The following is a 72,089-nucleotide window of genomic DNA, read 5'->3' as shown; positions in this document are numbered from 1 at the left end:
TATGTTAACAATTATATGTCAAATTTATGTTGCCGCATGAATAAATTTGACTTATTTGGATCAAGTTTCTTTGTTGGTGAATGTGGTTAATTTGAAAAATCTGGCATTATATGACTGCATATAGGTTTTCTAATGTTGGATCAAGAAATAGGAAACCTTGAAAGAATTAGGAACTCTAGAAAGAACTGTGTATAGACTTTGTAATTTAGTTCCCCAGGAAGCAATATGTTTTTCTTATGTTGAATTAGGAGCTGCATCAGAAAGAACCAATTGAAAAGAAGGCACATCTTATTCCTTAAGACCACCTCTAAATATGTTCATGATTACAATAGATTTACTTTTGAATTTGGAGACTGATAATAGGCTTTTCATCTAAAGACAACATGACAAGTTTCCCAACTCCTTTCGCCATCTACGTAATTGCTCAAGGAGGGAGGAGAAGGCCGTGCCACGCAATCCCTCTCTCATGGGAGAGGATAAGTCATCCTCTCCCTCGTCGTGGAAAAGGAGTCAAGTGGCTTATAGTTACGGCAATCATCCACCGTACGTAGTGATTCCATTTAAGAATCACGGTCTTGCTTTTCCTTGAGGGAATCGCCACAGATCCTGATTCTTGGAAGTTAGTAATTATCCCACATTTTTGTGAATCTTATTCCGATGTCTTTGGAATCTAGATTCTACCTCACCAAATTTTGCGATTCATAGATATTTAAATATTAGAATATTGAATCTAGATTCTAGATTCTACCTCACCAAATTCTACCTCACTGTGATACAACTAATATGAGACTTTGCTTTCAATTTTTAAAAATAGCAATCAGAGATATTTAAACATTAGAATATTGAAAGCAAAGTTTCATTTTGAAGTATATTTGAATTTATAATTTTGTATATTTTACACATACAGATACGAGTTCCCTAGCACGCTTTAACAAGTCACATGCTAAGTCTGTTTACACGCTTTAACAAGTCAAGTGGTATAATGATTGCCAAAATATTAGGTGACATAATAATTGCCAAATTGTTTAGAATGATTGGAATATTTTAGGCATTATTTGAAAACCTTTTTTATGTATAATTTACTAATAATTAATAAATAATGTGTATCTGAAAACTCGATGGGTGACGACAAACTCTAATTTATATCCTTCCTAAATTTCAAGGATTTGTAATAAATGCCTTATTTTTTAAAATATATTATTAATAAATAAAGTAATTTTATTTGCTTTGTTTAATCTAAAAGCTCTAGAAACATGCTTAGTTAAGGGTACTCAAAACTTATTTTCAATAGTTGTAGAGAACTGTGATAAAGGGCGCTCAGTAGATCGACTGCAATGTACAGGAGGGCTGTCATAGACACATATATTCCAGTAATAGGGGATCCCTGAGCAAGGGTACTCAGTATATGGAGTCCAACACGAACGAAAATTTTCTTATAGACAATCCAAAACCTTAAATCTTTTGCCTTTTAGAACTCATTTGTTGATAATCTCTGGCTCGCTTCAAAATGGTTTGGGGCGTGATCAATGTTCGCAAAATCGAATCGGAACGGTAAACCAGACATGGGCCTGGAAGCAGTTTAATCGGCGTAACTGGTAAACCAGCCGATTCTACAACTTTAATCGGGCAAGTCCCGGGTGGTCAAAAATGTGTTGAAAAAAATACAAAAAAAATCTACTAAAATATGAAAAGCATATAAAGAATGGTTAAAACAAAACACATTCAAATGGAGTTGAAAATTAATGAAAAAAATGGATTTTAACTCATTTTATATTTTCTAAGGGCTATTTTTAAAATTTTCTAAAAAAGATGGGAAAATATAAAAGTGAGTATTAATGACCAAAACAATTTTTAAATTTTACCATAATGTAAAGAATATTTAAAAATGCATTACAAATCAAATTCCTTATTTTTAAGAATTTATATACATTTTTTTGATTTTTTTTTTTTAAAATACCGGTTGATAACCGGCCAAAACTGGAACCGGCCAGTGGACGGTTCCGATCTAACCGGGTGGTTAGCGGTTAGATCAGGCGATTTTGCGAACAATGGCCATGATTCTTGTAAGTTTTGAATCTTGATTGCAAGTTGATGGAACCGTGATCCCAACAAGGTAGGGATCTCGAATCCTATTGGATAGGAGTACGATTCCCAAATGGGAGGAATCCCATTTCATGTGATATGCATGGTATGGACAGCGATTTCGTCTATAGGAATCATTTGGCTGCCGTCTATTTTGTGGTTTTGATTCCGGAAACGATTTGAAATCAAGGTATTTCTAACTATAATGAAGTAGCCACACCGGTGGCTCTTCTCAAGTTGTGGAACTGAGAGGAGTCATTTGCCTCTCATAATTCTTCATAGGACATGTAGAAAAAAATGAATAAAAACAAAGAAACATAAACTAGAGGATGGAATTTTTACCCATTTTTCTTGAAGGTAAAATGTAAAATAAAAAGAGGAATAGGGGTCGTAAAATAAATAGTAGAAAAATAGAAAGAATATGTTTGGTACATGTAGTGATCTGGGCTTCTAGCTTTGGGCTTTCTTTTAGCTGAAATAAAGGGGAGAGACATGGCTACTGTTCACAATACATTGATGGAAGACAAGAACAAGATGATTAGGATAGGATCACGAAAAATAAGTTTGTGGAGAAAGCCAAAGCGAGTGGCTGGCCTAAGGTAGTTTCACTATAACTCATAATCCAAAAATCACATATATTAAATTTTGTTAGAATTGCATTTCTCATAGTTAAGAACTTGTGTCATGTTATATTTGTTATTGGGAAAGGTTTCTATACTTTCCCTACAACATATAAGATATATGCTTTCCCCCCATCCAGCCATCCAATTTTAGATCAAGTGAGCTACTCATCGTTTAATCTAGATCCGATGTATTTTATTTTTAGTTTTGTTTTTACAAATTGTATGAATATGAAATTTGTGTATGTGTCATCTTGTCAATGGTGCACACCTAAAAAAATATTAAAAAGATTTTTTGATAAAATATAATGACCAAAATACCCCTTGAAACTTTCAGGGGTATTTTGGTTATTTTATTTCATTGATAATAGTTTTTTAATATTTTTTATAAGTGCGAGCTTAAGAGGAGTGGACGCCCAAGCTTTGGTGTCAAAATAATTTGTATAAAAAATTAAAAATAAATCAGTGTAGAGACATGACATTGTGATTGGGACCATCTCAGCCATCCATTCAGAATGGAAGGTTGGATAAGGGGAAGCATATAAGTTTTATGCTATAGGAGAAGCATAGAAAGCTTGCCCTATGTTATTAAACATATTTAAACTCAAAGATAGTTGGTAGGAACTAGAGGTGAGGAATACATAATACATAGCGATCACTAGAAAATAATGCATTGTTGCTAGGAACTTGAACGACAATTATGTCCCCCTAGACAGGGGAGTAGTGATTTTATACTTGAACAACCATGGTTCTGTATGTAAATAACTGTGTGATCTTTGGAAGAGGGGAATGATTGTTTTGATGATATCTCTCTTGAAACATAGTTATACTGTCAGAGCAGTGTAGTGATTATTCTTCATAACGTACATTCAAACAAAAACCTTGCAAGGGCCCAATGCAGTTTTCCCCTGAGCAGGCCCCATGGGAGTCCTTTCAAACTTATAGTGAAGGTGATCTTTTGAAAATGGTTTTCATAAATGCAACTCCTTTATATGGATTGGCAATTCTTAAATCAAAATGAAATAGTGAATACAAGAAGATTACTAGTTTAACATAACAAGGTCAAGCTGTGTATCAAATTGATGGAATCACTCCTCTGACTAGGCATTGGCAATTGAAATTGAGAACTCTGAAGAAAATAGACACAATAACTTGAAGGGAGAGTTACTCTTTCTTTGCAGGGTTCCTGGGCTTCTCCAGCATGGTGCATGCTGAGATGATATTTAAAGCATTGTGACTCAAGGACTTGTTCCCTTTCTATATCACTTAACAAGAACAAGGTTAGAAGTTAGATCCTAAAGTCACATGGTCAATCTTTGTTCATAATGGGCTCAGACCCAACCTCAGAGGAGACTTGGAGGAGAGTCCTCTCTCTCTCTCTCTCTCTCTCTCTCTCTCTCTCTCTCTCTCTCTCTCTCTCTCTCTCTCTCTCTCTCTCTCTCTCTCTATGTTCTTCTGGAATAAGTGGGGTAGGTTTGCCATGCAAAATCATGGTATGGGATTCGGCTCGGCATGCAAATCGATGGTCCTAATTAATTTTAAAGAGCATAGTTCTGATGGTCCAAATTCATTTTAGAGCAGATTATTCTGTAGCATTCGATTGGACCAAGATATATATATATATATATATATATATATATATATATATATATATATATATATATACATATATATATATAGTTTTTTTTGTTTTCTTGGGTCGGGGTTTTCTTGGGTCGGGGTAAGATCAGTGGGGATTATAGGCTCCTACCTATCTTTTGGAAAGAATCAATTTTTTAAAATATTAGTAAAAATGGAATCCGTACCTTTTAACTGGGCCAAGGTGGTACTGTCACCATGACCCCAGCCCCATTTTCGAAGTACCTAGGGATTTGAAATGCCCAGGTTATCATAAAAGCTCATGGATATTTCACTTGCAAGACTTATGTACTTCACTTGCAAGACTTTTGTATTTCACTTGCAATAGCTTTGTACTTTCAAGGATGATCTCTTTTTACTTGTAAGCGCACTTGTATTATGATATCATATAAGCTAAACTGCTCAAGGATGAATCACTTGAAATGCCTACCCCTTTTGACCTATCTTTGACTTGGGGTCAAGTGACACAAGTCCCTTACAAGATGTCTTTGAGTATACCTGGTTTATTATAAGAGACCATACTACTTACAACCCTAGCACCCACCATACTCCTACATTCAGCACAGTAAAAAACCTAATTTTACCGTAACAGGCAATCAACAACCCATGGATCGGATTTAGAAGAAGTAACTTTCTGGTAAGTTTCTTCTCTGACATGGAAGAAACCATGCTACATAAAAGAATTCAAACAATCGGTGCTAAGAAATCTTATTCTTGATCAAGACTTCAAATCTTGTTGATGAAACTAATTCACCTTAAAGAAAAGGGAATTCCAGTCAAGTAGATATGTTATTACTTGCATTAACTTGTATTTCTATAGTGGAATATGGAGTATGGGAACTTTGAACCCATTTTGTGATGAAGTTTGTGTTTGCTTTGTACTCTTCTTTTTGTAGCTGGATGCGTAAAAGCTACCCTGTAAACACCATATATTGAAGTTGCCATATGTTACCAGTGCAAAATGCTCATAGCCTAAATTTTGTTTTCATCACGTTTAATCACAAATTCAATTTCCTTTATAGGGCTTGAGGATCGCTGCAGCAGTAGCATGTGGAATAATTTTACTTAATTCGGGACGAAGGTAGCTAATTGCATCTCAATCTGCCTTTATGTATGGTGAAAGTTATTCTATTACTGTGCATAATATTTTTGTCTCATGTGATGTTCAGGATACTGGTAAATGTTTTAATTGTATACAATCATTACTGTGAAGTTATCAGCATAACCTTGCTATTTGTTTCCCACAATTGGGAAATAGAGTGCAAAACAACAAATTCACTACTAAAACCTGCTTTTGTTTTTCTTAGTTTATGTTAATGGATTCATCCATTCTGTTGTCCTCTATTTTATGTCAACAGATTAATCTATGCCCTTGTCCTCTGTTTCTAATCTCAGAGGATACTTGTGGAAATTTCAAGTTAATGACATGGAGTAGGGTGCACAATCTATCACCAACTTAACCACCCATGAGGGAAAAAGGAAACTGTAAGTTTCAAAACAACTTATTTTACAAACTGATGGCATTTAAAAGAAACAATTAAATAAACAAAAATTAAAGAAACAAAAATTTTGTATATTGCTGCACTCTGATACCAAGGTATTCTAGGCATCATTGTTCTTGAGTTATTTGATAATTTGTAGTGTTGAGAATATAGCCTTGTTGCAAGATGACAAAATGGTCTTGTGGCAAATAAAATATAATAGAAAGAAATGAACAGACTAGGAAAAATTGATGAAAAAGATAGGAGATATAGAAAAATGTATAGCTCACCTCAATTAATTGCGAAAAGGCTTTGATGATGATGATGGTAGCGTGACTGGTCATGAGAGATCCATTAGGGTTTTAAATGTGAGAAGTATACTACCTCCTAGAGGATTCATTTTACGTATATAATTTACAAGCTGAAAAACCCAACCGGAGCACACGTTTTTCACAATGAATTAATATATTTTATTTTACTTTACTTCCAAACTTGGCAAAAGAATGCAAGTGATAGGGTTCAGAACTACAATCTCTGGAACCGGCATACATTTTTTAGGGCTCGTGTGGTTCATGTGTAATAGTTTGCATATGGAAAACATTTTTTATATGCAAACAGTTTCCTGTGCAATAGTTTTCTAATTCTGTTTTTTGTTTCATGTTTGGTTCACATGGTAACCAGTTTTTGGAATTCATGTGTAACCAGTTTCTTATGTTTGGTACCCATGGGTTGACTATTTCCTAGAATCTGGATTAAGGATAATTTTTTAGAGCATTCAATTTGTGTTATGTTTAAAAAAATGGATGGTTTAGATCATAATTTTGGTTCACTTTATTAAATTATACAAGTATCAAGCCTTGATTAACTAATCCGCGTATTTTGTTTTTTTTTTTTAATCTCTATCTTGTAAGATTAATGAAAAAATATGTGCAATACAAAATTTAACAGTACTTTTTCCATTCCAATGCATGAATACATCTTTAACACATGATGTCGATATCCAATCTCGAAATGCATAATTCAAGTACAAGTACAATAAAAAAACTAAGAATATAATATTATCACAACTATTGGATCCTGAACCCTATTTCGATATCGCTCCCACATTGCATCAGCAATTTCTTCGTGTAATTCTGTAGCAACGTCATCCCCGCCCTCATCAGGAGTTATGGGTGGTCGCACGATTTGATCAGCACGTTCCAATACAACATCTTCATTAGGGCTCCAATAGTAGTTCTTAGCCTTCTTGTTGGGCGCGGTGTCTTTAATAGGACGCTGAGAACCCACGGAAACAGGTAGAGCTAGGCACATCAACACCATCTAGAACGCTCAAATTGTTTTGCAAGTTTCATATCAAAATCCATTTACAAAGGAGCTGCGTATTCAAGGTTATATTTGAGTGCTACTTGTTTAATCAGTCCATGCTTTATAATTGAGGTGAATATAATTCACATTAAAGAATGGGAAGAATACTAAATATTTAATCAGTTTCTTTTATGTGATCCATGCTTTATAATTGAAGTGGATATAATTCACATGAAAGAATGGGAAGAAAAGCAAAGAACCTGCATTAGCTGTTTGAACAGATGGCCATGGATAGATAAATAGCAACAGGAGAAGAAAGATAAATAATAAACATTTATTATGGAGCAAAAAATGTAATCAATTGTCAAAGTATGTGAAAAAATAGAAGTCGAGTTAGCTCGACTAGCATTATGCAGGAAAGAATAAGGGACTAAACATAATCATATAAGCTAAAATAAGAGCGTGGACAAGAAGTTCCCCTATGATCATTTGAAAGTTCAGCAAAAAAGCGTGCAATAATTGAACAGTTGAAGACAAAGAGAAAGCATATCAATAATAGAGAAGTAGACAATTTCGTAGATATCCAAATATAATAGCATGGTTGTTGAGGATTATAAGAGACAATGTGTACAAAAATTTTGAAAAGTTTTAGCTCATAAATATGAGTCAATATAGGGTAAAGTAGCTAATTACAAGGTTGTTAAAGTAATATAACCAAAAGCAAGGGTAACTTAGAAAGGGACTTGGAGGTAAGATCATGTCCTAAAGTTCGTGAGAAAGAAAAAACACACGGAAGTTCTTCCCTTTCATTCTAGAGAAAGGTTTCCATACTTCTCCTTCAGCATGGAAGATTTATGCTTCTCCTACCATCCAGCCGTCCAATTTTGATATAATGAGTTACTCATTGTTTGATCTTTAGATCTGACGCCTTAGAGTATTTTATTTTTGATTTATTTTTATATAAATTGTATGAATATGAAATTTGGTACATGCTAACTTGTCATTGGGGCACACCTACAAAAAATATTAAAAATAATGTTTTGATAAAATATAATGATCAAAATACCCCTTAAAACTATTTTGGTCATTTTATTTTATTGGGAACATTGCTTTCATATTTTTTTTACAAATGCGAGTTTAATAGAGGATTGGACACCCAAAATTTGGTGTCAGAATATTTTATAACAAAATTAAAAATAAAATGTTGTAGAGACATGACATTGTGATTGGGGCAATCTTAGCCATCCATTCAGAATGGATGGTTGGAAGGGGAAGTATATAAGTTCTACGTTGTAAGGGAAGCATAGAAAGCTTGCCCTTCATTCTAATGAAAGTTTTGATAATAAAATTATCATAAAAGAATAGGAAACCAAGCACAATCACATCAAAGTTGCTATTGAAATAAAACATGGTAAATTAAAATACTTCCAGGAGATGGAAGTGGAAAGGTTGCCAGAAGCTATGATTTTATTCCAAAAAAAATATACATGTAGATCTTATATAAAATGGTGGACAACTTGAACACAAACCATGTAGTTTTCTTATATTATAACAAAATGATATGTTTCCCTAAAAGATAGGAACACTTGAAATCCTCCACATTTAACAGAGTTATTGGAAGCCTGATTTACTCAACCATCAATCCATCAGATTTTACCTATGTTGTTGGCACCATAAGTCAGATTATCAAATTGTTCAAACACCAAAGTTTCATCTACAATCTCAGCACAAAATCCGTTGCCATCCAACAGATGTGAGTTCTCTGTCTTCCCAAAGCATCATGTTCTAGGTGATACCCAATTCACCAATTAAGGTATTGTATAAATAAAATACTCATTACATGGTTTTGGATGTACATGGAAATGACACTTTTTATGGAAACATAACTTGCCAAAAATGACATACTTCGAAGCAAAGGACAAGTACTATATAGTGGAATCTATTAACAAGAAACAATTCGTTTCTTCTTAGCTAAAGTCAAAGTTATTCTTCATGTTTACGTGTATCTAACAATAAGAGTTGACCACATAGCAACTCGTTCACAATTTATGAGAAGTCAAATTCAAGCAGGAATTTTTATTCCCAAAGTGATTTCATAATTTGTTACGAATGTGGGGTTGGTCAATAGACTTCAATTTCTCCTATTTGGGGAGTCTTAAGACCTATAGGATTTGTATTCGACCAATTTACAATTAAGGGAAAATCGACTGCTATCTTATTATTATGTTCTTTTTATTCAACCAATATATGGCTTTGAATTGGGGATGGAGGAGACATCCATCATCAGATCTAATCGTCAATGATGATTTCGATCACCTTACATAAAAAATAAATGGTCTCATTACATTTCCAGAAGTCCAATAAATTCTCGGGGTAAAAGAAACTTAATCTAGAGGTGTAAGGCATGGGACGAAACCGAATTGAGGGTATTTTTGTGCCGATAGTAGGCAAATTAACAAAGACATTGATGCCACAAAAATAATTACACAAAATATCATTGTACAAATAAATGATCTCTCTCTCTTTGGTCATTGATTTTACTAAGTTCAAATGGTTCTAGGGCTCTCTATGTCACAACACTCACCTCTCTCTCTCTCTCTCTCTCTTACATTGAGTTCAAACACTTACCTCTCCATCGGACAAACAAACTCCATAATCAAACCCACTTTCTCTAAAGTGAATTTCTTCCATGCCTTGATCTAGAATGGTGCTAAACCAGTGGTTGTTGGTCCCTCACTCATGTTGGCAACAAGCATAGAGTGATAGTGAACCATCAAAAGCTTTTGGCGCCACACCAGATATATTTCGGTCCTAGCAATCTCAATAACTGGTGACTCTGACCTTATACTTAAGTTTAAAAGGCCAGCGTATTGAGCCTGCAAGCACTTTCATCCAAAAGCCCAACTCCATGAGTAGGTGTTTCTTTCCACAATGCTAATGAGTTTGGTGTATTTCCACTACTGATAAAAGTCCCGTAAAGGATTCCAAAAGGTAAGAGAAACAAGCAAGAAAACCAAGATAATGGAAATAATACTAACCAAAATCACCTATTCACTCCCAAGACTGCCAATCTAGATTTAAAACCAGCGAAGTCATGCCCTGTATGAGTTCATCATTTGTCTAAATTACAGACAAAGCTCTAGAGTCGGAACAAATAATTCAAACCATCCTTATAGTATTATATGTCTTCAAGTGGACTTACTATCATCCTTATCCCTAATAAAATATGCATCTAAATATCTTATAACTTTAATCTTATCTGCTTGAAAACACAATTTAGATGTTTTGTTCCCTTAATATATCTTATAATTCTTTTTACTGCTTTCCAATCTTTTAAGAAAACCATAAGTGTCAAATGAAGCAAAGCCAATTGCATTAAATCCCACCTACCAATGAGCCAAGTATGGATCAAATATTTCCTTCTCTTAAAGTGGACTTACTATCATCCTTATCCTTAGTAAAATATGCATTTAAATATCTTATAACTTCAAGTTGAAAACACAATTTTAGATGTTTTGTTCCCTTAATGTATCTTAAAATTCGTTTTACTGCTTTCCAATCTTTTAATAAAACCATAAGTGTCAAATGAAGCAAAGTCAATTGCATTAAATCGCACCTACCAATGAGCCAAGTATGGATCAAATATTTCCTTATATTTTTTTTTTTTTTTTTGACAAGGACAGATCATAGTACAAAGAAGATATCCAACACAAATACACATAACCCTTCCAGCAATCATACATCAGTTCTCATGTTGTAAGTCCAAGGAGAATTGAACTATCATGCAAGAGTCACACGATTTCTACAATTCATTTCCTCAATATGAAAGAACTATCAAATCCAAGTGCATTGAATCATAACTATCAACATTACAAGAACGGATCAAATATTTTCCTTCCACATTTTTTTAATGAAAAGTAGATGAGCTTAAAAAGTAAAATATAAATGTGCAGTTTGTTCTCAAGCCATTAGTCTACTTCAATTAAAATTGCAGGAGACAGGTGTCCCATGCAAGCCAAAAAAAATTATATTTTTTGGCAAGCGGTTACAGTAAGAGCAAAGGAAGGTCAGGTCTTGAACGTACCCGTAAATACCATGGTGGCAGTGTAATCAAATCCAGGGAGCAGTGCAACTTACCCCTATATGGGGTATCTTCTTATAGAACCAAGGTATGCATTTTTTACCAAATAGACCAGGGGATTCTTATTTAATGTAACACCTTAAAAGGGTCATGCTCTAGTTATGCCAGATGCAATATAGAAAGGCATCATAGGATGATGGGAATGTCGACTCATATAGGAGGGAAGAAAATGGGTTTAGGCCTTTTGACTTTTTATTTAGGCTCTTCTTTAGTGAAGTTTGATATCCATGGAACATCTTTCCTAATAAAAGTACATGGAGGTTCACCAATTGTGAGCTTCCAATTAACAGAAAGGTTCCATACGAGAGATTATCAGAAGAGATGGCATGTTCTTCTTATAGGAAGTAGAAGTTAGTTTGTTCCCTCCATTCCTCTCCATTTATATATATATATATATATATATATATATATATATATATATATATATATATATATATATATATATATATATATATATTAACAAATAAATTGTCATCCTTTCAAAGACATGAGCTTTGTCGATCAAGATCATCAATGACTTAGCATATGAAAGCTCATATAACGATATGATCCTTATAGAGGTCACACTAGTAATCACAAAATGGAAGCCTAAGCACAACAACTTGCACTTGATTGAGTGAATTATCAATTCCAACGTCTTACTAAGATGTCCTTCAAAACAAATACAAGTTCAAAGACTCTTTAAGTGAAAATGACTTCCAAGGTTGTAAGTTTCTTATCTCATTGCTAATGAGATGGTTTACAAGGAAGGAGTAGTGTGCTTGAAACTTTTTGTTTCTTTCTATAAGCCTAATGGCCTCTTAGAGGTGTCAAATAGCTATAGTACAATAGTTTTACAAGGCCCTGTTTGGACGCACAAGGTTGGCTTAATAGCAATGGAGGCAAAACACCTTTATGAAAGATGACACCATCCCTGATATATCCCATTCTTGGCACCAAACAACCTGTACATATAAACCCCCGCTTTGTTTGGTGCTCATATGCACATCCAATTAGGACCTCACTTTATGTTACAAGAATAAAAAGAAAGTCCTCTTTCATCAAAACAAAAGTGGGTTATGATAATGTGTGTTTTAAATACACTGTGTTACAGTGTAAAGAGTCCCTTTCACGCTTTCTTATAATAAATAACTTTTTACTGTCACCATAAGCCCATACTCTCTCTCTCTCTCTCTCTCTCTCTCTCTCTCTCTACAAGTCCCAATCTGTATCTTGTTCTACTCACTGAAATTTCTCTTTAGTCTCTCCATGTCTCTCTCTCCCCCTTCATAACCTCAGTTGTTTCCTCTCTCTCTCTAAAATTGATTCTTTTTTTTTTTTTTTATGGAGCACATAAGTAATCTATCTCTCAAGCCACACGCCCAAGTAATCTCTCCCTCAAGCCAAGGGGCATGTGATAATCTTTGCCTCAAGCCAAGGGGCACATGATAATCTCTCCCTCAAGCCAAGGGGCATGTGATAAGGACGTATCTCTCAAGCCAAGGTGTGTGATAGGTACCACTTGGGGAACGCAACAACTTTCTCTCTCGTGTAATTCCCTTCAATTGCAAGGAATGGGACTAGTTTGCTCGAAAATAAATAAATAAATTAGGTAGTCGATCCCCTTAAATTGCAAGGAATGGGATTAGTTTGCTCGAAAAAAAATAAATAAATTAGGTAGTCAATCCCATATCACACAGTATAATATATCCATATCACAACTTATCAGATAAAACAAACAACATAACTATAACCGGAGCCAAATCACCCTTAAAATTCAAACACTAAACCAAACCCATAAAAAAAATGAGATAGAAGTGTTTTGAAATTGATCAATACAAAGGGAGTGCACACATACTTATCCTTTAATTAATTAACACTGTGAACCAAGATAAGATAGCAACATATGATATTTTGAGGCATGATTAATACACAAAATTTGGGCATAGATCGTAACAAACAAATAATATAAACTATATCGTTAGAAAATTCAAAGTAAACATAGGGAAGATGGAACCTGGTTGCTCTAATACGATTGTTAATAAATATTGATGAAGTGTGTATTAGATCAAACCCAAGATCAGAGAAGGGGTGTTGTGAGGTTGATGATTGTAGAGACCAGATTTTCTATCCCTTCACTTTTAGAGAGATGTACACCTTTTCCTTATTATACATATCCTCCCTTTGGCTTCCCATTTTATATGAGGAAGAATGGGTAACCGTTGTATTTCTCAAAAAGGTCTCTGAAAAAACGAAGGAGTTCCCTGATCTCCAACGGGTCTCTGAGAAAAACGAGGGGTTTAGATCATATGGACGTTTGACCATATGACCGTTGGATATATTGGATTCCCACATTGTAGGCTAAGACACGTAAAGCCTCATAGCCATACGTGTCAACAACTTTTTCATATGTGCAACCACCACCTCGCCTTATTATGCATATGCCAATGTACATTTTTAACTCTAAGGTATTAGATAGAGCTAACAATATCCATTAAAATTTACATGCGTCTAAAAATTACGACAAAGTATAAGGGTTGATAGCATTTAAATATAAAGCCCATCATAAGGAGTAAGAAATATTTAATTATTATAAAATTAACTATTAAAATAGTATAATTAATAAAAATTAATCATAATGTAATTGAAAAAAATAAAATGTAACATTTAAAATATAAATATTTTAAAAATTATCATATTGAAAAAAAAGTAACTAATTTATTTAATTGAATTAAAATTACAAATAATATTAAAGGGAATAAAAATACGAGGATTGGATATCAAAAAATTTTAAAGCATAAGAAATCGTTAAATATGGTATTTAAAAAACATAAAGTAATATTGAAAACTAATTCATAAAAAAAAAAAAAAAACAAGCTTAAGATAGTTTAATCTTATTGTTGATTTTTGTCATTTGTATCTTGAGCTGCGTAGATCTCTTTTCCTCTTTTATTTTATGGTTTTCAATGCAGCACTACCGTAATACCTAAAACATGTTGTCTTATATTTCAAAGATTTATGTCATGTTATATAATCCAAAACCTACATAAAACCTAACATTCTATTATTGGAAGATAGAATTATGAAATATAGTTGAACTTGAGAAAGAAGATAACGCACTATATATGAGGGTAGTACATCCTTCTCTCTTTTGGTTATCTAGATTTCTCTAAGGCTTAAGTGGGCATATCTTAAAGTGAATGTATCTATTTTTATATGTAGATTATTTTCTCTTAAATCTAAATAGGTATATTTTTTCATGTTTATTCTTTATGTTTTTTACAACTTCATACAAGCCATATAACTTGATAAGGTCTATAGTTTATAAAAGTGATTAAGGGCCTACATAGATTGTTGAGTTTCATTTTTCTTATATGATGTTTACCATTGTTTAATACTAGCATTTTTTTATGGTTCATGTATTGACAATTAGATTTCATAATTTCTTCTAAACATTTATTACTTCTTTATGCATAACATATTAATAACACCTGCAAAACAATTGCATGGTACTATTATATGGAAAAGTATACAATGAAACCATTTATCTTAGGTACAAGATTGTCATAATTAATCTTGGCCATTAGATGTGAAATTTGGTGGCTACATGTATTGTATTGACCATGCTCAAAGTTCAAAAGAAATTTTCTTGAAAATTGTGACACATCCAAGCTATCAAATTTCACATTGGATGGTTATAAGTAATTGTAAGCTCCTTGTATCAAAGGTTAATGTTGTCATTGTATATAATCCTTATACACATACACACACGCTACATTATTAAGCCAAAGTTAAGGAGTAGACACGTATCGTAAAAATAAGAAGGAACCCTAATTCTATAGAAGTTGTAGGAGACATTCACACCTTTAATGGAAGAGAGAGAGAGAGAGAGAGAGAGAGAGAGAGAGAGATTGGAATTTGGCAAGTAGAAAGAGATAAATATTCAAATCTATTCCAGAATAAAAAGAGAAATATTTTTTAAAGCGTATGCAAGGCACATAACTTCCAAATTAAAAAAGCCTAGGTGTCGAATCCTTATCTTTAAGAGAGAGATGAGAGAGATAGTACATAGAGAGGATTTGCAATATAGTAACACCATTTGGAGAGAGAGAGAGAGAGAGAGAGGGAGAGGAGAGAGAGAGGGAGAGAGAGAGAGAGAGAGAGAGATGAGTAGATTAGAGAAGGAGAAGGAGAGAAAATATGGAGAGAAAATCAAGGGCAAAAATTAGGTTTCTATTTTTAAGAGAGAGTGATGGGTACATGAGGAATAGAAAGGAGAAACTCGGTGTGAGGAGAGGGAGAGAGAGAGATATATATTGAAATATAATGGAGCCTTTGTTGTGTAACCACCACCTTCGTTACTATCAGCTTGTTTATCTCTACCATCCTCTCTAAACCTTCTCTTTCTTCTGGTTTCTTTGTCTCTACCATCATTTCTTAATTTTTTCTTTCCTCATGCTTCTTTTACCATTACCTTGCTTTCTATTGTTTCCACCTTTTGTTACCTAGCCTTCTCTTTCTTCTTAACTTTTCTTTTTGCATCTTTGGGCTTTCATCTTTACCTTCTGCTCTTATATCCAAAGCTTTTTCAGCCATGAGATTCAATGCTCAAGGCTCTTGGGTTTATGGGGACTCATCGCGTTCTTCTTTCGGTGGTTCGGTACGTAGGTTTGCCTCAAATGGTGTTGCCTCTTTTTCTTCTTCAAAAGGGTCTCTCTTATCTCATCTCCCAAGATAATTGATATTGCGCCCCAAGCTTTGAGTCACTAGCTAGCTAAACTGGAAAAAGCGATGGTGGAGTCTTTTTGTTCTTCGATTAAGGATTTGAGTTGTTTTAAGTACTAGGCTACCAAGGCTTAGAGGTGCAACGTCCTTAGCAGAACCATCTCGGGCAACAAGTTGTTGATTCTCTTTCAGAGTAAACGGGACTTTAACACGGTGATGAAACATAGATTTTGGCATATGCATCTTGCCCTCCTTTCTCTTGAATGGTGGAACTCGGGTTAACCCATCATTCATCAGCGTGATGTCGACTTGGCTTCGTATAAAAGGTATCCCCATCCAAAGCATGGACTAAGGATGTCTTTGAGACGATAATTGCTGAATGTGGGAAGCTTATGGAGATTGATTGGTTTACCACCTCTGGTCCACATCATAACATTCTCTGAGCTAAGGTGCAAATCACTTCAGAGTCCTCTATATCGGAGACTTTGATACTTAAGTTTGTCAGTGAAGTCTTTCGTGTTACCATTGCCAAGGAGTTTGCGGGGATTCCTCACATTGATACACCAAGCTTTGTTTCATCGGTGGCTCCTGCAAAGGAGTTTTCCTCAAAAGGTAAAAAAGCAGCTTGCATGGAAGAACAATGACAAGTGATCACCAATAATAGAAAGAGGAAAAACAACTAATGGAAATTTTTGAAAAGCAAAAATGGTAACCAAGAAAGTTTGGAATGAGAAGGTTTCCCACCCAAACATTTGTTCATCGGATGCTTCTATAGATGGCATGGTCCCACTAAGGAAAGCAAAATCACCAAAAAAGTCGACGATCGAAAAGTCTTTTCTGGTTGAAGTATCTAACGACTACAAACCTCATGGTAAGTGGGAAGTTGGTGAATCATTAGGATTGACGGCGAGAGATGCCATCTCAAAGAATGGTCACATGATAGGAACGACATTGGGAGGGAACATACCTTCTCCAAATGTCCACCCTAAGATTTCGTTGGCTAAGGTGGTGCCACAGGCCTTACGTGCCATCATAAAAAAGGAACCTTCTGTCCTTCAGTTTGATGATATTTTGGGCATGCCTCCATCTCTCCCAGTGACTGTTGCATCTCCTCTTAAAGCAGTTGATCTGATGGTCACAACTCATCAGCCCAAGATTGCTTCCCCTTACGAGGTGGCACCTTCAACAGGTATGTCCCTCCCCTTTGTACGTTTTAGTATGCCTAACGTGCTTATATATAGTGATTGGAGGGAGGTAGGACGACCATTAGACCCTCTAACTCTTTGGTTTATTCTCTCTTCTCTAGTCTTCCTTGCCAATTCTAGACGTTGCTTCCCTTGTTTAAGCCGTTAAGATGGCTAACCAAAGGATTACCATTACTGAATTGGCCCAAGAGGAACCCATCGAGATTGTGAACCTAGCCTTGGTTGAAGAACTCCTTGAGGGGACAACAGTAATGAAATTCTCCCAGTGGGACAAAGGTTTTACATGGGCTATATTTTGGTTTCAATTCCGTCTATCGATGCTAAGCCTGAAGATCTCTCTAAAGCACTCTTTGTTGCTAAGTCTCTATATATCCTGCCCATTATGGTCACTGAATCTTCTTATTCTTCTTCAAAGTAATTCTTTCCTCGCACCCGTAATTGGCTTCCTAACAAGGTAGAGAAGCAAAGAGTAGTGAGGGAGAAGGCTGCAAATATGGTACAGAGTATGGGAGATAATTTCAAGGGAACCTTCAAAGTCGTCGACGAGGCATTAGAAAGAGATGAGATGGACGGGTCAATGCAAATAGTCCCAGACGAGTGCGCTCGATGCTAGAAAAAGAGGCTCAGGCTTTCGTTACTAAGCTTTCTTTCGACCCTTTTATTGTTAGCCCTTCGGGGGTCACTAGGGGAGGGAAGGACTTCATGTCCTCATGAAGGTGCTCTCTTGGAATGTTACGGGATTAAGGAGGGTTTGAGGAGAAGATCTTTGAAGTGGCTTATCGCTTTACATCAACCGCATATCTTGCTCCTCTAGGAAACAAAGACTACTGCCCCTAACTTAGCTCTTTTACTCTCTTTTTGGGATGGTGGATCCATACACTTTCTTTTTTCTGCTTATGTGGGCCTCTCCAGAGGTTCATTGGTTGTTTGGGATCCTTCTATTGTGAATGGATCTTTAGTTTTTTCTTCTTGTAGGTCCTTTTCGGCCAACTTTTTGTATATTGGTCTTCGAGCCCGAATCTAGAACAATTTATATTGCCCCAATGCAATGAATGAAAATTTTGATTTCGTTTTGGATTTGTCTAGATTGTTATCATCAAGCACTTTACCTTGGTGTTGTACAGGTGATTTTAACCAAATGAGATGCCCCTCGAAATGCTTAGGGACGAACCAGAAATCTACCTAAAATGGCTAATTTTATAATTTCATTATCTTCAATAGTCTCTTGGATATCAATATAAATGGTACTTTTTATATATGGTCCAACTATTCTACCACACATCCTCAAATGCCAAAGAAAGATAGGATTCTTGTCAATGATATTTGGGACTCTTTTTTTATGAAAGCTTTTACGAAGGCTTTACCTCACACGACCTCAGATCATATGCCTATCTTGTGTGATGTAGTGGGAGGGTCTTTTGGGCCTTCACCTTTTCGCTTTAAGTAGATGTGGCTAGAACATTCTTCAATTAGATTCGAGGTGCTTTCGGTGTGGCATAATATCTTAGTTCAAGGATGGGGAGGACATATCATTACTTGTAAGTTGCAAATACTAAAACACCGTTTAAGAGATTGGGGTTACAACAAATTTGGTTCCATTAATGATATAATCTTATATCTGGAGCTTCAAATTACAGATCTTAATATTAAGGAACAATCGGATGGAGGTTTAACTGTCGAGGAGAAAGGTCAAAGAGAGACTTTCGAAGCTTCATTGGAGGAACAATTGAGATTTCATGAAATCTTTTGGTGTTAGAGATCTAGATCTAAATGAATCAAAGAAGGGGATAATAATACAAAGTATTTTATGCCACGACTAACTTCAGAAGGAGATCGAATAATATTGAAGGTCTTCAACTAGTAGGGGTTAATGATGACAATAGAGAAGATAAGAAAAGCATTATTATTGATTTCTTTAAACGAGCATGTACTTCTCAGCCTAGACTTCCTTTCTCTTTGGATGGTTTGCCTTTTAAGAAAATTGATTGTGACAAAGCATTACATCTTGTGATCCCCTTCTCTCTTAAGGAAATTAAGGATGCAGTTTTTTCACTCCCAAGAGATAAAGCACCGGGACCCAATGGTTTTCAGATGGCTTTCTTTCATTGCACTGATCCCTGAAAAATAGAATTTGGAAGTGTTGCAAGACCTAAGATCAATTAGTCTTTTGACATATTGTTATAAGATTCTGGCAAAGGTTTTAGCTAATAGGCTTAAAAAAAGTCAATTCCCTAATGATCCAATGGCCGCAATCAACTTTTATTGAAGACCGACAAATTACTGGCAATATTCTTATTGCTCAAGAGGTTATCCATTCCACCAGATTTTAGGGAAGTAAAAACATATAAAATTGAATTCGAAAAGGCCCATGATAAAGTTGAATGGGATTTTTTGGATGATACTTTGAGACTCATGGATTTTGGCGCTATATGGAGAAACTTGATTAAGGGGTGCCTCTCCACTGCTCATTTCTCAGTACTTATCAATGGCAAAGTTTGTGGGTATTTCAAAGTAACGAGGGTCCTTCATCAAGGGGATCCCTTATCACCTTTCTTTTATACTTTGGTAGGGGAGTCTTCCAGGCTTAGGATGTCTTCAATAATAAGGGCTGGTTTCTTTGATGGGCTTAGGATTCAAGGGTATGAAGAACCTATTTCTCTCTGCAATATACATATGATACTTTCCTTATCACTTGGAATAGGTGTAGAGCTTGTGGTTGTTACTCAAATGTTATGAAATCATCTCAGGCGCAAAAATCAATCTGCACAAATCCAAACTCATTGGAATTATTTGTGACTATATTGATTTGGAAAATTGGGCAGCTTGGTTGGGTTGTGATGTAGAAGAACTTCCCTCAAAATACCTTGGTGTTCCTTTGGTAGATGGTAGACTTCCCCTTTTAGCTTCGGATCCTATAGTGGAAAGATTTGAGTATAAGCTTGATAGGTGGAAGAGTAGATGTCTCTTTTTTTAGGGGTAGAAATACTCTCATCAATTCCACTTTAGCCAATACATCAATTTACTTTCTGCCCATGTTTAGAACACCAGCAATAGTGACCAAGAAGCTAGAATCTCTGATGCAAACTTCTTTTGAAGTGGTTCACCGATACCACAAAAGTATAATCTGGTCCGATGGGAGAAGGTGTGCAGACTTAGGAAAGAGCGCGGTTTAGGCATTCGGAAACTCATGCATATGAATGATGCCTTGCTAAAAAAATGGTTGTGGAGAGTCTTTAGACAGTCACGCACTCAATGGCAAGAAGTCACTTTTGTTAAATATGGAACTGATGATTATGGTTTTATTCTTAATAAATTAAGCACCGATTGATAAGCTTCAATGATGTGTAAAGGGTTTAACTCTGTGCAATCTCGTTTTTTGATTTACAGCAGGATGAAGGTTGGGAATGGAGTGAAACCAAAATTTGGATTAGTAAGTGGTTAGGTGATTTACCCCTTTGTATACAATTTCCAAAAGTTTACTGATGGGTTACTACAAAACACGTTATGATCTCAAATATGGTAGAAGGTGGAGGCTCCAACTGTGAATGGAAGGTCAAACTGATGATTAGAAGAGTTTACGAAGTCATAGAACATCAATACACTACTTTGCTTCAAACGCTTAATGCCTTTTGTTTCTTTCCTCGCACATTGGGAACTTAATCCTAGTGGTATTTTTTTGGTAAGTTCTTTGTATTGTGAGGATTTTTTATGCAAGTAACAGAAACACAAAAGTCTGGGCTATTAAGATCCCCCTAGGGCTAAGAGCATTTTTATGGATTTTGAAGCAAGCAAGAGGGCTTACGATAGATCAATTAAGAAAAAGGGTAAAATTCTAGTTAATGTGTGTTTTCCTGTGTCTTCAAGCTGATGAGGATTGCCCCCATTTATTCTTGCATTGCCCTTTTGCAACTTTCCTATGGATTTCTCTCTCAAGCTTGTCAAAGTGACAGTGAATAATTCCTAGTCATATTCAAGGTTTTTTTGCTCAAGTGCTTAATTCACCTTTCCCTAAATCAAGCACTCAATTGTGGCACATTCTCATTGTTGCTATTCTTCAGGGTTTTAGGAAAGAGAGAAATCAAAGGATTTTTTGAGGGGATAAAATATGATAAGGATGTCATTCTTAAGAGTTTTAATTCTCTTGGTTCAATGGACCCAGGACTTTCTATGCGACAAGGACTACCCCAAAGAAGCTTTTTTTCACCAATTTGGGGGATCTTCTCTTCCACATGCAGGTTAAATGCATCAAATCCTCCATTTGGATACCTCCTCCTAGTGGCTGGCTGAAGCTCAGCTTTGATGGCGGTGTTAGACAAGCCATAAGGCAGGTTTTCGGGGGTTGCTCAGAAATCATGAAGGCAATACTATTTTTTTTATTCCAAGGAGTTTCCTATTTGTGATATCAATGAGGATAGGTTAAGATCGATCACAAAGGGGGTTTCTCGGCTTTCAATGGAACATGGTCAAATCCTTATTGAAGAGGATTTCCGCTAATGTTATTCAATGGTGTTCACGACCCTCTTCAATCCTATGGGACTGGACCTCGATCATGGATGGATCTGACATAAAACCAGTTTTCAAATTTGGCCCATAACATGTTAAAAAAACACCTTATAACTACAGCCCTATCACCAAGGCCTCAGATGAACACTAGACCACTTCCATTGGATTCAGAAGGTCCGAAAACCTACATATATCAAATTTCAGCTCATTCGGACGATTCTGGACCTTTATGGGCCAAAACTTACCTAAAAAGGGTATGTTACATAATATTCTAATGCATCCTTGGTGAACTAGTTTCCACTTATAGAAACTGTATTTCATGATTTGGGTATCACCTTCAAAAGGCCATAAATTCTCCATCTTAAATCAGATCAAGCCCAAAGAGAGGAGAGATAAAATTTTCTCCACAAGCCACTACCCCTAGAACTTCTCACTCCCCACCAAGAACTCCTTATTTCCCACATGGAACTCCCCACTCTCAACCTAGCCCCTAGTCTGGTTCAAGGGCTACACTGGGTAACCCCTCCTCTCTTTCTTTTTCCTCCTCTTCCTTTCTCTCTCTTCCCCTTTCTTTTTCCTCTCTCCCCTCCTCTTCTCTTTCCTCTCTTTCTCTCTTGCTTTCTCTTCCAGATCATCTCCTCCTCTCCCTCTTTCTCTCTCTTCCTTTCTTCTCTCTCTCCTTCTCTCCTCTTCTCTCCCCTCTCCTCTCTTTTTCTTCCCTTCTCTCCTTTCTCTTCCCCCTCTCCCTTCTCTCTTTTCTTCTCTCCCCTCTCTTTTCTTTTTCTTCCCTTCTCTCCTCTCTCTTCCCCCTCTCCCTTCTCTCTTTTCTTCTCTCTTCGTCTCCCCCTCTCTTCACTCTCCCTCTCTCTCCCTCGACTCAATCGAGCTGACAGCTAAGCTGCTATCCAGCTTCTCTCCTCTCATTTTCTATTTTTTTTTTCTCTCTCAACCCAGTCGGGCCTACGACTCCGCTTCTCTCTCTTTCACTCTCTTTCGCTCCCCACACCCAACTGGGCCGACGGCCTGCCTCTCGTTCTCTCTTCTTCTTCTCTCACTCTCCCTCTCTCCTTATGCTCAACCGGGTCGATAGTTAATCCGTCTCTGTTTCTCCTCTCTCTCTCTCTCTCTCTCCCTCCCTCTCTCTCTCTCGCCATCCTGCCTCTCTTTCTCCTTCTCTCCCTACGTTAGCCACCGGCCCCTCTCTTCTTCCCTTCGATCTCTCTCGTTCTCTCTCCGTTCAGTCTCTCTCTTCCTCGCACTCTCTCTTACTAGCTCTCCCTCTTTCTCTCTCTTTTCTCTCTCTCTCACTCGCTCTCTCTTTCTCGCTCTCTTTCTCTCTCTTTTCTCTCTCTTCACTCTCCCTCTCTTCTCTCCCTCTTCCTCTTCCTCGCTCCTTGCCCACTTCTTCGCTCTCCCTCTCTTTTCTTTACTCTCTTTCTTTCTCATTCTCTCTCTGCTCTTTTTCTCTTCGTCGCTCTTTCTCTCTTTCTTCCTCACTTTCTCTCTTCTCTCCCTCTCTCTCGTTCTCTATCTCTCTCCCTCTTCCTCACTCTGCCTCTCTCTTTCTTCCTCGCTCTCTCTCTTTCTGTCCCTCTCTCTCTCTTTTCTCTCTCTTACTCTCTCTTTTCTTGCTCTCTCTTCCATGCTCTCTCTCCCTCTCTCTCCTCTTTGCTCTCTCTTCCTCATTCTCTCTCTCCTCTCTTTTCTCTCTGTCTCTTTTTTCCTCGCTCACTCTCTTCCTCGTTTTCTCTCTCGCCTCCTCTTTTCTTCTCTCTTCTCTCTCTTATTCTCTTTTGTCTCCCTCTCTCTTCTTACACTCTTTCTTCCTCTATCTCTATAGGCTTATTTCTCATTCCCCCTCAACCCTCTACTTCCTCGGCTTTTATTCTCTCTCATCTACCATTACGTTACCTTTCTTTTAACTACATGAATCATCAGCTTCTAAAATATTTTTATTTATTTATTTATATGAGATTGTTTATCAAGACGATGCCAAAAAACTGTCAAATTAACAAATAGTCTCTTGTCGACCCCACCCGTTTTCTTTTTCTACTATTCTTCCAATAAAGAACCCCAAGGCAGAGTGGGGCGACATAGCTATGTTTCGCTCTGTTACAAAGATTAGAAGAATGAGGGGGCGTTACATGTTTGGAATAAGAAGTGTTTGGTCAGGTAAGTGAATCTATCTCAATAGTTTGAGAGAAGTTATCCGCTATGCATGATGCTCTGTGTACTGATCATTCCATTGAAATTTTGATGGTGCAGGAGAAGGACTGTTCTAAAATCTTACAGCAACTATTGGTTGATGAAGAGAATATTTGGACACAGAAGTCCAGGCATAACTAATTAAAGGATAGGACTCCAATACAAGGCTTTTTCATCTATCTACTGCAATCCAGAGGAGAACTGATTGGATTATTTCTCTCAAAGATTAGAATGGGAGCTCTTTGGTTTCTGAAGCAGATATCGACAATCACATGATATGATTCTTTAGGGATCTCCTTGTACATGAAAGTGATATTAATACACATATGACTGAGCGGTTTTTGCCCCCATCTTTGCTTAGTCCTAATGAAAAGGTGAAGTTGGTTGAGGATGTTACTATGAAGGAGATAAAGGAATGTATTTGGGGAATAAAATGCGAGAGTGCTTTGGGACCTGATGGTTTCACGGTGGAATTCTATAAATATGGGTGGGAGGTGCTCAAGAAGGATCTGTTTCTGGCTGTTAATGATTTTTTCAAGAAAGGTAAATTTCTCAAACAAATAAACTCTATCTTTATTTATCTCATTCCTAAAATAAGTTCCCTACTGTTATGAAAGATTTTTCCCAATTGGATTATGTAATGTACTATATAAAATCATTAGTTCAATTATCTCTAATCCCTGACGGGTGGTGCTTAATGATTTGATTGATCCTAAAAAACTGCTTTTGTGAAAGGATAACTTATTATAGATAACATCCTAATGGACAAATTACTTGTATATATATAGGCAACAAAAATTTCAATAGGCCCAAAATGTGTTTGCAGCTAGATTTGACTAATGCATATGATAGAGTATCTTGGTCATTATTATTGCACGTATGAATGCTTTGGGATTTCCGGATATGTTCATCTCCTTCTTTTTCTGTGTTGCACAATGGATCCCCTCAGGGTTATTTTATGGGAAAAAGAGGTCTTAGACAAAGGGATCCCTTATCTCCCTACATCTTTCTGTTGGTGATGGATTTTCTGAGTAGGCAATTGGACTATACTACCAAGCGTGACTTGATTCCTAGGGCTTTTCTTTCGGTATGTGATTATGGAGTGTCACATTTGTTTTATGCAGATGATGCTTTGATTTTTTATTATTCTTATATTACTACTGTTGTTGCTATGAAATCGGTGCTCTCTATCTTTGAGGCAACTACAGGTCAGAAACTTAATATTGTAAAAAAGAAATATTTTTTTTTTTTGGGTTTCACAGGGTAATAAGTCCTTAATTTTGAGGAAGCTTGGTTTTGGTGAAGGAACCCTACCAGTGCGATATCTAGGATTTCATAGTCATTTGAAGTATCGTCACTGTCATAGCTTGATTGGCAAAGTTATTAGAATGATAGGCTCATGGCAGGCTTTAACTTTATCTTATATGGGACGTCTTCAGTTGTTGAAATCAGTTCCCTTATTTATTCTAGAAAAACGAACCTATAATACGATTGAACAGTTGCAGAGGAACTTTTTATGGGTAAATGTGATTAAGAAAAAAGGAGTGCATCTTGTTAAATGGAAAACAATATGTTTACCTCATGCCGAATAGGGACTAGGCGTCCGTAACATAGTGGACTTCAATATTACAGGGATGATGAAATTGGCATGGAGAATTTTGGCAGACGCTTCGTCGCTATTGGTGCGGTTTTCTAAGCATCATTATTTCAAGAATTCTTCTATATGGGAGACCAAATATAAAAGTTATTCATCTTACGCTTGGAAGGGTATTCAGCTTGGTTTATCTTATCTAAAGGGTAATGTTCGATGGGTTATTGGAAATGGTCGGGTTGTGGATTTCTAGGCAGACCCATGGTTATTAGAAAAATCAATATAAGACTCTTATGGTACAACTGTTTATCAGGACCTTGAGGTTGCTATGCCAAAGGTCTCTGATTATATTGGTGGTGTTCATCAGTCTTGGGTTTTACCATTGCCTACATCATGATATTTGATTCTGATATGGCTGGAGGTTGAGAGCTTTACCCTCCCATTATACCCACATAGGGATTTTCTGGTATGGATATATTTTGCGAGTGAATTATTTTCGACTTAGGAGGCTTGGGAGTTCATTCGTGACAAGGATACTTCTCAACTGACTTTTAAAACATTATGGTCATTCAAATGTCAATCATAGAGCGAAATGGTTCTCTTGGTTGGCTCTTCATTATCGTTACCAACTATTTCTCTCCTGCAGTAGTGTGGGATAACTATGGCTCCTCCTGTTTGTTCCTTTTGTAAAATTAGTGATGATAGTCCATGTCATTTATTGTTTCTCTGTGATTTCTCACAGGCTATATAGAAATCTTTTGCTTAGCGGTGTGACAAGCATTTTATTTTTGGCTCTTCTATTCAAATTATGTTGAGAAGTTGGTTATCTTTCATATTCAAATCCAACGGATTCTTTAATATTTGGACTTCTTTATTCTTCACTACTATTTGGTTTTTATGGGCGGAGTGCAATCGGAGAGTTATCCAATCAAGATTAATCAGGAGAAAACAATTGCTTCGACAAATCATTTATCATATTCGGAAGCTAGCTGATGCTAAATCCTAGTGTGTCAGAAAAAACAATCATTGATAATCTACAATTCACTTGGCAGCACCAGAGGGACCAGTTTGCCATTCCGGTGACGTGGTCATTTCCTAATCCAATTCACTTCAAGCTAAACATTGATGAGGCTTCTTTGAATAACTCAGGTCAAGCAGGTGGGGTGGTGTTATTAGAAACTGTGATGGTGCTTTTATTGTAGCATTTTCAAAACCTTTTGGAATCGCTTTCAATAATTATATGGAATTCTCTACTCTTGAAGACGGTTTGATCTTAGCAGTTCAGTTAAAGTGTTTTCCTCTTCAGATTGAAAGTGATTCAGCCTTACTCGATAATATTATTCATGAACGCTGTCAATCTCCTTGGAAGTTGTATTCAATTGCAACAAATTGTAGACAATGTCTTTCTAATCGTGGATGGTCTATCGCTCACATTTTTCGTAAGGCCAACATGGTACCTGATATTCTTGCAAAGAGGACTACATCTCTACAAGCCATTGTTTGGCGTTCTCTTCTACCAAACTTCATTTATCTTGCTTTACTCCATGATTCATCACAAGTGCCCTGTTCCAGGGTTGTTAAGACATGAGTTGTAACCTTGTTTTTTTAATTATCAATGAAAAATGGGTAGAGGGACCTTCTCCCCCATTGGCTTACCTAAAAAACAAAAAACATGGGATAGTTTTGGGTAATTTTGTGACAATATTATATTAGGTCTAGGTTGCCGATGGTCCACTAGGGTTTTTGTAGTCTTTCGGGCTCAGAATCGAGGTTTTTAAGTGTTCCCTTAGCCAGAATTTCGAGGGGGTGTCTACAATTTCAAATCTTAAATTTTACAAAGAGAAAGTATATTAAAATTTTAGAGATAGAAACAATATCAAATTTTAGAGAGAGAAACTATCTAAAAAATTTTAGAGAGATAAATATCTCAAAGTTTTAATAAATTTTAGAGAGAGAAACTACCTAAAAATTTTTAGAGAGATAAATATCTCAAAATTTTCAGAGAAAAAGTATATCAAATTTTAAGTTTCAAAGAGAGAAAGTATATTTAAATTTTAGGGATAGAAACTATATCAAGATTTATTAATAGAAACTACCTAATAACTTTATCTAGAACAACTGTCTCAAAATTTTTAGAGAGAGAAACTATCTCAAATTTTTTAAAGAGAAACTATCTTAATTTTTAAGTATTAGAGATAGAGTATCTTAAAATTTTAGAGAGAGAAACTATGTCAAATTTAGAGAAAGTACTTGAAATTTTTAGATAGTTAAACCATATCAAGATTTAGAGAAAGTACTTGAAAATTTTTAGAGAAGAAATTATCTCAAAAATTTTAGAGAGATAAATTATTTGAAATATTAATTTTTAGAGAGAGATTATTCTTAAACTTTTATAGAGAGAGAGTATGATAAATTTTAAAAAGAGAAACTATAAGAAAATTTTTAGAAAGAGAAATTTCTCAATTCTTTAAAGAAAATCTATCTCAAATTCAAGTTTTAGAGAGAAAATATATTAAAATTTTTGAGATAGAAATTATCTGAAATTTTAGAGATAGAAACTACCTAAAAATACCTAACTTTTTTAAAGAGAGAAACTATCTCAAAATTTTTAGAGATAAAAACTATATCAAATTTTTAAGTTTTGGAGAGAATGTATATTAAAGTTTTAAAAAGACAAATCATATCAAATTTTAGAGAGAAACTATCTCAAAATTTTAAAAGAGAGACTATCCCAAATTTTGAGTTTAGAGTTTATAGAGAGATTGTATCTAATTTTATTACCAAACATTGGACATGGAAATGATTGTGTGGAATCCATGAATTTTATATGATATCCATAAACATGAGATTTGAGGAATCCTAGACCACAATCCTTGATGCGAAAAACTATAGATTTTCTTGGATTTCAAATCTCTAAGATTCTTAATTTCTTCCTATTCAAACGGGCTCTAAACAAAACAAAGTTAGTACACGACCTTTGTTGATAAAGCAAGAAATTTTGTTAAAAAGTTAGCTGTAATTAGTTTATGAAGTGTAAAGTTATTAATTAAAATTACAAAGAGTATTAAAATCAACATCCTATCTATATAGAAATTAAGTGTAACCTTTAATATATATTCAAATATCATAATTTTTAAACTAAAATCTGGTCATAAACATTTTCTAATCGCACAAAAAGAAAAAAAGAAAAAGTATACAAAGAGACCATTTACTTTTAGTACAAGAAGGTTATAACTATTTTTGTCCATCAAATTTCAAATCAATTGCTTGTAAGTGTACTTGTGACTATACTCAAAACTCAACAAAAAATTTCTTGAACTTCGTGATACACCCCAAGCCATCCAATCGGACATTTAATACTTAGGATTAATTATGACCTCTTTATACTAAAGATAAATGGTCTCTAGTATACAATCCCAAAAAAAATAAAATAAAATACTAAAAACTACAAAACCAACATTACACATATAAAAGTCACTAAAAAATTCAAATGCAAATTTAATACAAAAAGAGCTTAAAGTCAGGATGATTTTATGTATATTGCTCTCTCTCACTGAATTTTGAGTCTACATGGCATGGGATCTTTGTCAACATCTTCTCTCTTAGAGAGGGAAAAAAGGAAAAAAAAAAAAAAGATAGTAACTCGCCCCGAATTTTCAATTGAAACATAGATTCATTTCGAACCATGTGGTCCTTCGGACTTATTTTCATCATTGTTTCCCGGCTTGTGCATATAAATAAATACGCAATTCTATTTTGAATTTCTAAGCACCAAAAAGGAGCAAATCAATCTCTATGTTTTAGAAATCAATATCATAGAAAATAGGTAGATTTACTTAGGGGAAAGCTTTTTATGCTTCCTCTACAGTATAAAACTTATATACTTTCCTTTATCCAACCCTCCATTCTGAATGGAGGGCTAAGATTACCTCAATCACAATGTTACGTCTACACTATTTTATTTTTTGTTTTTTTTTTCTATAAAGTATTTTGACACCAAATCTTGTATGTCCAATCCTCTATTAAACTCGCACTGGAAAAAAATATTAAAAACATATTTTCAACAAAATAAAATGTTTCAAAAGGTATTTTGGTCATTATATTTTATCTAAAAATTATTTTTAATATTTTTTATAGGTGTGCCCCAATGAGAAGATGGCACATACCAAACGTCATATTCATACAATTTGTATAAAGAAAAAACTAAAAATAAAATACATTGAGATATCAGATCTAAGATCAAACGATGAGTGGCTCTCTTGATCAAAATTGGACGGCTGGATGGTAGGAGAAGCATAGATCTTCTATACTGTAGAGGAAGTATAGAAACATTTCTCTTTGCTTAATAGATTTAAGGAAATAATATAGGATTAGAAAATATTTCTAGATCATTAGTATTGAAGATATTTTTGGATTAAAAAATATTTAATAAATATAAGAAAAGATATATTCTGACCTAAACCTTTTTTCTTTTCTTTTTTTTTTTTTCCAGTGAATAAGTGGGGAGAGACCCCTACCCTCGGTAGGAAATGAGCCTAGAACTTAACATTGCAAATAGCCACGCGTTTAACCAATTAAGACGAAGCTCTTTTTCAAAAAAAATGATAAGTTACTAGAGATTTGAGCCCAACCTTTTAGTGAGAATAGAGTTAGAAACCTCGTCGTGAGGCTAGGCTTGACAATACTAGCCTGCCTATTCCTAGATAGATATGCACCTTACTATTTTTCTCAACAACCCAACTCTCCAAAACAACTGCCCCACATCCTCTCCAGAGATAAGAGTACGCTTTATTATTGCAATATATCTCCGCCCTCTTAACTGCAAACCTCAAATCACCGGATTGGAAATATTTTAGATGAAAGATAATTTCAACAAAAGGCAATGCAGCTAAAGAGAAGAGTTGGAAGATCCCATCCTTCTAAGCATATCATCCCTCCAAAACCCTAGCAGTCAATTCTCCTTCGACACCCAGCAATCAATACTACCCGCTGATGCCTCACCTTTACAAACTTTTAACACCGCCTTCACCCTACCCTTTCTTTCCCAACGGGCGTTCTAGCCTTGCCTCCGTTTTAATCCCAGATAGAGAGGAGAAAAGTAATAGAGAGAAAGGGGAAGAAAGGGATCAAAGCAGTAGATAGAGGAAGGGATGAAAGGAGAGGAAAGATTTGATGGGGAAAGGGAAGGACAGTATAGGAAACAGAAAATTCGTTGAAAATCAATAAAATTAAATCAATTATTGACTTTCTTTAGATGAGAGAGTTCAAGATGGACGATGCAAAAGTCTCAGCAACTGGCACATGTACACAGGATCATTCCCCTATTTAAGTCAAGAGCTTAAAATTGCCCCTCATTGGATTTACTACAACCCTATTATAACATTTAGAGGATACAATTGCCCATTGCAATAAATACACAAATATCATTTAAACCTGTGAACAGTATTACTGAGGAACTACAATTGTTGCAGTCTTGATAATGGCAATTCAAGCAACATGTACTTGAAGTATTTTATACGCTTTCATTCCAGCTGAAAGCTGCCAATAAATAATTAACCTTCTCGTTGATCATTAACATCTGTAACCTGTATAATTCAAACACTCCATCAAGTTATAATTGCACTGTAATTCTATCCCCATGGTTATAACGAAATTAATCTTGTTCTTGCACAAGATGGTACCTGCTCTGACTGCTGGTTTTCTGGTTGATAACCAGCTTTTGTGAAGTCCACTACAGTGGATGCTAATTCTGACCGATGAGAGGAATAGACATGATTCGCTCCTTCTATTATATGCAGTTTATGGTTCGAGATTAGCTTGTCGAACTCTAGAGCATCTTCCACAGGAATAATTTCATCCTTTGTGCCATGAATGGTCAAGACTCTGGACAAGATTTTTCAATCATTCCTATGCATTAAATGGAGATTCAAAAAATGAATAAAACATAAAAGATCATGATTGAACCAAACAGAATTACACTTAAGATTATATTGTAAAGAATCTTTACTAGTTCTGCTTTCCTATTAGTCTAAAATTTTTATGATACATGTGACACGAGCACTAATGCCACTCTCTGCCTCAAGTTTTTTAAAGCTCATTGTTTTTTGTTTGGCCATATCAACAAGCACATCCCTACACGCTATCAAAGATTTACTTTGTTCTTAGTAGATCCATCGGAACCAATCATATTGTAAATCCATCCCATCCTAATACTGTTTTTAAACGAATTTACTCTAATTCAAAATCCTGTAGAGTCAAACATGCGTATAACAAAAACAATGTAGGCCAGCATAGTCCTGTCTAGGTCCTCTTCTAACCCTAATATATGATTAGCAGTGCCACTGTTTCAAGTGGAAGAATTGCCACTCATGCAATTTACAGCCGTAAGTGGATTAAGATGATTCTAGATATGCCCACATGCCTGCTTCATGTTCAACATAGTTTCCAATTTTCTCTTCGTTGGATAGTTTACCCATTACAGCTCCTATGGCGTGTAAAGGATACTCAGTGTCGTGACTTTGGTGGTGAACTTCATACCACTGCAGGTCATAGGGAATCAAATCTCTGAATAAAACTCATTGGTTTACTAGTAAACTGAGAATTTTGCAACCTGATCTTGAAAGCCAATCTCTATGTATTGGAAAATGGGTAATTTATTTATGAGGATAAGCACATAATAATATCATTCATAGGCTAAAAAGTTGGCTGCCAGCCAGGCTCTCAAAACACCTAGGCATTGCCCTAGGTGGGCAGTCTAGGCGATCTTGCTCCTAGGCACCCAAGGCGGTGCTGGTGCCTCAATGCAACTCAGTCGAGGGTGGAAAAAGGCCTTATGCTAAGGGAAAATAAGGTACCTTTTTCCGATGAAAACGAGGGAAAAGGGCTTTGGGGGCCATTATAGCCCCCAAACCCATGTACACCAAGTGCTGCCCAAAAAAAGGGGGGAAGAAAAAAGTGGAAGCCCTTTTATAAATTAAACAAATAATTAAGGCCTATAAAAATGGTTAACAACTTCAGACCCTTCTCTCTTGCTCATAGGCCCATATGGCCTCTCTCATTGTATGAGAAGAAGAAAAACAACATGACATCCAAGTGTTTGATACGTGGCCTCTCCCTCTTTCACACAGTCACACACATACATAGACACACATACGGACCCATATGCTCTCATTATACATAGAATAAAAAAAGAAGATGACAGACGTGTTCGAGGTCAGGCCGCCCGCTCTCTCATGGACTCATATTCTCTCTCTATCTACATATAAAAAGAAGAAAATCTCCAAGTATTTGATGAGAGACTTCTCTCTCACACATACGGACCCAAATGCTCTCTCTCTCTCTATTGCGCATGTGTGTGTTGATCTTGTTAAAAATCTTTTATTCAGTTATGCGAAAACTAAACCAAATCTAAACTGTATGATGCTATTACAATCACATAGGATACATAAAAGGGCGCCAAAGAAAGAACTGGAATTGAACCTGCAATGTTTAGCAATCATGGGGGTAGCTACACTCATATCTGTATTTAGGCGATCCATCAAGCTTTCTTCTGTAACACGGTAGTCAAATTTCCCTACAAGTTTAAACAAGAAAAGCAATCAAGGACTTCATCAAATGGTTTGTCAATCACAATGAATCAATTTATAAATGTAAAAGAAGTGAATGAATCTGATTTCCTTGTAATGTATATCAAGCAAGTTATAGATGAATGCCCATGCAACTACTGTGAAAATTAATAGCCAGAACATGGAGGTTCTTCAAAAGAAAAATAAGGGCATATTCGTATGGGAAGCGTTAAGAAAAAAAATAAGAAAGAAATAAATAAATTAAATATCTGCACAAGATGGGGCACACTTACGAAGTAAAGAGCTTTATAAAAATTATATCCAACAAACTTGCAAGTTTTAAGATGCCAATTTGGGAAAACTAGTGAGTTGATTTTCTGATGCTGTAGAACTGTTTGGCCGTTCTATAAAACATCATAAGTCAATTTTATTTGCCTATAATGCCTGTTTGGCCCTTATATAGAATGTCGAATGCTTATCTTGGGTTCAGTTTAACTTCAAAAGTCTAACCTTGGAAAACAAGCAATTTTAACCATGTCAATGCATTGACTATTCTTTTACACATGAATAAACTGGACTTCTGAAGATTTTATTCATGATTCGATCATCCATCAGACAAAATTTGCTCATACTTCCTTATTATCAAAAATGGATTTCATAGGTGAATCAAATTATGAATCCAAGTGTAGTTCAATAATGCTACAAGTAGGACATTGAGAGAAGTTTCAAACAAAATTTTTGCAAATATAAGAATGTATTTTCTGTATATTTAAACACTCATTTATACTATGAAGAAATTCCCTTCTCAAGGACTCTTTCATGATAACAAGCACTTACCATTCCTGTCTTTGACATCAATAAATCCGCTGTTCTTGATCTTTTCCATGAAGCCTTTACCTAAGCGACCCTCAATTCCTTGACGCAAATCAAAACGCCCACTAACATTAACCACAGTGTCAACATCATGATACTTGGAAGCATATAAAAGCACTGCATTTCCTCCTGCAACAGAATTTACAACAATGAACCCATCAAACATGCAAAAAGTAAACAAGTCTGTGCCACACAAGAATCTCATGCATAAACCAAAAAATAATGGATTTAATATAACTATTATTGAACCGTTTAGCCATGATGAGTAACGCAAGTCAGAATAAAGAAACCATTTTATGTGAAACACAAGAGTCTCATGCAAGAAGCTAAAATCAACAAACATAATAGAACCCTTATTTAGTGGGAATGAAATATTCCACAATAGAAGGACCAGATGCCAATCCAAGAAAGAATAGATAAGTGAACTCATTCCAATTGTCAAGAGTAACCAGTTACAAAAAAATAATAGATAAATGGAACAGGTCTCCAATCTTAAATCCAATCCCATAATCGTCATTAATACAACTTGTGAGTAGAAATAGATCACATCAAAAAACATCAGACCCTAATAATGTTCAATTAAAAAGAATGGTATGCATCAAATAATATATAATACAAGTCATACAACAAAGAGGATTTAGGGAAAAAAGAGACATGTAATAAAGAGGACAACAACAGGAGAAAGGACACCTTAGTCCCTATTCACACATGGGGAATATTGTGAGCATCTTATGCTGAACTCGATAAACAGAAATGAACAAACAATCAAAGAAGAAACAAGAAGGCAGCAATGAAGATGGAAGTTGTAAACACCGCCCCCTAAGGCATGCACATTTATAATAGGCCAGGAGAAAGGCCACTCCCAATTGGCATTGAGATTCTCTCTTAATTCGGTAGGGGGGCTTTTCTGAGGCACATGTTGTAGGAGGTCATCCACTTAATGTTATGGAGTGTTAAGAAGGGCTTTCGAATGCCTTACATAGCTCAAACGATGGGTCGTATATAGAGGATCACAGATACCATTTCTGGAAAGATTTGCGTTTTGGATATTCCTCGCTGGAAAAGTATGGCCAAACTCCTTGCAAGCAGCCTCCAGCCCAAATACTTCAGTGGAGGCATCTTATGAGGTATTAGGGGGTGTTGTGGGGGCAGGAAGGTCAAAGTATGGAACCCAACCTTTAGGAGGGACCTAAGCGATTCTGTAATTCAGGAGCTCAATATTGCAGTCCTTTTTGTTCTTTTCTCTGCTTTCTTTTCTTTTATTATTTTGAAAGCATCGACTGTATTTATATTATGCATGAGTTACATAAATGTTGAAAATGGCATCCCTGAGGTTCAGTGCTCACTACAGGGTAAGGAATCACAAAGTTGGGCCTATATAAACTGTGGGATGTACACTCTCATTGTTCCAAAAAAGTGTAAGATGAGCCCTCCCATGAGTAAATGGACCAAAAACCTGCTACTCATTACTACTTTGCCTCCCTGTTGCACCTTCCTTGGGTAAGAGAATCAGCAACGTCGTTAGCCGCCTGCCAGATGTGTTGGAAGGTCACTTCTATCTGCCTACATAAAGAGAATAAAAAGGGACTGTAATCTCCAAGGACAATGGGCAGTTTTGGACGCCCAACTGACAACATTTTAGGAGTCTCCCTCAACTATAAGCCCAGTACCTGTGCTCCAAGAGATTGGAACCTTTTGATGGTTTCACCCACTGTCGAGACAACAATACCCTGAGAATGACATTGTGGTCTTTCCGTGTTCATCTCTGAAGACTCCACCGCAGCCTGCAGGACCGGAGTTCCCCAGGGAACAGCAATCCACATTTACGTGTGAACAGACATCCACATGTTCTAAGTTTCCATGTTCACTACAGCTCCCTGGCTAGAAGTAGTAAAAACAGGGTGATTTGGTCACCAATAGGATCAGGAAGGTTTTCTGTTTCCTCTTTCAATCACTCCCAATTCCCTTCTTCCCCAAACCTGAGCATTAGCGCCATCAAGAAGAGCACATACAGTTGATCAGCAAAGGGTAGTACAACTGTCAAACAGATGCATCATCTGAGAGGCAGCAGAAAAGACCTCTATTCATCTATTCCTGCATTGTATGGCAGCCAGATAATTCTGGGGTTTCCTGCTTCAAGCTTCTGACTGGTAATGGGAGATTCCTAAAACTGTCCAAGAACTTATTTGTGCCATGTATTCTCCCCCTACCCTTCAGCAGGCCTAATCCTTCGAAGAGCCTCAGCTATGGCTGCAATCTAGGTTATTTTCCTAGAGAACAATATTTTTGAGTGCTCAGGGGGAAGAGGGGGGGGGAGCAAATTTACAAGCCATCCTCAATAGAATGAAGGCCCCAAAAATCATTGGGCTGAAGGAAGTAAACACCTCAAGCATTTCTAAGTGGAGGATTCTGAGGCAAACTTGATGGCCGTCCTGATCTTCAAACCTACCAGGATTTCACAATCTAGTCTTTCGAGACATCTGACCACTCAATGATGCTCAATATTGATGGTTGCTTGCACTTTAGGAAACCCAGGGATCAGCTGGCTTTAGGGGAATCTAGAGAAAAGCCTAAGGCCAGGTTCTAATGCCATTTTTAGGCTACATTGGCATTGTCGATTCAACAATGGCCAAGTCTGTGGCTCACCTTGAAAGACTCGAGCAATTATACTCTGCTCGGGGAAATTCCTCAATTGTCAAAGGAATTTCAAACAAGTTATTCTTTAGGCATCTATTATGTTTAATGCCCAAGGAGATTAGAAACTATTTGACACCGTATTTGACCTTTCTAATGCAAGTAACTTTCCGCACACATGGCCTGAAGCCAACACATTCCACTGACTCACTTGCCAAGGTGGCTGCAGTGGGTGGCAATATAGGAAACAGCAGGCTGCAGTTTCCACCTTTTTTGATCCTGTACCCTAGGGTGACCAGCCCCAATTTTTCCTGTCAGTGAGTGGAGTACTCCCGCATTTTTCTTAGTTCACATGTATGATCCAAGTACTCTGTATATGAGATGCCATTTGTTGGTGTCATACAGATCTCACCAGAGTTAATGTTCTCAAAAGTCTAGTCCAAGGATTATGAGGTTTTATTAAGAATGTCACAGGAGAAGTACAAAAAAGGATCTGGATAGTGACAGATGTCATGGTGGAATCTCATCGACCCCCAAAATACAAATATATCAACTCACACTGCAATTCTCCAAAAACTCCAATTCAGCATTCGCTTCCCCAAGTATATGGAAAGAAAGATACATCAACATGCACTTGCACTTAGATTACAGTTCTCCCCAAAGAATATGCAACAAACAGAAAGGTATCGAGGACTCTACACATGCTCTCCATAATGAGTCTCTACTCTACCAAAACAAAGCATATGACCAAACATGTTGGCTTTAGCTTCCACACAGAACAAATCAAAAAAGGTGACGAGTCCCAAATAAGTCAACAAAGAAAAACCCTTGGCATCTATAAGAAGTCCCTCAAGAGCCTCTCAGCCCAGGATTCCCATGGGAAATTCCATAAAAGAATCATAGATTTTGGTTTAGATAAACTTTGGCCGCTTCTCAAGGAAGCTCATGATCCTAGATTCACCACCTTCAATTCTCTAGAAAGGAGCGAATACCCCTAAATTTCAGCCTTGTAATGGCATACAAATTAGCCTTATTCAATGTAATTATATTTGATTCAGATGGTTCTTAATTTTGGCTGGTGAAAATAAGCACTATGGCTCCTTGGCCAATTTAGGGGAAGACTTACGACTTTTTTTAATAAATAAAAATCTCATAAAAAATTAATGTCAAGTAGGCATTTTTCAAATATATTTCAATATATCGGATATATACTTTCCAAAACTTTAAACATATTGAAGATATTTCTTACATTTTGAATTTTTTGATATTTTAAAAATATTACTGGTATATACAGAATACCGGGATTGGATTTGTTAGAGGCCCAAGCCCAAGATTTCAGCCAAACATTGGCCTGCTGATGGAACCTCTCTAACAAACCTTCTTTGTGGCCCTTAGACCTTGAAAATATAAGTGAATATGCCCCACATGAACCAACAATGATTCATGATAATGGCGTACACATTGAAAGCAGAATGAAAGGGAATCAACAAATGGACTTAGAATTCTCACTGTACATGATGCACCTGTTGTTAACGTAGCACCTCTCCCCTGAAGGCAATCCAATACCTAATATTACCCATACATGATACCCATACATGATAGCCATCCACACAAGACCATAAAGTACTGACTCAACATGATCACCCCTAAGAGCCCTGTAGAAGGATCCTGCCAAAGAGACCCCTTGTGACTCAAGCATCCCAAGCCTCTTGTCCATGCCTCTTACTGGTACATAAACATCATCAACGAAACCCATAAGGGCCACAAATACCATCAACTAAGAATACTTGATATCTCTTGGAAAATGGAACACTCCAACATATACCCTCTCAAAATAATCTAACACCTAGCCTGAGGATCAATAAGAAGCCTGAAGAGTGTAGGGTAGGTGATTCAACAATCCATCACCACACGAAACAAGGGACCAAAATCTGGTAACCCAAGATATGAACTCAATCCACACATACTACTAGTCGAAGTACCCTGTCACAGGCAAGATATCTCATACTTCACATAAATCACAGCCATCCACAAGCCTCCATAATCCTCCACAAGTACGTAATAACAACTCATTATTGAATCACTTGAATATCTTTAATACAAACATCACCTTCCCTCATTACAACATTCAAAAGGAAACTCACCTGCGACGCTAGCAGGCATATGAAAAGAGAAAGCAAATAGGAAAATTGGCTAATAGTTGCCTTAATGAAGGTCATTTTGTGCCATAGTCTTCCAAGAAGCAAGTCAGCTGTCCATTTTTTGGGAATCGAGTCATATACGCCATTCTTGGTTTTACGAATGTACATGGGAAGTCCCACAAAATACAACAGAGACACTTGGAAATCAAATCTGCTAGCCAGTGTTCTTGAAGAACACACACACAGATGGTGGTTTAGAGAGGAGAATTTGAGAGGGAGATAGAGGTATGATAAAGATTGCCAGACAATTGAAAGCTTATAAAATGGTGGGATTTGAGGGGGTTACATGTTAAATTAGGCTTTGGCTGAGAAAAAGAGTGATTGTTATATAAGCACTTACATCTGTGTTCTATTTTGTTTTTTCCACTTTTGTCTCGTATGATATAAAGTAACCAACGGCATGTTCAATTTTCAATTTTGAGTTAATTCCCAATTGAAATTACCAAATTGAATTTTTTGCAAAACCATAAACTAAGTTTACTCTCTTTCCACTCCACAGTGAACGAAAAATCACCAAGTAGGTTGGAATTGTCCAATCCGATTCAGAATCAAGCAAACACCAGTTCCAGATGCCCACAAACCGGTGAGTCACCCTGCTTTACAAAAATTGTCCCTAGTTCAATGTAGTGAACTAGGCATTTTCATCTAAAATTCATGAATCAGGCGATTTTTCAAAATTCGCCTGATTTTCCTGTATTGCATCATTGACTCCAGCATAAAGCACAATTTCCCTTTTTATGCCATTTGATTGGTTTCTCTCTAATTTTAATCCATTTTTCTTTCAAAAAATCTTGATTCCAACAATATTTCACAAATTCACATGATTGACACATTTGTTTTGCTCTTGCCTTGGTTTTTGTTTTGATATGGGTTTCACTTTGAAACCTAGCATTTGAGAATGATATCTACTTGGTCACAGTTTTAGGAAAAATGAAAAAAATTTGCCTTTGTGAGTTTTGATTTTCAAGGAATGCTTGTCATTCTTCAAGTTGGGTTTTGAGCTTTAAATCCAGGGTTTAATGGTTTGTTTAGCAGAGATCAAGGACAAAACAATTCAAATTTTAGCCATGTAGGTGATGGAGTAAAAGTGCGACGACCAGATTAAGATACGACCTCTATGATGTTCCCACTCTCTGGCTCAGCATCACTATCCATCAGGACTTTGACTAATGACCCGATGAAGTATGACTTCCTCTGGATTCATGGTATAGTTCCCTTTGCAAAAACTTGTCCAATGAACTTCTTACTTGTCCAATGAACTTCTTACTGACATCACAGGATGCTCACTCAAACGTAAGTGATGAGATACCAATGCAACCTGAAGCACCCATAACTGACATATGCATCACATGGTATCTAACTTACTAATATGACAAACCATACACATACCAACAATGTTCACGTTAAACAACTGGAGATCACCTTTACTGTGCCCGATAATAGCTCTAGTTTTACGTTGAGCCCCAGAAAAGTATTCAACCACAGAACGCAAATCCTCCACCTCTTTCCAGTAATTTCCATATTGAAATGATCCTTCACTTTCCCTGGAAAAGAAATGTCCTTGACATCAGTTTGATTGATCTCTACCCAGGCAAACAAAAGGCACACCTAGCATTTCTGTAACAACCATGACTGTTTTTGCAAGCATGCAATAATGTGAAAAAAGCAATAATTGAAACAAATATATTTTGACTCAGAAGTTTGAAAATCCTTTGACATGGCACCTAAATTCCCAGAGCTACGAGTACAAATCTGTCATAAATCAATGTGTTACTTTGGTGTACATAATTAGGATTTTTAGATATTCTATTATTTTTATTTTCCAGCTTTCAAACAAAGCAGTCTGCTTCTGCTTTTTATTAAAAACATAAAAATAAATGTTCGGTCATTTATCTAATTTTTAATTATTTTTTCATGCTTTATAGAGTGGTTGAGAGTCTTATTATCATATATTGAACATACACTTTTCCAGATTTCTTAAAAGTTTAAAGACATTGCACTACTGTATAATTCTTCCCAAATTTCCACGAGTAGCAGCTTTTGCAAGTCTGCTAACTCCTCCAAAGTTCAACTCTATATAAAATCACCTTAGTTCCCAGATGCTCTCATCCTCAATGACTGAGAGCCGCTGGAGAGAGGATGTAGAAGCTAGATCTCTAAGGTCAAGAATTGACTACAGAGGATCCTAATCAAGCTTTTGTATCAACCAAACATCCATATGCAAAGGACGATCATTGATGGACTGGCCATCATATTTTTCTCTGTAGCGCAAATCTTATTTATTGAAGACCCTAGGCTTTCTTCAAAAGTAAACCTACGGAGAATATTGTTACACTTACAATCTAGAATATATGAACCACAGACCATAGTCCATGCTAAGAAGCTTATTGGCCAACACCTAATCCATGATCTATATCTCAAAGCCCCATTTACGGGATTGATAATCTGTTTTCCACAATCCATTCCAATTAATTTATCGTGGGATATGCACAGGAGATTTATTTTTATAATAGACAGAGAACTAGAAGACTTTGGCTCCCTTGAGGAAGTTTTCTCTCTCTCTCTCAACCCATGACCCATGGGATCACAATCCCATAAACGAGGGATCGCATCCCCAAGGAAGACCCACTCATGGAGCATGGAAAACTAGTTTCGGAGCACGTCCATCCCCTGGGGATTGAAGTGGTATGCTCCAAACAATGAATGGTATGTTTGCCTTGTGGACAATCTTAGAAACTGTATATAGCCGAAAACAAAGGCTAAAAAAGTTATAAATATGTCCTCAAAAAACATTAAAAATGGGAAACGAGGTTGACAATGAACAAATCTACCCCATGATGGATAGGTTTCCAAATTATTCCTAGGTTGAGAGTCTACCAAGTTATTCCAAGGTTGAATATGTTGATCTTTCCTCACTCAGGCATGCTTTTTCTTCCTGACTAACTGCTCAGGAAGATAGTTATCGACGAATTAAAATGTATGTTATTAATGATGCTTTGTGAATTTTCTTATTATGTGCATTAATTTTCTATTTTTCCCCTTTTGGATTTTTCTGAATTTTTCAAGCTAAAAATTATTTTTTTAATATCCATCTTCTATGTACTTTTTTCCATATCACTTAGTCTTTTAATGATGTTTATAACTCTCTTTTTTTAATAATTTTATTATTTTTTACAATTTTCTAGGTTTATTGGCAATTTTTTAGCCCTTTTTGGGCTCATGCAGGACTCAGCACCTCCATTTACACTCGTCCCAAGTTACTTGACTTGGGCAGGGACCAAGTCCCACGCCAGAGCGGAGTTTTTTTAACATTGTTTTCTCTTGAGCGACAACAATACTTTAGCCAAAGAAAACGGTTTCATCTGGATGTTCCCACTAGAACAGACAAACATAATGCAGAGAGAGATAGATAAGTTGGAATAGAGGGCAGGCCAAAGAAGAGATCATAAGTAGACTATTTCATCAACCATCAAGTGGAACCAAATCAGTATTTTTCAATTATGCTTAACCAAATTGCCAAACCATTGGTAGCCACACGCTGCCCATCGTTAACATGAAAAAATTTCTATAACGTAATAGAGTGTCAGTGAAATCTCTCTCTCTCTCTCTCTCTCTCTCTCTCTCTCTCTCTCTCTCTCTCTCTCTCTCTCTCTCTCTCTCTCTCTCTCTCTCTCTCACACACACACACACACACACCTCATCCGCATATAATAAATAATACGGTCTGTTCATTTTGCTGCCTGCTTTTTCTATTAAAATATAGAATATTTGAACATTAAGATAACCCATTTTATTTTTTGCAAGCCATCAAGAACGGTTCTCATAGTCCACATGAGAACGTTCATTTTAACACCAAGACATAATCATAAGATACGACATGCATTACTAAAGGAACATAGACATCCAAAGACAATAAGTGAAATATTCACAATACCCAGTGAAAGAAAATGTAGTTTACCCGTTTCCTGAGAAATCAAAGCGAAATGCACTGATTCCTTCTCTAGTTAAAGCTGTTGTGAGGGCCTTGATGGTACTGTCATCCTGATAAAGGAAATGTTTCAAGATCCAAGCTTAAACTATGACATATTAATAAAATGAACTAACAGCTACTCCAGTAAAAAGAGTAATCAGCCCACCATCCCAAAAAAGAAAGGACCCCTGCAGTGGCAGGATGATAAGAACTCACCAAACAAATTGAACAGCAGCAGCATAATTAAAAAACATGAAGAAACCAAACTGCATGTCAAAAATCCATAGAGGATTCAATAATCTCCACTTAAACAATATGTGCCTGCCAAAGATGGGAGGCATTGAATGACATATTTCACAAGAGGCCACCTTTTTCAAGTTCTGAAAGATGTAAGGTAGCAGACAGTTGAAAGAACTTAGCATATACATGTTGATCAAACTGAAATGGTTCATGAACATAAAGAACACCATAGGCAAAATGATGCCTACGAGGTGATACATTTCCAATGACATCAAAAGTATATTTGTTATAGATAATCATATTTAAATTTATTTCATTCAGTGAGAACATTTTTTGAATCAAACTCAAATATTTGTACAATGATACTAAAGGTCACTACTCTAGAAATAATATCCACTAATGATTATTTTAAATACTAAGAACTAACAGTAAAACCATACACTTATTGGCCTTTTTTTATGGCAAATAACTTTATCTAAAATTAATATATTTTGGATAATATTATTTTGTTCATTGTTTGCTACATATCTTGTATTAAGTATAATATTACTTAATTACTTAACGTTTTTGGTGATTTCCAAATATTTTGAGCTATTCCTGGCTGAAAATATGTGCCGCCTAGGTGGCACATCGATAAAGGGAGGCCGAGGGCTGAAAAAGGCCATCACCCAAGGGGGGAAAGAGTTTTGGGGAGCAGTCTTGTTCCCCAGAACTGCTCTTGTCTATGTTAGAGAGAACTCCTCTTGTGCATGTTAGCGAGAGAAAAACTCTAAAATACCTTAGCATTTAATATTTTTCTCAAGATCGAAAAAAAAAAAAATTCAACTTTTTCGATTTCTTACGAAATCAAAAGAAATACTTCGTGATACTTTTTGGAGCTTGAAGTGGTCGCATATGAGGCCTTGGTGACCAAAGATCACCGCTTTGGGCCAATATTGGTCTCATTATGAAAAGGTTAGTGCATTACAATACTTGAATTAGGGTATGGTATTCGGATTTTTGTATAATGTATTATAATTTGAATCATTTGATATTCTTTTGTGAATATTCCCTGGTATGGACTTTGGACCTATAACGAATTCATTTGAAATGCTTAATGCAATGCGTGTTATGTCTTCTTGTTTTTTTTTGTAGGGATATTTTTACATGTTCATAGATAGAATATTTTCTGAGTATTTAACGATTTGGGCTAATATTTTTTTTTTCTGAACATGATGATTTGGGCTTATATCAAGTGAATAGTTTGAAACTTTGAACTAAATTTATATTTGGTGCATATTTAGATTGCAAAACCAAATCCTATGGATATTAATATGATTATAATGCCATGATCATCATATGTTATCTGATATTAAGTGATTATTTTTTAAAATTGATATCATATTATGTGATTTTTGTTAGATTGGAAAACCAAATATTACATAATTTTTTTATTTCATTTGGTTATCAAATATTATGAAGTTTATTTTTTGATTGGTTTCCAGTTCCTTTCCACATATTTTTAGTGTTCCTTTCTAGTTTGTTTTGTTTACTTCATAGTCTTCATTTAAAGCTTGAATTTTTTCTTAGTTTTTTTTTCTTAGTACTTTCATCTTGTGTACTTTTCAGGTATATGAGTAGGTGACACCTTGTGAATGACTGTGACTCTGTGAGTTGTGCTGTAAGTCGCATATCGTAAGTCATGACAATGCCTTCAACTAGATCAAGTAAGCAAAGTTATCTGGGTTGGAAGTAGGGATCTTGTTCAAATCTCCTAGACAAGAATAGGGTGGAGTCTAAGTTTTGCAAGAAATCTTATAATACGGGTATTAACAGATTAAACAAACATTTAGCTGGCATTAGAGGGGATGTGGTCCCAAGCGCTCTAGTGCTAGCAGAGGTAGGGAGAGAGATGTTAGAGCACATGGAGGGGGTTAAAAACAAGAAAGAGGAGGTGAGGAGAAGGCTTGGAAAAAAGAGGATACATACTTTGAGGTTAGATCTTCTATTAGGCCAGCCATGCATAAGGGGCCTCAAAGAAGGGTGCCTATAGACCTGCACACACACCACCCCCCCCCCGATCCTGAGATTTTATCATGCGAAAGGGGGCAAACAAGTCTGGAGAACCACACAAAGAAAGAGGATAAAGTAAAGGTAGCACAATATGTGGCCAGATAGTTCTATTTGCATGCATTTCTTTTAATGCTGCTAAATTGAAAGGCTATCAAAATTCAAAGTCCAGACTATGTTGGAAGCAGTTTGTCAATTTGGGACAAGGTTTAGGGCCCCAATTGCTTATGACCTAAAGGAGCCATTGCCTAGAAAAGAAGTTGAGCTTACTAATAACTTTTTGAAGACCCAAACGAATGAATGGGGGATATACAGTTGCACAATTATCATGGTTGGAGTGATAAGAGAAATAAAAGCATTGTGAATTTAATGATGAATTGTCCATTAGGGACAATGTTCTTATGGTATATTGATGCTTCCGACAAGTCCCATGATGTGACCTTCATTTGTGACTTAATGGACCAATGCATAGAGGAGATGGCTGAGAACAAAGTGGTCCAAGAAGTGACCGATATATGCTCAGCCAATCTGGCGGCATCTAGATTATTGATGGCTAAAAGACCGCATATTTTTTAGTCACCTTGCACAGCACACTGCATCTTGCTCGAGGCGATTAGTAAGAGGAAGTTGATGAAGACAAGCATCAAAAAAGCCAAGGCCATCACAATCTATACTCTATATATACAGTCACACTCAGGCAAGAACATGAATATTATATTATGCTTTGTATTACTTGTTTTGATTATTCTGAATACATACACGTTATGTGATGTCATTGTAAGTTTGTAACTTATGAAAATTTATGTTGGCCAAGTCTTAGCCATTATTAAGAAGTACATTGGGGGGTAGAGACTTGGTGACAGCTGGGGTGACTAGATTTGCCACCTCGTACTTGTCGTGCAATCTTTATATGAGCAAAAGGAAAAGCTTAGGTTAATGTTTGCGTCTAAGGTTTATAACAAGTCCAAGTGGGCTAAGAAATCAGAAGGGTAAAGTAGTCATGGAGATTGTCATGGACTCACGATTTTGGATCAAGGTTCAGTATGCCTTATATGTTTTTCGGCTATCAATAAAGGTACTCAAGATGGTTCATGTTGAGAAGAAACCCACGATGGGTCACATTTACAAAGCTATGGAGGATGCCAAAGAAGAGATTAAGAAAAATATTGGGAATGATGAAGCTAAATAAGGAGAATTTTTGAAAATTCTAGAAAATAAATGGAATTACCAGCTTGGGAGGCCCTTACACTTAGCAAGGTACCACCTTAACCTTGCTACTTTTATACTTAACATAAGATACATAGCAAGGAGTTCATGGAAGCAATCAACCAATGAAATCTCAAACTCAACCCCGATCCTGAAGTCCTAGGCAAGGTCACAATGGATTTAGATAAGTATAGGTTCTTTATTAGGTCTCTTGGAAAGGAGTTGGCAATAAGGCAGAGAAGCAAGATCGCTCCTAGTGAGTTTAGCTTCTTTATGACTTCATGATTTGAGTATTAAATTTCAATTTCACAAATACCTTATATACTTCTACTACATATGAAATAGTTGCATGGTGGACAAGCCACGGGTAAGCACCCCACATTTGCGACAAATGGCCATGCATATATTGAATCTGACTTGCAGCTCGTCTGGATGTGAACGTAACTTCAGCACGTTTGAAATGGTAATTTTATTTACTGAGAAGGTAGTTAGTTTATTAGCCTAACCTATATTATGTTTCTATAAATTTTAATTGTTCATTCGACATTTATCTAAATGAACTTGTCTTCATTCAGTATAAGCAAAACCTACAAGAGTGCCATCAGGAGCTGGAGCACAAAGAAAGGGAGGCTATTGAAGTTGATGACATGAATGATACTAGTAACTGGCTAGTTATGCTAGGGATGATGAGGTATTCCCTAGAGAAGGCTTGACTTAGGGCCAAGTTCGTGAGGCTGTTGGGACACCATTGAGCCTCATGCATCCACTTGATCTCAATCTCAGAGCCAAAGGGAAGGGGGAAAGCAAAGGAGAAGGGGAAGAGGTTGATGGGATTGAGAGAGGAGAATGAAGAGGATGAAGCAAATCCAGAAGAGACAAGGGATTATGTTGAGGAGGTTGTGATGACTCTGATGATAATGGCATGGCATCATCATCAAGTTCTATGCGGAGTGGTGATGACATAGAATTGCCATTTTAAGTAGAATGCCGTTCTAAGTTATTCGGAGTGGTGATGACTAATGACATAGAATTGTTTAAGACTTTTGATGGTTGCGTTATTAGTTTATGTAAATGTAAGATGACATTTGAGTTTTGTTGCAATTTGATGGTGTTTGTGTCTCCGTAATTATTTAATTTTGTATTTTCAAGTGCTTTGTGTTACTCTATCCTTGTTCCTAGGCGCCTGCCTAGGTGGGTGCATCTGATTTCTTGAGCATTCCATGAGAATGACTAATCAGAGCTTGAAGAAGAGAACCTTTCCACAACTGAGGGATGCAGCTCCACTTACTAACCAGGGGAAGGACCTCAAACGTACCCCTTGGGGAGCATCCAATGCATGCCTTGGAAGGATTGGATAGAGGCATCCAGTAGATGTGCCTGAGCTCTCTAGTCGTTATAACTACATGACTTCTTAGATTAGCTTGCTAGTGTTGAGACATTTTTCGCATGGAAGGAGCTATCCGAGCATAAGAAAGTGATGTTAGTAGAAGGTGATGTTAATAGCCACCCAGATGTAGGGGCGTGCCATCATCTGAAGGCAGCAACTACAGGCCAATCGCTTGTGGAGAAAATCATGAGTTAGAGGAAAATGACATGTTTGAAGGAGTTTGCCCCCGTCGTTTACACCCAAGATCCATACCAAAGTTCCACCACTTGCGCCGGAAGGAGAAGAGTGTGCAAGAATACACAAAGGAGTTTTATCTGTCGATGAGACAAAATGAAATTCATTCAAACAATGATCAACTTATATCCCTCTATGTCAGTGGCTTGAAACCCTAGATTCAAGATGAACACAACCTACACAGGGCAACCAATATTTATGAGGCGTATCAATTTGCCTTACAGGCTGAAGCAAAGTTGAAGAGAACTGTTGTTCTCTTCTCTAACTGAGGGTCCTCCTCAATCCCCAATGGCTTTTGCACTAATTTAAGGCAGTAGGAGCCAGATGATTTTGACCCAGTATTTGGGTGACAATTGAGGAAAAACTGGCTATGAACAAGCCTTTCCAGGCTCGAGATCAGAGCATTAGGTGTTCCAAATGTGTTGAATAGGGCAACTTCTCTTTCAAGTGCCCCAAGAGCCAAGTTGTTGCACACCTTCGAGAGGCAGACGAAGAGTACGAGGGGGATATTGAAAAGGAGCATGTTTATGATGGGGCAGCCTATTGATGTACCAAAAGAAGCAACAGAGTTGTACCCAGATGAGGGAGAGTTGCTCACGATTAGACAATATTGTCTGCCCCAAAGGTAGTTGAAGAGTCATGGTTGCAAATAAATATCTTTCGCACCAAATGTGTCTCAAAAGGCAAAGTTCGCGCCCTCATCATCAATCAGAATGCGGTGTCGTAGGAGATGGTGGACAAGCTCAAATCGAAGTGTGAACAACACCCTTAGCCCTAAAATATCCCCTAGTTTAAGGTAACAAACCCATGTTAACCATTATTGTTTGGTCAATTTTACCGTTGGGAAGTCCTATAAGGAGTTTGTTTGGTGTTACATATGTATGTCACATTTTGTCAAGTCACCCATGGCAGTATGGCCGATCTTCCACACGCCATGAGTGACACAACACATATACCATTTCCAAAGATGCTGTTAGCATAACCCTGCAACCCCTGAAAGAGGATGCCCAACCTGAACATAAGGGGAAAATGCGATCATTCTCTCCATGAATCAATTTCCGGGTGACAGCCAAGAGCGCGTGTATGCTTAGTATCAAAAGAGCCTCCTCCTCCTACTGCTATTCTTACAAGCACAGAGCAATTGGTTGATGAATTTAAGGATGTTATGCTGCCCAGTGTTTGCCTCCTAGCGTTATATCAAAACTTGCAGGCACCAGTCTTCCAAACCTACCCCACTACCACATAAGCCCGAAGTAGCATGTTGAGTTGCACCAGTAGGTCTCCGAATTACTGAATAAGGGGGTTGATTAGGGAGAACATGAGCCATTGCGCTATTCTTGCCTTGCTAGCACCTAAGAAGGATGGATCTTGGAGGATGAATATGGCCAGCAGGGAACTACGAAATACCACTTCCCATTTCCATGACTTAATAACATGCTTGATATGCTAGCAGCCTAGCAGACTCAAAGATCTTCTCTAAGATTGACTTAAAGAGAGGATAACATCAATTTCGAATTCACCATGGTGATGAATGGAAAATCACATTCAAGATCCCAGGAAGGGTTGTACAAGTGGCTTGTCATGCCATTTGACAGTGCAATACCGCGAACACCCTCATGAGGATGATGAACCAAATCCTCAGGCCCTTGATTGAGAAATTCATAGTAGTGTATTTTGACAAAAAAAAAAAAAAAAAAATTACTAGAAAACAAAATTGTCTGAGCCCGGGTTCGAACTGGGGACCTCTAGTGTAGTTTGACAAAAATATTGTTTACAGCTGCACTAACGAAGAGCACTTCGGCCATTTCAGGCAAGTGTTTGAGGTTTTGTGAGATGACAACTGTTTGTAAATATGAAGAAGTGCTCCTTGATGACAGACAGCATGATATTCCTGGGATTTACAGTGGCAGCAGAAGCAATTAAGGTGGACCAAGACAAGGTGCAGGCTATTGTAGAGTGGCTGATGTCAAAGACCGTAGGGGAAGTTAGAAGCTTCCATGGCTCTGCTACCTTCCACAGGAAATTTATCAAAAATTTCAGCAGTCTTATCGCCCCTATGACCAACTCTATGAAGAAAGGCACCTTTCAATGGACTAAGGCTGCTGATGAGAGTTCTAGACTCATTAAAGAGAAGATGACTAGTGCCATGGTTCCAGCATTACCAGATTTTGAGAAGGTCTTTCAAGTAGATGATGATGCCTCCATGTATGCGTTGGGGCTATCCCTAACCAAGAAGGCAAACCAATAGGCTTTTACAAGGAAAAATTAAATGAGGCCAAAACTAAACATTCTACCCCAGTATGTGGATTTGAGATCCTGCCACAACAATATGCCATTGACCCCCATTTTGGTAAAATTGTTGATCAAAGTGTGCAGAGAAGCAACGTTCCTACCTCTAACTTCGTATGGCAGGATGGATTCCTTCTCAAAAGGAGTAAACTATGCATCCCTAAGGTATCACTTTGTGCCAAGATCATCGCCAGAATGCATGGAGGTGGACTCAGTGGGCACTTTAAGGCGAGATAAGACAATTATAGCCGTGGAAGAGAAGTATTATTGGCCTAGACTCAAACAAAATGTTAGCTGGTTCGCAAAGAGGTGTCAAACTTGCAAGCTGACCAAAGATCGAGCCCAAAACACCTACTTATGGACCCCTCTGTCCATCCCTTCCAGCCCTTTGACAATCATTAGCATGGATTTTGTGTGGGAATATGGGACTCCCTCACACAACTAGAGGTTTAGTCGCTGTCATGGTGGACAGGTTTGCAAAGATGGCGCACTTCATCCCATGCAGCAATACTATTCCTCGAGACAACCCATGTGGCTGACATATTCCTTGAGGAAGTGGTTCGCCTCCATGAAGCTCCCCAAACCATCACCTTTGAAAGGGATACATGCTTTGTGAGTCACTTTTAGCACACTCTGTGCAAGAAGCTGGGCAACAAGCTTTAGTACAACAGTGCTTACCACCAACAGATGGCCAAACCGAGGTGGCCAACCAAAGCCTGAGAAATCTCCTTCGGAGTGTCATTGAGGACAAGCCCAACCAATGGGATTAAGTCCTAATGCAAGCTGAGTTCGCCGACAACAGAAATTTCAATAGGTCGACAGGGTGGTCCCCTTTGAAGGTCGTGTATGGTCAGCAGCTGAGAAATGTGCTCAACCTGGTTCCCCTTCCTGAGAAAGAATGAGCTAGGGATAATGCAGAAGCTCTGGCCAAGCACAAGACATCCATAAGCAGATGCGAAAGAACCTACACGTGACCTATGCTAAGTATAAGGACAACACTGACCAACACTAGCTACACGTGACCTATGCAAAGGAGATTTGGTAATGGTCTACCTGCACTTTTTGGTTGGCAACTATCATAAGCTGAAGTACAAGCATATTGGTCCTTGTCGAGTGCTACGAAGAATACGCAGCAATGCTTACAAAACCGAGCTTTCAAACAAGTATAACATACAACTTGTTTCCAATGTTGTTGACCTTTAATGGTATCATGGAGTATGTGCTAGCATGGGCAAACAGAAGTGGGAAGCCTAGCTGCCGAAGCCGTTCATGGGATTTTGGATATTCAGACCATCACCACTCAGTGTGGTTCATATAACTAATTCCTTGTTCAATGGAAGGGTAAGCTTAAGTCAGAGAACTCTTGGAGCTCAGAATAGGACCCAAGGTGGATCGATGAGGAAGCATGGAGGATGTTCATGGCTGAGCAGACCTGAGGGCGAGTCCTCCCTAATCAAGGGGGATTGATGAGGTCGACTTGTGAGCAATGTGCCCTTGAAATTGCTTAACATTTTGCTCCTAGCTCAAAATTGGGCTTATCGATACTCTACAAAATCCTCTTTCTAAGCCCTACAACCCAACCAATTGCACTGATAGCGGAAAGCGATTTTGGCAATAAAATGACTCTAGAGGCCCAAAAATGGCCTTAAAAGCATGAAACACAAGTTCAAGGGTAGTTTTGTTATTTAGGGCATTTTGGACAAGATTGTCTTTTCTTGCTTTTTTATTATGTGTTTATCGTCGTGATTTAATGTTTGTAATAGATGGTCTGCATTGTGCTTTAGAAACGCCTGGGAACCCGAATCATTTTAGGAATCAGAATCACGAAATCAAGCCGGCTAAAAGATTCTTGTTTTCAGAATTGACATCCGTACAATGGGAATCTCGGGGAACAAGATTCCTATTTTTTGAGAATCGAGAATTGACCAAAATGGAATCAATATTCCGCCACATATAGAATCAAGATTCTAATATCCTTGGAATTGAGATTCCTACCTCCTTGAAATCGCCAAGGAATCGAGATTCCGAAATCTTAGGAATCGGGTTACCAACGTATGTGGAACCAATATTCGCACCAGTTTGGAATCAAGATTTCAACATATTTAGAATAGAGTTTCCGACGTATGTGGAAGCAAGATTCCTGCCAATTTGGAATCCGGATTCATATTAGTTTATAGAATCCAGATTGATACGAACTAGCAATCGAGATTTGTAACTCTATAGAGTCAAGTACAACGCCCAATAGAAACAAGTATCCTATATCAACGGCATCACGCGCTTATCAACTTAAAATCAATTTCAGCAATCAATATCAAATGTCTCTTATTAGACTTGTAGAAGGGTTCCTCAGAATTGAAGTCAATGTATTTCTACAAAATATACAAATGTTATCCTATGTATTTCTAAATTATGATCTTGATTTCATTATTATACAAACAAAATAGGATTTTCTCTGTACCATGGTATTTATTGTACGTGTTGTAGTTACCAATTATACTTTAAAGAAAAGGTAGTCCATCCTAGCACTATTAGAAATGTGATTCGAGCATTCCTAACACTATTAGAAGCATTCGAATCGAATAAAGATCTCTACTCCAATTACCTTTAAAAAGTGGTAACCATTCAAGAAAGTGGACATTATTACTTCGTATTGTTTCTTTATTATTATTTTTATTTTATTTTATTTTTATTTTTATTTGCTTGCATTCACATTATGCCATTGTGCTAGGGGATAAATTCAATCAAAACATCAAGCACACACATGGATAAATTATTGCATGAATTAAAAACAACAAGTCGGTAGAGAGAGATTTTGACATCAAACAGGTATCTTATGGAGGTCGAAGCAAAATTCTATGTCGATTGAATCATAGTTCCATGCTCCTACGAACCGAGGTCTTTTATGTTGTAGATTCTAGATTCAAAATCATAACGAATCAAGATTCATCACGTGTGGACGTGAAATCAAGATTTAATAAATGCTAAAATCAAGATTAGAAAAATTTGGGGCCGAGATCCCACAAATAATGGGATCAAATGAAACAAGATTCCTGAAAAGGTATGAAACAAGTTTCCTAACTTATGGAGTCTAGGTTCATAAGTTCTAGGAAACAATTTCCATGAAGATCCCTTGTCGGAATTGCCAAATGGGGATTCCGAACCAGAATGGCGACCTCGGCAAGGAGATTCGGGCAACCTATGGCTTAGACATTAAATAGGTTATGATGTATGGGGGAGGGCAGATTGTTTTGAGTTCTATCCTTAGGTTTTCCTAGATTATCCAAAGGTGTGGCTATGGAACTTGGCTTTTAAGCCCCTTTTACTGTTTTCAATAGCAGGTTTCCCTTGTTTTCCTTCACTTGATCCATTTCTTCCATCACTATATAAAAAGCATATGGTATGTGGTATTCATAGGTCAGTAAATTTTACAAGTCAAAAAGAGATCGCTTTACCTAATAAATACAAAGATGATGGAATTCTTTCAGTTCAAAGACAAGGAAAGAAGTAATCTAAATGATACCAAAGAACGTTATTTTATTACTAATATAACAGAAATAAAGACTAGACAAAAAAAGGTCATTTTATTACTAATATAATGGAAATAAAAGCTAGACAAAAAATCATTATCTAGTGGTCACCTTTGATGATCGAAATCCATGGCACAAGACAATAATTGGCCTTGACTCAGCCTCATGCAACAGTCCAACCAGCCTTTCATTGCACTTGTTTGGAATAATCACCGTTTGCATTGGAATCACTACAAAACGTATGTTTAATTTATTAAATTGTCATAATCACAACCCAAAGTTGATAAAAGCAAGATACGAAGCAAATATCAAATTAAAATTTTATATTGCCTCGTTGAGGACAGCACAAAAAAAGGGGAATAAGGTAAGACATTAGGAGGTTTAAGATGAGAGACTCTTCAGTGGTAAAGGAATAATCTTCCTCAGCTTGAAAGAAGTTACAGGTATCTTAGTTCTTACAATTAGGACACACAGCAAGTAAAACATACCTATGATATTATAGACAATCATAGAACGAAAACAAACAACAGCATGTTCTTTTTTATGAGTGTCATACAACAAATATACAATACAAATGTAAGACAAGACTTGCATTTGTTTGTTTCAATATACTACAAAGAATGCAATTAACTTGATCCTTGAATTCTATGCTCTGAAATTATTTCAGAAAGCAGCTACATTTAAATGAAATTTATACTATGACAAGTTAATTGTACTTTAGTTAAAAGTGAACTTCTCATGTCTTATAGAGTTGTTTCAAGAGCTCACACCATGATTGTTCAAGCTTGAGTCATCGGCCATGTTTGTACCATTTGGCATCTTTAATTGGCACCATTTCATAGTAATTTTTGTTCTTTTGAGATGTGATTTTGTTATAATGATAAGATAAAGAAAAAAAGGATTTTTTTTTAATAAATTAAAAAAAACCCTTTATTCATGTTATTCCTTTATGAATATCCCGATGTTTCTTATTATGTTCAGTGATTGAAGCACGGTACCATTTACACTCCATCAATCATTATTCCTTGCTCGCATCCTAGCATCAATGTTGTCATATTTTGCGAACCAATTGAAGAGTCACAAGTTCCATGTAATACAAAATTCCTTAGTGCCACATAATCCATATATTATTTCACCCTTACATTGAATTTACCAGGGAAGACAAAAGGATGTACTGACAGAGCCCTCTGCCCCCTCTCTCCACATGGCAGAACCCCATAAATCCTCCTCCTATGTAGTGTAGAATTACTCCCGCTTCTCCTGGTTATGTTCCATCTTGTGATTCTCATGTTTTTGAACTAAGTGTTGCAGAAACGAAATGCAAAATGTAAACTCCGCAAGACACGCATACATAGGGCAAAAGTCAATCCTACCAAGAAACCAACCCATAACCCACTGGATGCAAATGCACATTACACACAACCAGATTACACTTGATAACTTTAGCTGCTTAGTTGCCTAGGGTTTCCAAGGAGCTATGTATGTCCTACAAGTATAAGAAACAACAAACAATCCTCAATTCCAGGACTAAAGCAAAGTATGATGCAATGTCATATTCCTAAAGTGAGGTTGAGTCATCTGCCCATTAGATTTGGTTTAGGGAAATCAGCTTCCAAATTTATTATCATTAGTCATGCCTATAAGTAACTAAAAATATAAACAAATCCAAGAGCATCTGCATCCCTTCTTCCTATTTCCTACTTCTACAGCAGATTCTGGCTAGGCTAGTTGTAGATTTATAAGGCATGCACAAAATCATAGATAACAATGCCCATATACCTATTATCAATAAAAGTTTCACAATATTAACTAAGCATCACAATCTTTTCAAATGTGGATATCCAATCACCAAACTAATTTCTAAAGGAAGATGATCCTAAGATGACAGATTCAACAATTTATGAAAGAGATAATGACTTTCTCAATTTATTATATGGGGCTTTACAATTAACTTGTCCTCATGAAAGGAAAGATGAATGAAAACTAATATACAAAAGATTGTACCCTTTGGACACTACTAATATACACAACATCATGATGAAAACAACATATATAGACCTATAAAAGGTTGCAGCCTTGTACTACTGAAGTAAGGTGAACTTCAAAAATCCTAAAGAAGAAAGTATTCCGGCGTTAAAGAACCCTCCAATTGATCATCTCGACCACAAGATGTATGGACATAAAAGAAAAAAGAATTCCAAGTCAAAAAATTAGTGCGTCCTGTAACAAGTTATAAGGACCGTCTATTTTCAAGTGTTTATTGATCTGCTCGATCTGTATCAATTTTGAAATTATAACTAGGGATGAAAGTAGATTTTCAATCTATCATGATGCCTACAACACCAAAAATGACATCTCTAAGAAACTTTTAGAGGTGTGCCTTACTTCTACAATATAAAGAGGCAGCCTTATAAAAACTTCACCCTTACTTAAAATATACAAATTGTTCAAAATATTCCCTAGAGCAAAGGACATTAAATACATTTCCTGTGAATATCTTTGAGAAATAAGGATGAAAGGGAATCGAATATAATTACAAGAGTCAATTGTAAAAAGTATAAAATCTCAAATAGGTATGGCTTTACTTTTGGTTCATATCTTATTTCGTTTTGTTTTTAAAATAACAGTCTTCTATACTTCATCTTATGGGTTCATTAAACACAAGCATGGCATATTAATTCGTAACAAATTAAGGGAGCTTCCTATGAAGACAGAAGTTGTTGCAAGTTAGGAATAGGCTAAGCGGTTCGATGGCATGGTGCCATAATGTGATGTCTTGAGTCCATTCCCACCACAGGCATGGGGTCCTCCCCACTGAACTACCTAAAAAAACAAAAAAGTGCACTTTAGGAATGGGCTCAAGTCTAGGTGGTCAGCGTAGTGGGGCACCACAATGTCACGTTTTGAGTTCCATTCCTACCATAGATAGGTGACCTCTTCCTTGTAAAATTACCCCAAAATGAAAAAAAAAAAAAAAAAAGGTTGTTGTAAGTTTAAATATCCCAAAAAACAACTCATAAAATTGAACTTTTCTAAGTCCAAGTACAAATAAGAACACTATAGTGAAACCCTATAACATTATATTATAAGAATAATGTAAAAACAAATTAAAATAAAAAAACTATCCAACAAACAGAAACTCTAAAGAATCCACCCAAAAACAACTATCTTAATCACATTAACAAAAAAAAAAAAGAATCCTTCTAATAAAGTTGGTATTTCAGGGTGAAACCCATCACCATCAAAACCATTAAAGAAAAACTATAGTATATGATTAGCATTTTTTTTTGGGGGGGGTAATTCAATGCGGAAGGGTTCCCCTACCCGTGATAGGAATAGAACTCAAGGCATCACACTTTGGCGGCTTGCCATTCTGACCACATAGCCTTGAGCCCATTCCTAGTATATAGTTAACATGTGATTTGGAAACGCCCAAATCCTCAATGGCACATTACTTTTTCTATGTACAGAGAAAGGAAGTTACTTGCAAAAAAAAATTCCATGTGCTCTCTCTGCAAAGTATATTCGTTAGATTATGTGAAGAATAATTGAGTGGCAAATGGCAAGAGAAAAAAGAATCTTTCCACTCGTAATAATTCATTTAGGAACCTCCAATAGCACAGCTTTGATGACCCAAAAAACTAATCACATTTAACAAAGTGACATAACGATAGAGAGAAACACATAGAGACAAAGGTAAAATTCATTTATCAACAACCAAGATCAATTGATTACCCATCAGTTTGATTGAAGATTTTATTTATTCATAACTCATATCAATAACCTTTATGGAATTTCTTTGGGGCTAGTTTGTCAAGATCAGATGCTATACTTAGTGGTGAGTATCTTATTGCCATGCCCAACATCCATTCTCTATATTTGGACTTTAAGCAATGGAGTTCACTAAGACAGTACCACATATTATGTTTCATGAATATTCAGATGCACTTACTCAACATTCATTGTTCACATTTTCATGAGCAGTGGAATTCACTTTTTTAGTGAAAAATTAGTAAGCTATAAAAGTAGGCAAGAACTCATCAACCACCGTCTTTGGATCAACATTCACCATGGATGTTCGGTCTAAGTATTCTATTGATACTCATACCATTGGAAGATTTTATGAAATAAATCAACCCCCTTAAAAATACAAGTGGCTTTAAAAAAGGACAATACATTAACTCCAAACCTCAAGGATAAGTATGGGCAGTGGATGCGAGTTATGGAAGATGGATGTTACGTTAACCTACCACTGCACTTTGTACATAGTACATTATATTTTTCCTAGTTGTATAAGTACTCTTAGGCCAAAATTTATCGTCCATGCTTCCATGGGAAGTGATGTTCAAGGCTAACCTTGCTCCAAAAGAAACGTGTTTTATCAAAGTGGGCAACACCTCCTAGCCCACTGCCATTAGTGGAAGTTGAGTTTGAGTATCCCAACCAATACACTCTTAAAAGCAATATTTAAAAAAACGGACCGCCCAGCACCTAGGCTCCCAAAAAACTTTTACCGCACTCCTGGACCTGGGCGCCCCAACACGAGCGGCTGTACCTAGGCAGGCGCTCAGCACAGTTTACGATTTTTTTTTTTAACTTCGCCCAAAAGGGCAAAGGGGGTCATTTTGACCCCCAAGTTTGTATAAAATAAGTTTGGGGGTTTATTTTCAACCCCAAACGAAAAAACAAGAAACCCTCAATCTTAAACTTATTTATGAGAATCTAAAGCAATTGCTGAGAATCGAAAATATTTCTTATGGATTGAAAAGTTTGTTCTTCCGATTGAAATTATTTTTAGGGTGCTATTGATGGTATTAGAAGACTTTTAAGTTGATTCGTAGCTCGACTGAGATAGCCAACATCGAAGATCAGAGATTGGGTAAAAAGTGCAATTTATAATCTTTATTTGAGATTTATTTTTTCAATTTGAGATGTCTTCTGTGGGATCTACCAGGGGTGGAGATCCGGGATGGAAATATTGTTTTAACCTGGATAAGAATGACAGAAATAAAATTATGTGCAATTTCTGTGGACATGCTTCTAATGCCTACATAAATAGATTTAAGAAACATCTTGTCGGTATTAAAGGTGATGTCGCCCCATGTAAGTCCCAAATCTTGTAAAGAACGAAATTTTGGAGTACATTGAAGCTGAAAAGAGTAAAAAAGTTGCAAAAAAAAAAAGATATAGCAGAATTAAAGTCAAGGGTTCATATTTTTTATGATAATACTGAAACTGAAGAAGAGGATGATGAAGAGGGGAAAGAAGAGGTAGCCATGGTTGGTACTCAGAGATCTAAGACCAAGAGGGCTTTTGGGTCTAAGAAGGCTCGTACGAGAGGGCCTATAGATAGTTTCTTTACACCTAGCCCTGAGACAGTAATTGAGAAAGGCAAGGGAAAGGGGAAAAAACAAGTGACAATTGAAAATAAGTTTAAAAAGGAAGATAGAGAGTATATTGCTCGGTGGTTTTACCATGCGAGCATTTCTTTTAATATTGCTAGTTTGAATAGCTTCCATACAATGTTGGAAGCAATTGGGCAATTTGGGCCAAGTTTGAAAGCTCCAACTCCTTATGAGATTGGAAAGCCACTACTGAAGAAAGAAGTCGAGTACACTACTGAATATCTCAATATTCATAAGAAGGGATGGGCTAAATTTGGGGTTTCTTTGATGACAGATATGTGGAGTGATAGGAGGAGGAGGAGTAAATGAATTTATTAGTAAATTGTCCCATGGGTACAGTTTTTTTGCGCTCAATCGATGCTTCCAATGATGTTCATGATGCGCATTATATATTTTCTTTCATTGATAAGGGTATTGAGGAGGTTAAGGAGGACCATGTAATTCAAGTGGTCACAGCTAATGCTGCTCCCAATCTAGCTGCAAGTCATTTGCTTCGACAAAAGAGGCCTCGCATATTTTGGACTCCTTGCGCTGCACATTGCGTAGATCTTATGCTTGAAGCAATTGGTGAATTCTCTCCTATTAAAGGAATTATTTTTAAGGCTAAGGACGTTACAATCTTCATATACAGTCACATACTTACCTATAGAATGATGCGCAAGTTTACAAAAAAGAGAGAGCTAGTGAGGCCTAGAGTCACTAGATTTGCCATTGCTTACCTTAGTCTACAGAGCATGTATAAGAGGAGGATCGCATTAAGGTCTATGTTTGCTTCAGAGGAGTGGAGTAGGTGTAAGTGGTCTAGAGATGCCAAGCGAAAGAAGACACGAGATATTATTCTTTCGAAATATTTTTGGCGTGGGGTGGAACATGCGATATTAGTATTTCTTCCCTTGGTGAAGGTCTTGCGCTTGGTTGATGCTTATCAGCCCTCCATGGGCTTTATATATGATGCAATAGAAAGGGCTAAAAAAGAGATTACTGAGAATTTGGGCAATGATGCAGCGAAATATGCCTCAATTTGTGAGATTATAGATGATAAATAGGATAGGCAGCTCCATAGACCTTGCATGCAGCGGGGTACTACTTGAACCCCAAATTCTTTTATGCAAATGCAAATATTGAGTCAAAAGTGGTAATTATGGATGGTTTTAATGAGTGCCTTGAGAAATTAGTTCCTGATCCAAATATCCAAGAAAAGATATCAATTGAAGAGCTAATTTCGTACAAGTGTTCTTTGATGTCATTTGGGAAAGATATGGCATTAAGGCATAGAAACAAAGACGAACCAGGTAATATTCTTTTGACTTATGTACTTTTGTTTTATAAAATATAAATTTATAATTTTCTTTCAAGTTCTAATAACGTTAAATACCTAAATTAATTATAAAGGTTGCCCACATATTGTAGCCCAATGGTGGAGACAACATGGGAGTAGCGCTCCAAACCTCCAGAAGATGGCTATGTGGATCTTGAGTTTGACAACTACCTCTTCTGGTTGTGAGCGCAATTGGAGTTCGTTTGAGATGGTATTTTACTATTTTACTATTTTAAAGGAAGAAAATTTTATATTTTTTTTTGTTTATAAGTTCATATTCATTTTGTAATATAGATTCATAAAAGGTAAGAAGATCATAGACCTATAGAAGTTATTTATGCATTATTTTGCCTTATAGATGCATACAAAGAGAAGAAATAGGCTTGAGCAAGAAGCTCAATGACTTGGTTTTTGTTAGACAGAATCAAAGGTTCAAGGAGAAGAAAAATCAGCCAAAGAAGGACCCTATCTCTTCAAAAGACATGGAGAATGCTTCAAATTGGCTAGTTCGTGACCCTGGTACTGAAGAGGTCTTCCCTGGGGAGGGTTTGACATGGGAAATGGTCGAGGTGGCTTCAGGGCAAGCTTCTGATCTTAGGAGGGCCACTCGAACAACTTCTTGTGTTGGTACTTCACGGAGGGAGATAGAGGAAGAGGAGGCAGATTCAGAAGATTCTCTGGAAGAAGAGGAATATGTTGAAGAGGGTGATGATTCTGCTGATGACGGCCTCAATTCTGATGCAGATGACGGCAATGAAGATGATGATTCTGATTCTTATTGATGTCTTAATTGTCTTCTCTCTTCTTTTGAAGTAACTTTAATACTTTATTGCACCATTTTTGTTTGAGCTTTAGACATTTGGAGTTTGAACGATTTTTATTTAGTTATGTGGTTTGTAATTTTTTTGCCTTTTTGGACTATTTCGTTGTGTAGCTTACTGGTTTTTCTATAGTTTTGGAAGTCAGTTTGTTGATGACATGGAGAGTTGGAGACTTGGAATCTTGGATGTTATTATGGTTTCTTTTATGGATATGGAATATGCCATTATGGAGAATTTCTGAATTTGAGAGTTGGAGACCTTACAGTAGCCTATTAGACTTTTAAATGCTTTGTATGGTTCAAATTTTGGAATAAATTACAAATTTTGACACAAATATATGCATATATGTGCATTTGGATAACAAATATATAAAAAAAAAACAAAGAATTTGCACCGCAGCGTGCCCGAGGTTCTAAGCGCCCGCCTAGGCGCTGGGCGCTGAGCGTCAGGCAGGCCGCCTAGGGGCTGTCTAGCATTTTTTGAAACCAAAGGAATATTTTTCATAAGTAATCGTCCCTCTTGAAACCAAGACTAGCTTTCAATGCAAACAATAATTCGCAACCCGAGGATAAGCATATACAGTAGATGTGAGGCATGAGCACCTTACAAAAGTATAATATATTCTCCACAGTTGTAATTAGTCATTCTCACCACAGGCAGTGAAGCCAATTAACCACTCTCGAATTTCTCACCAATAAAACTAGGTGGCCATAAAAGTGGGAACTCATTATAGACCATCAACTAAGTTTGAGAACCAAGTACTCGTACGAAGTACACTAAATTTCCCTTGTTCTAACGGCGAGTTCGAATACTATAGTCCTTAAATTATTCATACCTATCCTTGGTTGGCGGAGTTCAGTTATTATTCACTTTTAAAGTTGCCCTTGTTTTTAAGTAGAATGTTACTTCAGAAAGATATTACATATCCGATACAAGTATCAAATAGGATACTCAAACCCAACATCTATCATTCATATTTATCCAAACATAGTGGTTGTTAAGTTGTTGCCTCCTCTTACAGCCGCACAATTTTTTTTATGATAATAACTACTCAACTCTACTACCAATGAAAGCATGAATAGTAGATTTTGGGTAAAAGTATATATACAATTAGGCAAAGTATAGTAGATGCTAAAACTTAACATCTACTATTCATATCTTGCATAAGCAGGTAACTTAGATTCAGGATTTATGGAAAGTTTTGGCAAAGTTTTACGTTTGTTGCTTACTTAGCACAACCCACCTCCTTTACCCAGGCTTGGGGCGAGTTAAGGGAAAGTTTAATGTCCTCGCCCTTCTTAGACCGATTAATTAATATTGGTTATCATAGATAAATTTTTCATGACTCTCAATACGTTTTTTTCTCTATCATCATGCCACTTTGTTAAATGTAAATGTTTAATAGGTGTTCGAAGCTATGTTCTAGATATTTTTAGATGAAATATTGTGAATTATAAGTTCTTTTCTTTCTCCATTGGTCACTCAATTCTTCTCCAAATAATTCAAATAATATACTTACTATTTAGACAAAGAAAGTAAATTTATTTACAAGGAATGAACCTGTAAAGAGAGAAACCAAAGTGTTTTTACGGATTCGGGCATTTCTAAATGACAAGCTAGCTATAAACTTGTTAAAAATCCTTTTCCAAAGATTTCAGGTAGTGACAGTCTACACCTTGAAATACAAACTATATTTAAAGAGTGATTTGTTATTGTCAATCTGATTAAGTTATTTGTCAATGTGATTAAGTTATTGTCAATGTGATTAGCTAAAATTAGGTAAAATATCTTTGTAGACCCTATTTTTAGGTTTCATTTCTCTATAGACCCAAGGTTTCAAAACCTATCTAGCTGCATTGAGATTTTATCTATTATATCTTCTAACCCCCTGGAATAACTTTATTTACCTCAAACAATTTAAAAAAGGCATCTTCTTCTAAACCCCCTTCTCTCTCTTCACGTGTTTCTCTCTCTCTCCCTGTAAATCTCCCAAACCCCTCTCTCTGAATTTCCCCCAACTCTTTCTCTCTCTCCCCCGATACTCATGATGAGAGAGAAAGAGAAACACATAAGAAAGAGAAGGTTTAGAAAGGATTTTTTAAAAAATTTATTTGGGCTAAACATAGGTCAATTCGGTCTAGGGGATTAGAAGATATAATAGACATAATCTCTATACCTCAAGATAAGTTTGAAACCTTGGGTCTACGGAGAAATAAAACTCAAAAATAGGGTCTACGATGATATTTTCCCATAAAATTAACCTTGTTGGTTAGCCTTTTCTTATTTAATTTTTTTAGTTACACGTACAATAGAATGTTTTTAAGGCTCCATTGCAATTTCTTATTTTACTTGAAGTTCATAGAAAATTTATTTTATGTGTTGTTTTCCAGATATCCACGTTGCAACAATTTCTTCTCCAGAGGAATCTCTCCTGAATATGTTCTGAATCCTCTCTAGAGGGATCTCCCCATAATACGTTCTAAAGAATTTGTCATTCACATGTTTAATTAACCCATAAGATAATATACAGACAAATGGTTACTTTTAAAAGGTAAATAGATTAAACAATACGAAATAAGATATGAACCAAGACTAAGGGTACACAAACTTAGATACTATCCTTCTTATGAATTGACTCTTACAATTACCCTTCAAGTCCCCTCATATGTTTGTTTACCAACAAAATCCATGATAAAGGTATTTAATTTCTTTTGTACCAGTGAACATCTTGAACAATTAATGTCTTCGAAGTAGTTTTATACGTGTGGACACGTTGTTTCCATCACAATCTTATGTATAATAGTAAATCAACAAAAAAAGTACAATAACTTTGTAGACTAGCCTTCATTCATCAACCATGGACGCAAATTGGGCAATTGTGAGGCCCCCATCAATCTTATTGAAAAAGTAATTATCTCCTACATAGATCGTTAAATCGAACATCATAGGGCCCAACAATGTACTATAAAAGTCATTATCTTCCTCATACATCGTTGAATCTAATATCATGGATCATCTTGGACTAAAAAATTAATTTGATGTTTGGATATCCCATGTGGAAAAAATTTCATGCTCCCTTACTCTCATGAAAATTTCATTGATGATAGGTACATGAGGCTTATCGAATATGATTTTTTGTGAACACCCTCTACTCTACTAGCGTCATCCACCAAATTGAGCAAAAATAGAATATGGGAAGAGTGGAGATTGATGCATTTGGAATAGTTTTATATCTTTGCTTTCATGTAGTCATTTTTAACAACATAAAAAAAAAAATCATTACCCCCTAACCCAACCTCATTGAACACATGCTTGACAAAGTAGTTATCCTGATGGTCGTCACATGCTGGTTTTGATTCTCTTATTGGGGCAAGGTATGGAAGGGAAGTCGGGAATCTATATCTACAGATTTATATGTATGATTAGATAGAGAATTAGCATATGATAAATGATAAAGCATTAAAATTATACAAGCTCAACTATGCTATATTGAGCAATTGTATTACAAGTTAAAAATATGGAGAGGACTTCATCATCGTCATCGTCAGAGCCTTGTTCCAACTATTTGGGCTCAACTGCACTAAATCTTGTTTGACATTATGCTATATCAAGGGTCATACCCTCAATGAGGCCACAAGTCTTCACATATGTTCTCACTACTTCCAACCATGTCATTTTGGTCCTACCCCTTGTCATTTTTTAGCTTTCCACTTGAACCAACTTGCACCTCCTAACAGATGTACTAGGTCTACGTTGCACATGGCAAGCCCACTTAAGTATATTTGCTCTCATCTTATCTCCTATTGGAGCGATACCTAACTTCTCCCGAATGTATTCATTTCAAATTCTATCACTTTTTCTCTTGCCACTCATCCATCTGAACATCCACATCTTAGCTACACTCATCCTATGGGAATGTTGTTTTTTGACCACCAAATGTTGTTTTTTTGAACACCCAACATTCCACCCCATAAAGCAAAGCCGGTCTCACAGTTCTCCTATAGAACTTCCCCTTCAGCTTCATTGATATGAGGTGATCACATAAAACTCTGGTTGGACACTCCACTTTGCCTCTCCAATTCTAATTCTATACACGACATCTTCCTCAATCTCTCCATTTTCTTGGATTATCGACCCAAGATATTGAAAATACATTCTTTTTTGTATTTCTTCATCGTCAATCTTAACTGCTTGCTCGTCTCTACTCCTATTATTACTAAACTTGCATTCAATATACTTTGTCTTAGTCCAGCTAATTTTAAAACCTTTAATTTCTAGAGCATCCTTCCAAAGTTCTAACTTTGTGTTGACATCGCTTCAAGGCCCAATAATGTCTCATCAATCAAACTATATCGTCCGTGAACAACATACACCACGCAAACAACATACACTATGCCACCATGGAGAGGACTTCTACCCCAAAAATATTGGAGCCCAAAGAGTGTTTGTCTAAATCATCCTAGACGGCCACGGTTAAACTTGTAACAAAGGTTTGAATCACCCAAATATTCATTGTTCATAATAAAGAATGAATTGGAAAGTCTACGATAATGATCAATTAAGCTAAGATTTTCCAATTAAGTCGATTCTTATTTTAGACATTGGATTACAAAAGAACCTGAACAATCGAAAAGTTTATCATAGATTTTGATACACGCTTCAATCAAAGGAAAAGTTGATAGCTCAAACCATAAACATACATGTAGTACACTGCAAAGAATAACATTTACCATGGCATAAAACTAGGGATCCATTCTAATAACAACAAGAATCAGTTTCCAGCAACCAAGTACGTTAATATGCTAAATGTCGTATTACAATTGAGGGCTACAGGTTGCATAGACAGATCACACACACATGACCATATAGTGACCGCTTAACATTCAGGTTATGCTAGTGTAAAAAGCTATGGATACTCCTCATGTGACAAACCGTAATATTTGCCAAATATTCTTCAAGACATAACCCCACATTACACAACGAGTCAAGAAATTTTTTTGGAGAAGCAGTTTAGTAAGGAACATTTCTACTATAGAAATGGAATTCTAAACCACCATATTGGTATCTTTGCATATTGATAATACTAAACCACCATATTTCTTTCCACAAACAACAATAGCATCATAAATTAAATGCACGAATAAGTTACAGCTCTATCTTTCAAATAGACTCAATACTTATCCTTTGCTAGTGTACATAAATGTCGCTTATCAATGAAGAAAAGGAAAATGCTTTCATACCTCATCAGTCGATATACGTTACAACAACCCATATGCAACTAATATGGAAAGATAACCAAAATGATAAAATGAGTGGATGACAAGATTATACTCTTTAATTTTTTCAGGGGTAGAAACAAAGCGAACAATAAAAGAAACAGGAACTAGAAACAGAGAATATTTCTTTTCTTTGCCATTTTTTATGAGTAAAAGAGTAAAAGCTAAGACAAGTAATAAATAAATACTTTCTTTTGCTTTAGCTTAGCAGATTCTTACAATGATGATTCATGAAAAACACTTACAACGATTGATATTCACTGTCCAGGAGCCAATTTCTTATGATAGATATAGTGTTTAAAAACTCCTTGATCTGGATCGGGATCGCCCGATCCGGATTGAAAATCGTCCTAGGTAATCTGGTTCCCCGTAATATTTGGAACCGGGCACGTCTCCCCTCAAACCAGTTTAAAAAGTTTGAATTTTTTTATTAAAGAGAAGTGGCGCTGGGGCCCACCCCCCTTTATAATTTGAAACTTTTTATTAAACAGAGGTCACCATGGGGCCCACCCCTCGTTATGTGTTTTTGAGCTATCTAAAGGGCCCTATTTGGGATGACCTATACTATTTTATGAGCCACCACCCACATGTGCTTAAGTGGCTCAAGCCCACGACCTTCCCTTTGCTTCCCTGCAGTTTATAACCCTTTGCCCCTCGACGCTTTGGCTATGTTGCGACGTAGGTCTAAAATGGACAGTGAAAAGAATGCCCAATGTAATGAGAGGGAGGGAGAAGGGTAAAGCGAGAAAGAGATATATAGAGAGAGAGAGAGAAATGGATGAAAAAATCCCAATGTAATAAGAGAGAGAAGGCGAGATATGGGTAAAGAGAGAGAGAGAGAGAGGGGAAAATGAGAGAGAAAAATGGGTATTGGTTAATATTATAGTGTATAATATATATATCATACAAAAAATTAATTGCTGGAACAAAAGAAAAGATGATGTACTGTTGAGATATGTAGTGTTTGTTATCCATGTTGCATTATTCAGTTAGTATTTTTCCCTTGATGATCGTCCTAACAACCCCAAATCAATACTATTATTTGTGGTAAGATATGCTACTATCTTGATACAACAAACACTCGACATACAACAGGTTCTCAGTACTAATATATTTTCAAATACAATAATAAAAAACCATTATTTATATATTTTCAAATACAATAACAAAAAAAACCATAGCGCAATACCTTTTTTTTTTTTGAAAACCTAAAAAAGCTAGATTTTAAAGAAATTTTAGTATTTTTTGAAATTTGTTTGAGGCCGAAACCACCCGATCGGGCCAATTCTCCGATCCGGATCGCCGATCCAACGTGGTTTTTGGGGTAGCCGATCAGGGTCATCGATCCGATCTTTAAAACCTTGGATACATATATACAATACGACAGAATCATAATGCATAAGCAAGGGGACAAACCAAATGAAGCGTGCCAAAGTTTAGTATCCACAACTTTTTTAAGCGAAAGTATATAATGAGACCATTTACTTTTGGTACAAAGTGGTCACAATTAATCTTGACCATTGGATGTGAAATTGGGTGGCTGCATTTATTTCATTGACCAAGCTCAAAGTTCAAATGAATTTTTTTTTCACTTTGTGACACACCTAAGCTATCAGATTTCACATCAAATGGTTGTAAATAACAGCTCTTAATCAATACCAAAAGGAGGAGGGGGGGTACCCATTTCCAATGAGACACTGATTTTCTAAAACCCAAAATCATTAGCAGCATTTCTAAATATCCTTATGAAGGCAGAGCGAGAAAATCCCAAGAACATTAATAGAATCCAGAAATTCCTATGAAAATATACAGTTAAGAAATAACTCAACTTCTGTCTGAAGAGACTGAAAACGACAAAGCCTCAAAATTAACCAAAATTTTATTGGAACAATAAAAAAAAATCAAAGGGATTCTGGAATCAGGTTTAAGTAAAATACAAACATCATAGAATAGTAAATTGTTTTCTAGCCTAGTAGAAAAACAAACATAAGACTTTTCACAAGTAAGAAGCATTCAGAACAAAATATTAGATCTCACATCAATTCATATTCAAATAACTCATAGAAAATAAGTAAAAGTAAATAACTTTTTTTGAAGTAAAGCAAAACAAATAAAAAACACAAACGGATCATAGGATCTACATATCAAAAATACAAACAACTCTAAATAGAAATTTACAGAACTAGCCAGGAAGTAATAAAAAAAAAAAGGAAACTGGAATTGCAGCAACAGAAGAGAAAAAAAAGCACGAAGAAAGTACCATCAAACAAACAATCATCAAATTACTGGAAAACATAGTCAGAAAGATCATATCATCAACCTATTTTCTAAGAGATATAGAGAGAGGGGGAGATAGAGAAGAAAACAATCACAGAAAGGAAACGCTAATCAAAGTAGGCCATGAAGGACAATAGGATTGCATAAATCAAAGACTGAAGAGAGAAATCAGATGCAATAAACAAAAAGCAAAACACAGGCGAGACAGAGAGAGAGCAAAGCATTAGGTGAAGAGGAAAACATATCAGAAAGATAAAAGGGAGTTCAGAGGAGAGGGAGAGATAGGATTAACCAACCAGGATCAATTGATAGTAAAGAGAAATGAATAGGTCGGATCAACTAACCTGGGTACATAGTGAGAGAATGAAAGACCTGGAATACTCGATCTCTAACTTAGAGAGAGAACAGGATATCGGATGCCCTAGCTCGTTATTCTAGTCTAGAGAGACAGCACAGTAGTGGCAAAATTGCAGAGAGGCTCCCTGTAACAAACCCAACACTATCACCAAGGTCTTTAGCAACACCAAGGTCTTTAGAAAGTTTGTATCTAGTGATCAATGAAATAGCTCGTTGTAACAAAAGAAATGCCCCCAAATAAATAACCAATCCAGACTCAACCCACATTCCACCTACATATACAAGCCATCTATTGTTCAGAAAAAAGCCTTAATTCTCCCTTGTTCCCTGCTCATTTTCGCATCATTTTCCCTTACAAGCCTTTATCAATTGGATTTTTCTTGGTTTTTTTAGTGGGATCTGCGTTTTTTTCTCATGATTTTTCTAGTGCGTTGGCTCCTCTCATGAAATCGATTTTGTTAAGGGGCTAGGGACCCTTGTCTTCGTTCTCTCTCAAGAGAGAGAATGGATTGATAATTGGACAGGCAGAAACTCACATAGAAAGAGGAAGTGAGAGGGAAGAGAGAACCAGGGTGAGAGAGAGGAGAGATTGAGGACGTGGTTTCCCTACCACTACGGCGATAGAGGAGGGAAGAGCAGAGGAGAGAGAGAGGGACGTACCTCGTTGGAAGAAGCCTCTCTCTCGATTTATATCTATGGACGGACTTCCCCGACAACACAAAACTTATATACTTCCCCCCTGGAACATAAGACTTCCGTACTTCTATGCATAGAAACCTTTCCTATATGCGGAGATGGATTTAGTTTAGATTCCTGTTAGATCTTAGCTTCTTCATAAATTTAAGTACGGATGGTCCAATTACAAAATGAAATTACATTTATTTCAAATTGCAGGTGGCATCCTCTCGTTGCATTTTTTTTTTTCTAAGTTACTCTTTCTAACTTACATTATGTACTTGGTTTTTTTTTTTTTCAAAGTTACCTTTTTCAAGTTACCCCAATCTCATAATACGTATACCGAACAAGTGGAGTTTATACCGTGTAAAGTAAAATAGTTGTTTGGTATTTGAAATACCGGATAGCGATCTGCTATCTCCAAAACCAAAAAGTCATCTCTCTCCAAATATCGTGACTATATTTTTAAAAAACTAATATCTCTCAACCCTTCTCTCTCTCACGCTCTCTCTTCCCAAACCCTTCAAACATTTTACATATTTTAAAAGGAGAAAACATATTCGTTGTCATGCCCTAACTGAATCTCCCACATTAGAAACTCAAAGATGCCATTAACGCTTCCTATTCTTCTTCATTTTCCTGCCCTTCAACCAGCTGGGGTTTCCCTATTGTTGAGCTAGGTTTTTCGGCACATTGCATGATCAATCTTTAGTCGTCGGGCCTTTTGTTTAATAAGATTTGTCTCGTCCCTGTACTTTGAGATGATGCTTAACTAGGGTGAGATCCAGTTCAGGCATGTCGCTATAAGACCATGCAAAGACCTTCCGGTATTCTTTGAGGAAGCTTACCATCTTATCTTGTTCTTCGAGTGACAAGGAAATCCCGATCTTGGTTATTTTCGGTTCGTCCTCGAAACCCATGTTGACATTCAATGTCTCCTCGATGACAAATGTCGGGTTACCATCGAATTTATAATTGCATTGTTCGACGTGGGACCGAAGCTCTTCTAGCTCGGAATCACTTTTGATTTTTGTATCTGTTTGTTTCGAGATAGAGGGGTCTGGCTCGTCACCAGGGATTTCCATTATAATATTTTCATATTTGTTTGGGATTTTTACATCTTTAAAAGCATTTTCTCCAACAAAATCTAATTTTTTATTAGATTTGTTAAGATTTTTATCATTTTTAGAACTGATGTCCCGTACAGGATTGGATGAGGTGATAGGAAAAGACGAGGGTGCGGGGCACTCCTGGGGATACCACGCGCCTACCCATTTTTTAGCACTAGTGTTTGTTGGCATTGCCTGAAACCTTCCAACACATTGAGGTCATCAGAGCGAGTGACCAATTCCGTCCTTGGCCCTCTTAAGAGGTGAGGAGAGTGTGACTTGTATCTAGGGGCATTCTCCTACTACTCAAGTCGAGTTGGGCGACATGGTCCTTGACTGGTTGGTGTGTGTGCTCACTTGAAGTTGGATATGTACGGAGTTAGAGATATTGGGTAGGGAGGCGATACTTGTTTGTTCGGTGTCTAGTAATTGCAAAGTTCTGGGAGCAGTATTGTATGGAAATTGAATGATGTCTCCCATTTGTTGGGATGGAGGAGCAGGGTTTATGGAATCAGGATTTTGAATTCTCGAGAAAGTGAACTTGATTAGCCCTTCGGGCCTCTCATAGTTTTCCAGAGGGAGTGTGAGCATCCTAACCCTCTTCGGTCATGTTTTTCTTGTTTTTTATTTATAGAATTTGTGATTGTCATTGCTGCCCCTGTTTCCAAGGGTCCTAGGCCATGCCTGACGTTAAAGCCTTGGGTTACAAGCATGTACTAGGCTTCGAGTGACCTATATTTGTATTTATTGTAGCAGAATTGGATTTGTTTGTAGTATACTTCTCGAGAGCATGGTTGCATGTTTCGAGAGTGAGAGTGGTGCAGTAAGGCTCATCATATATTTCGAGAGGTGCATCAAAACGTCATGGGATGTTGATGCCCCCTGATGGGTCTAATTCCAATAGATTAATAGCTTGGGGTGGTCAAGGTAAATGGTGATCACCTCTTAGTCTGTAAGGAACTTGAGACACTGGTGAAGTGTTGAGGCTATGGCCAGATTTTCATGAAGTCACAATCGTCTTAGGAGGAGGTTGAAGGAGGAATCTATATCTGAAGCATAGAATATAACTATCTGGGATATAGGTCCTACACTAAGAGCTATGGGCATAATGCCCTCGCCCTATCTCTTACTCCCATCGTAGGCAGTGATGGTGAGCTGAGAAGGCTCGAGGTAAGCTAAGTCTATACCTATTCTTTCTAGG

General features: G+C 36.7%; 2 protein-coding genes across 24 annotated transcripts in view; one reads left to right on the top strand and one right to left on the bottom strand.

Annotated features, from left to right (window-relative positions):
- The window catches only part of LOC105420000 (uncharacterized), a 10,556-nt gene extending 4,929 nt beyond the window's left edge, over positions 1 to 5,627 (top strand). For all 7 annotated transcript variants that reach the window (XM_088866376.1, XM_088866373.1, XM_088866372.1 and 4 more), the window contains one exon: positions 5,363 to 5,627. In XM_088866376.1, coding sequence (XP_088722502.1) covers positions 5,363 to 5,425 — 63 coding nt within the window. In that variant the 3' untranslated portion in view covers positions 5,426 to 5,627. The remainder of the gene's footprint in view (positions 1 to 5,362) is intronic.
- Positions 5,628 to 30,799: 25,172 nt separating this feature from the next.
- On the bottom strand, positions 30,800 to 69,952 carry LOC18444730 (uncharacterized). 17 transcript variants are annotated; one of them, XR_016055263.1, is made up of 10 exons: positions 69,765 to 69,952; positions 69,092 to 69,229; positions 53,762 to 53,880; positions 44,927 to 44,992; positions 42,707 to 42,789; positions 40,171 to 40,292; positions 33,878 to 34,042; positions 32,955 to 33,048; positions 31,157 to 31,382; positions 30,800 to 31,060 (listed from the first exon to the last, which is right to left on the bottom strand). XR_016055263.1 is itself a non-coding variant. In XM_020673862.2 (10 exons), the coding sequence occupies exons 2-10, from the start codon at positions 69,099 to 69,101 to the stop codon at positions 31,028 to 31,030; spliced, it is 894 nt and encodes a 297-aa protein (XP_020529521.1). In that variant the 5' UTR covers positions 69,102 to 69,229; positions 69,765 to 69,952; the 3' UTR covers positions 30,800 to 31,027. The 17 variants fall into 17 exon arrangements, 12 of the variants coding, with proteins under 12 accessions (XP_020529521.1, XP_011627251.1, XP_020529523.1 ...); XM_020673862.2 differs by having other exon boundaries at positions 31,157 to 31,358; XR_016055264.1 differs by lacking the exon at positions 44,927 to 44,992.
- Positions 69,953 to 72,089: the final 2,137 nt, after the last annotated feature.

This window comes from Amborella trichopoda, chromosome 5, assembly GCF_054954075.1.
Source record: "Amborella trichopoda isolate Santa Cruz 75 chromosome 5, AtrichopodaSantaCruz75HAP2 v2.0, whole genome shotgun sequence".
In the NCBI taxonomy this organism is placed as follows: Eukaryota; Viridiplantae; Streptophyta; class Magnoliopsida; order Amborellales; family Amborellaceae; genus Amborella; species Amborella trichopoda.
Note: the sequence above shows the minus strand (reverse complement) of the source record. Positions and strands in the feature narration are given on the sequence as shown.

Coding starts and splice junctions, on each gene's coding strand:
- LOC18444730 (XM_020673862.2), bottom strand. Junction 34,043..40,170: donor TATTATCGGGCACAGTAAAG/GTGATCTCCAGT, acceptor ATTCTGTTGCAG/GAGGAAATGCAGTGCTTTTA. Junction 31,061..31,156: donor AAAACCAGCAGTCAGAGCAG/GTACCATCTTGT, acceptor TGAATTATACAG/GTTACAGATGTTAATGATCA.